Genomic DNA, 68,953 nt, shown 5'->3' with positions numbered 1-68,953 from the left:
CTAATGTCACAGTGACATGATAATGTCAGAAGTTAACAATAAGACATAGGCTGGGGCCTGTGGGAGCTCTTTATGCTATTTTTGCAGCTTTTCTTTCAAACTAAATTTATTTCACAATCCAAAGCTCACTTTTGAAGTACTGCAGAAAAAAAGGAAGTATCAATAAAAAGCACCTGCAAAATTCAACAATTACAAAAGCAAACAATACACTTTGAAAAGGGACAAGGGCTAGAGGCATGGCTCAAGTAGTTGAGTGCCTAGCATGCAGGAAATCCCCAAATCCAAACTTGGTATTCCAAGAAAATGGACAAAAGGTATTTCACCAAAGAGGGTATTTAGATGGCAAATGCATGTGTGGGAAGACACTGAAATTCATGAACTATTAGAGAAATAAACATCAGAACCACAATGCAGAAGCATTGCAAACGTTGGGGGATGGCTAAATGATAATCACGCCCGTGGCCAACGGTGGAGAAAGCACACCCTCCCTGCATCGAAAGCACACCCTCCCTGCATCGAAAGCACACCCTCCCTGCATCGAAAGCACACCCTCCCTGCATCGCTAGGGAGCTGAGAAAAGGAGCAGCCAGTCCCAAAGCAGCTTGCTCGGCAGTTTCTTATGAAAATGCACTTCTGGTCAAATGCACATGGCTCATGCCTATTATCCTAGCTACCTAGGAGACTGAAAATCTAAGGAACAGGGTTCAATGCCAGCCTTGACAGGAAAGACTGTGAGACTTATCTACAATTAACCACAAAAACCCCAGAAGTGGTAGAGTGCTAGCCTTGAGAAAAAAAAAACTAGGGCAGTGCTCAGGACCTGAGTTCAAGCCCTAGTATAGGCACAAACAAAATACACTTCTGCAGGCTGAGGGTCTAGCACACCCTCTTGAATAGTACAAGGAAAGCCCTGGGTTCCATCTCCAGAACTACACATAAACAGAAGAAAATGTTCACCTACATGAGTACCCACTGTTAGGGAAATGGAGGAGACTGGAAAAGGAATAGGCAGGACTTGATCTTCAACAGGCTAGGACTGTTTATGGAGGAGCAGGAGGGGCACAGACCTTCCCGCAGGTTTGGAGGTTGCGCAGAGGGTGAATTTGGGACCAGGCTTATATGGGGTCTGAGCAAGGAGGCAGAGGTTATTGAAAGCGCCACTAGGTCTAGGAAGTTGGTGGCTTTTCCTTGGGCCCACAAAGGATTGTTTACAGCTGGGCTTATGGTGAATTGCCCTGCCTGCACATCAAAGCAGGTTCAAATACCCGAGGTTTTGCCTGGTGTCTGTGTGAGCCTGGGACAATAGGATGGGAGGCCAATCCTTGCCTGTGAGTGCTGAACTGTGGACGTGTGATGTGCCACACAAAGTGAGGACCTACAGGATGTGACACCCAGTGGCTCTCAGGGAGTGGTTTTGGTATGAGGAGACTGAGGATGAAAGCTATGGCTTCCTGTATGCTGCGCATGTGCTGTAGTATGGAGCAACGGCTCCCAGACATTGTCAAAGGGTTCTGAGACCTCATGGCCATCGGGGAGAGGGTTCTGAGACCTCATGGCCATCGGGGAGAGGGTTCTGAGACCTCATGGCCATCGGGGAGAGGGTTCTGAGACCTCATGGCCATCGGGGAACGACCTGGTGGCCATTTCTCTAACAAACTGAAAAGCGCAAGTTTCAAAACTAGCTATATGAGGGGGAAGAAGGGTATAAATGAAAAATGTGAGCAGATTGTTGAGGATTGTTGACTTTAGCTGATTGATCCATGGACCCTTCATTAACTATTCTTTACTTTTGTTTATGTTTGACCTTTTCCGTGATAAACTGTTTTCTTAAGAGTCACTGCGAAACAAATGTCTGTTGAGTGGCTAAGTGAAGGATTAATGAATAACCCCAGTCCTTGCAGAGATAATGGTGGTGGGATCTGCGGGAGAGGCACAGCTCAAGGTCACACTGAACACTCAAGGCTCCTCTCAGGCAGCCTAGCACTTTGAAATTATATATTTTAAACTTTGCACACAGGGGAGGAGGGGCTTTTTTAACAAAAGAAAAATTGACCATTAACTGAGCGCCTGCAACCCAGGACAGGGCAGACGGAGGCCCAGGATGAAGGCTGCACCCTGCGGTGGGGACCAGCAGACCACCTGGGGCAAGTCAGAGGCGGTATTGAGAGATTTACTCCAGGATGAAATCACTCCAAGGCCTGGTGTGTTTGAACGTCTTAAAAGAACATTTACACACCCGGAGGAGAGTGTAGGGTTGAATTAGTGATAAGTGCGTGGGAAGCTAAGCAAACAGCAACCCAAAGGACAATTATTAACTCCTGGGAAAACAAAATGCAGCTCAGGGAAGAGAAGTCGCTGTGGTTTGCTTGGCTCACCTGTGAATGGCATTTAGGTAGCTGCATAATTTTCAAAGATGGGGGACAAGGAAGGGGGAGGAAAACAACCATTTTCTTGCAAAGGTGGCAGGGGGAGCTGCAAAGGGCAGCTAGCCTCCTGGGTGTGAGGAAAGAATTGAGCGGGGACCACAGGAGACCCCTGGCACATAGCAGGGAGTTGTCCCTCCCTCATGACCCACTACCACCCCGCTGCTCCCCCTCCCTGCTTCCTCCCGTCCTTCTGAAGCCAGTCCCGTGGAAAAGGCAGAAGCCGCAGCCCACTCAAGTTGAAAATGTGGCTCGCTTGCACCCACTCTGATATGGGGACTCTTCTCTGGCTTGTGTTAGAGAGTGAGTGGCTAAATGGCATAGAGAAAGAGGTACTTGGCTGCTTAGGCACAGATCTGGTGGCTTTGGTAGCTCAGCAACAGTAAGGAAGGCTCCTCACTCCAGGGTCAAAAACAGCAATCTGGGCAGGTGCTGATGGCTCACGCCTGTAATCCTAGCTACTCAGGAAGCTGAGAGCTGAGGATCACACTTCCAAGCCAGCCCATGTAGGAAAGTTCCTGAGACTTTTTATCTCCAATGAACCACCCAAAAACCCAGAAGTAGAGCTGTGGCTCATGTGGTAGTAGAGTTATAGGCTTGAGGGAAAAAAAAGAAAGCTCAGGCACCATGCCTAGGCCTTGAGTTCAAGCCCCAGAACCAGTACACACACACACACACACACACACACACACACACACACACACACACACACACACCAGCTATCCAGCTACAGGTGTGACTCAAGGGGTAGAGTACCAGACATGCCAACACAAGGCCCTGAGTTCTGGGATGTGGGGAGCAGCTATCCAGTACGATGTACAGCTATCCAGTACCTGTACGATGTTGTTTTCAGATGTGAGGCTCCCAGGAAAGTGGCAATGTGGCAGTGTGACACAGTGGGTTCACAGTGGCTCCCCAAAGATGTGTCCTAGAGTCTGCGAATGTGACCTTAGTAAGGAAAGGGGTCTTTACACACCGAATTAAACTAAGGACTCAAGAAGAGACCAGTGTCGATTTTTCAGGTGGATACTGAAGCCAATGATAGAAGTCCTTATGAAAGACAAAAAGAAGCAGACAAAACATGATATGGCCACAAGCCAAATGGCGCCTGGAGCCACCAGGAGCTAAGAGACGTGGGATGGTTCTCGCCCAGAGTCTATATCGTGATTTCATACTCTGGGCCCCAGGACTGGCAGTGGGCACATTTGCGCTTATCTGTGCCAGCAGCCCCAGAACACTCAGCCCATGGGGGAGGCAGAGGCAAAGAATGAGCACAGGACGCTAAGTGCCGTCGATGGTGGGGCCATCAGCCCACACCCACACCAAGCCGCCTTGCCCATTGGCCCTCATTCCACCAGAAGCAGCGGGGCCCAGGTGAAGCCGTGGAGAAGGGGGGCTGGAGACACAGTGGCACCTCTCCAGCCTCTACCCTTTCATTTACAGACCTCTTCTCCAAAGAGACATCTGGCAAGACCTGTGTAAGCCTCCTCCTCTGCCTCACCTGTGACCTGGGCCCTCCCCCATTCCCTGTGACCTTTGCCCAGTTCCTTCTCTACTGGGACCCTCCTCCAGGGCGAGGGCCCAGTACAGCTTAAGCTCCTTGATCTCTGGCTTTGACTAGGGGAGGGCTAGGAGAGAACTGGGACTCTGGCAGCCCTCCTGTCCTTGGAGGCGTCCTTGGAATGGAAAGAAAGAGCCAGCACTGTGAGCAACAGCACGAGACAGAGCCAAGAGGGGCCAGGTGTGCATTGTCCACAAGGACAGGTGGAGTCGGGGTTACAGGTTCCATGTGCCCCAGAAGGCACACTGGAGGATGCTTCTTCCCAGCTGCGTGGGCACTGCCACCCACAGGGTGGGACATTGGACAGTCAGGGACCTGGCACATCTACAGTGGCTCCAAGAGGCACAGAGGGTGTCTGGTACACTGGCATAATCTGTCTCCCAACAACCTGACCTTTATCCACATGGCTGGCTCCTCAGCTTGCATGAACGAACATGCTCAAGACTCTGGGCAAGGGCAGAGGGCAGCGCAGAAGGGCCATCAGGGCATAGCTGGCATGTAGCCGTCCTCTTTGAGGGCTAGCCTGAAGACAAGGGGCCTCCTGCTCCAAGTCACGTACCCTGAAGCCTCGGGTTCCCTGTCCAGGAGAAGTTAGAACCCGTCTCCCCACCTCATCCTGCCTCTGCACACATGCAAGTCTCTTCCTCACGGACTTCCCGGGCACTGCAGGACACAGACCCTGAGCTAGCTCCTTCTCTAGCAAGAGAAGTCACTGGGGAAAACTGAAGCTTTGCCTCGCCGAGCACTGTGAGGGGTGCGGAGGAAGAGGGGGAGCGCAGAGGCCATAGTCTGCTTTCTTCTCTAGCTGGTCCTTGAAGCTCCGCTGTCCTGTTGCTCCCCACATCCATTGTTTTCTGTTCAAGACAGAGCCAGGACATGCAGGGAGTGGAAGGCATGCTGGGGCCAGATATGGGAGCAAGATAGGCTGGGGCAAAGGAATGTAAGGAGCTGACCTATGTCTCAGCTTGCCAGAGTGGCCAGGTTGGCGGGCCCTGGGGACTGAAGCATTTCTCACCTGTGAGTGTTGAGCATAGACTACAAAGGTCCTGGTGTGCGAGACCAGGTCACCCGGGGCTTTGCATTCACCAGGTTCTGGCATTCCCCTCAGATAGTGAGGGTTCAGGGCCTCCAATTCCTAGCCCTGTCTTCCCAGCCCTGGATTCTGGGAACTGCCGGCCCCCACCCCCAGCTGTACCTTTCCTTCCCAGTTGACCTGGGTCCCCAGTCTTCTGGTGGCCTGAGTCCTTGCGGGGACAGCTTGGCTCATGGCAAGGAGCTCTAGCAAGCCTGTGCTCCCAGCAGGAAGGCTACCTGCCCCAGGCTTGCGGAAAGCTCAAGGTGTTTCTGCCTGTAGAGAGTGGGGACCTAGCGGGTAAAGTGCAAGCACAGTTTCCCAGCCCTTTCCCCAGACCAGAGTCACTGGTGGCCCTGAGCTGTGGGCTCCAGTGCCAGAGATGTCCCCCACCCCCCGTGTGGCATTGGTTGACTAGGCCCAGGCTTCATAAATGAAGTGTACTGCAGTGAATGGTGGCTCCCCAAAAGATAGGTGCACATCGTAACCTCAAGGGCCTGTGAAAGAGGCCTATGAGGAAAAAGAATCTTTGCGGATGCAGTTACATTAAGGACAAGGTAGATTATCCATGTGGCCTTAAGTGCAGTGACAGGTATGCTCCACAGAAGAGAGACGCTTGGTGCGTAAGGAAGAAGAGATTAGCAGAGTGTGCCCACAAGCCAGGGGATGCCTGGAGCCCCGAAACTGCTAGAAGAGACAGGCAGACCCTTCCCTAGCACCTCTAAAGCCACACCATGACTTCAGCCTCGGGCCTCCAGGATGGGGAGAGTCAATCCCGTTTGTGCTCACTTGCAGTCGTGCAGGTGACCAGGGCCAGGGTGAACATAGGCTCTCCACGGACAGGAGAGGAGGTGACGCAGGGTCTTCATCCCCATGTCATTGAGTAACTGGATGGGGGCCGGGGCTGCCTTGCCAACTGCTCTCTCCCTTTGGCCTTGGCAGTTCCCAGGGAGAATGGGCAGTAGTTTTCATGGAGGCATCCAGGACCCTGGGAGCACCTCCACATCCACTGCGACAGAATGGCCGTTCTGCTGACACAACTTCAGAGTTAGGGAGCCTGAACTTGGTCAATGTTTTCTTTGGAAAAATGGCAGACATGTGCCCATCAGCAGAGAAGTGGCACCCTTGGACACACCCGTTAGCACCAACAGTGACCTTGGCACTCTTCTGTACCAGGCAGAACCAGAGAGCGACTCACTCAGCAGGGATGCCCCAAGTATCCCAAATGAGGGCGTGGCTCTGCACCCCGGGATCAGATCAGAGGCAGTGTGGGCAGGAGGTATCATGAGGGCTGTGTATGAGCAGGGTCTTGGGGTGGGGGGGCAGGCTCAGACAGCCCCTGCTGCAGGCATTTGCCTGCACACTGGGGCGGCGGTGCAGAGTGGACAGGAAAGAAGGTCAGGTCAGAGTAAAAAGAGGTAGAATGTGTGGCAATAGTCTGAGGTCGGGTGACACCCCAACTGAAAGGCAAGAGGGGCTCCAGCCCACCTGGGCCTGCCTGCGTGCCTGCGATGAGAGAAGTAGCACACGTCCATCACGGAAGCACGCCCCAGCCTCGGAGCCGCTCCTCATAACCACTCCGGGCCCTTGCTAGCCCTAGTGTGGCCCCAAGTGGCCTCTCTCCTGTCTGTCAGCCGCTGCCAGGAACACACGTGCAGACTGCCCACCCTGCTTGCCACACAAGCCGTCTCCTCACCCCATACCCACACCCCCTCTGTGGACATACAGACATGCACACACATGTCCACACTCCCATATACACATAAACACATAGCACATGCATACACTGCATATATATGTGTTGCAAAGTACCATGAGTGCCTTGTCCTGCCATGGCCCATAGCAAAGCAATGATGGAGACTCGGACCATGGAACTAGTTTGGGGGTACCAGGATACCTGCAGCTGGTTCCACTCACACATCCAGAGGGTCCCGTGAACAGGGCTTTAATTCAACATCAACTAGGGGAACAGGTGCAGAAAACCGGGTAGCGGTCTCTTTGAAGTTGCCGACACCAGAATGGGGGGAAACAATCCTAGGATGGGTGACTTCTGGAAAGCAGGTGAAGGTGAGCAGCAAACAAACACAATTTGGTGAGCTCCAGTGAGGCTCCGAGGTGTGGGGAAGTTCCCAAGCTGAGGAGTTTACGCCTAGGGTGGCCTTCCTCATGCTAAGAGCGAGAGCTTTCTCAGGCAGCTGTCAGCCTTCTGAGGGTCAGAGAAGGGCATTCCAGCTCTCTTAGGCAGATTTCATGGCTCTGCACTGATATGTACGCACACTCACACAAACGTGTGAAATCCACACATCTCCAATACCCATTGTAAGGGCAGGTGGACCCTGCACTCGAACACTACTAGATCGTGGGAGAGGGCAACACTAAGGACGCTGTGAGACCATCTCCCTCCTGCTGTCCAGGAGCAAAGTCCTATTTCTGCAACCTGCACAGCCAACCACAGGCACTGGACCCGTGGGACTCTCTATCTTCTCCAGCGGGCCTTGCCCCCATCATCAACTTCATTCACTACACAGAGGGCACCAAGGGCCAGACAACAGTGGAAGAGGACCAGAGAGGGGGCCAGCTTGAGGCAGCTAGCTCAAAGGAGCCCAGGAGGGGGAGGGAGGCAAGGGAAAGGGATGCCACTGAGAACCATCACTTTTATTTTCCACTCAGCTGCGTCTAAAACTCTGTATTGACAGTGTGAGTGTGCATGTGTCCATGCGTGCGCATGCGTAGATGCGGGGGCTGCTATGAGCACACTCTTGGACCCACTTTGTGCCACTTTCCATGGCCCTACCCTAATCTGTGGGTCTTGTGAGCTAACTTCTTCTTGGGTCCTTAGCTGCTATTTCACAACATGTATCTATTTGATGCTACATCTTCTCTAAGTACCAGTTGATCTAGTTCATTCTTTCATTTCACAAACATATATTAGGTGCCTACTATATTATGCTTCCTCCCTAAGGAGAAGCTCTTGATCAACATAACTAATGATTGGCTATTACATTAGTGTGCATATTTAGAAAAATAGTAATTTGGGGCAACATTTAAAGAATTGCCATTAACTAAAAATAAAAACCTGTTTCAAAGTCTATTATGAACTGCTGGTATTTGTTCAATCTGTTCATCGTAGAGGTAGAATAAGCAATTCACTGAATAGCTCTTTGTGGTGTCAGTTCTTTTTTAAAGGTCTAATAGAATTCAACAGTGAATCCATTGGGTCCTAGACTTTTCTTTGTTGGGAGAATATTATTGCTTTAATCTTGTTGCTTCTTACAAATCTGTTTAACTGCTTTATTTCTTCTTGATTCAGTTTTGGAAGGCCAAATACATCTAGAAATTTATCTATTTTGTCAAGATTTTCCAGTTAATTTGAATATAGATTTTTCAAAGTATTCCCTCATGGTATTTGTTATGCTGTCCTTTTTTGTCTCCAATTTTATTAATTTGGGTGTTTTGTCTTCTCTTTTTGGTCAGATTGGCTAGGAGTGTATCCATCTTTTTTTATTTTTTAAAGAGCAAGCTTTGACTTTTATTGATTCTTTGTATCTTTTTTTAGTTTCTGTTTTGCTCATTTCTGCACTGATATTTATTATTACTTTGCACCTACTAATTTGGGGTTTGGCTTTGATCAGCTTTTTATGAAGTTACAAACTCTCAATCCTTCCTTTTCCAGAATCTCTCAGATTTATAGATAGATAGATAGATAGATAGATAGATAGATAGATAGATAGATAGAGATGATAGATAGAACGTTGGGCAGCAGTGGCTCACACCTATAACCCTAACTACTCAAGAGGCTGAGATTTGAGAGTTGCAGTTCAAAGCCAGCCCAGGCAGACAAATCTGAAAGACTCTTATGACCAATTAACCAGCAAAAAGCCAGAACTGGAGGTATGGCTCAATTGGTAAAGCACCAGCCTTGAGCAAAATACCTAAAGAAGATCTCCCTCCCCTGAGTACTCGCCTTAGTACTGGCACAATAAATAATTAATAGATGTAGATATGGATATGAAATAAATAGTGTTAGGAAAATGGAGGGGAATGGGAAAGGAACAGGCTAGACTTGATCATCAACAGGCAAGGACTGTTTATTGAGGAGCAGGGAGGGGAATCGGAGGTTGCGCAGAGGGTGAATTTGTGACCAGGCTTACAAGGGCCCTGAACAAGCAAGGAGACAGGTTATTGAAAGCGCCACTAGGGCTAGGAAGTTGGTGGCTTTTCCTTGGGCCCAGAAGGGTTGTTTACAGCTGGGCCTAGGTGAATTGCCCTGCCTGCACATCAAAGCAGGTTCGCACATAACTGAGGCTTTGCCTGGTGTCTGTGTGCATCTGGGAAAACTGGGGGGGGGGGGGAGTCAATCCTTCCTATTCCATCTTTGGATACATAGAAAGAAGGGGCCTAGAGGGGAGAGGCAAGTCCTTCCTATAGGATCTTTGGATACATAAAAGAATGTGCTGAGAGGAGAGCAACATGGAGTTAGGAGAACAAAACAGATTCCCATCATGTGAAACCCTGAAGGAGCACACAAAGTTGAGGGATGTCTGCCTTTTCTGGCTACTTTCTGCTGATATGGGGTGTCAAGGAGTCACTAGGGCTGGGGTCTTTAGGGTGCAGGTCTGTGCTGAGCATGGAAGGGGCCTATAAGTGAAGCTTTTCGTTGCTTGCCTGCAATGCCTTCATTTGCTCCCAAGTAGTGTCCTGAGTAAGGGCTGTTATCCTGTTAAAGAGGAACTTGGAAAAGGTGAGATCAGGCAAAAAAGCATAAGGTGGCAGGGCTAGTTTGTAAGAATAATATAGGAAAACACACCTCGGGCACATGCCAGAAAAGTTCCATTTGGAGCATAATCCCAGTTTGGCCTATTACAGGGAAGGCGTAATTTCCATATAACTGGAGTATAGATGTCTGGACTATACAGTATAGACAGGAAAGAGAAATATCATGTAACAAAGGCAAGGATGTACATTTTTGTCCAGTTAGCAGGTAGACAGGCATGGACATTAGATGGGCAAGCCTCTTAACTTATTTCCCTTGATCTCACGGCTCTGGGTCCATTTTGAAAGGACAAGCACAGAGTGGCTCCATTTAGGATGTGACACCAGGATGCAACTCTCTTCCTCCTCTCCATGGCTCCTGGTTATCTGGACTGGCCTCAAGGTCCAGGTGCTTGTTTCTGGGGTGGCTCAATCAGGGTTGAACTCAAGGCCTGGGCACTGTCCCTGAGCACTTCTATTCAAGGCTAGCACTCTACCACTTTAAGCCACAACGCCACTTCCGATACTTGGCTGGTTAATTCTCTTGAACCATGCTTCCAGCGTGGCTCTTTGCTGGTTACTTGGGAGATGGAGCTCTAGAGGGATTTTCCTGCCTGGGCTGACTTTGAACTGCAGTCTTTGCCACAAAAACTCTTTTTATTTCCAACAAAAGCAACAGGAGATCAAATAGAAATACAGTTATTCTTTTTTGTTTCTTGCTTTCTTTTTATTTTGCCAGTCCTGGGCCTTGAACTCAGGGTCTGAGCACTGTCCCTGGCTTCTTTTTGCTCAAGGAGTAGCACTCTGCCACTTGAGCCACAGTGCCACTTCTGGCCATTTTCTATATATGTGGTGCTAGGGAATTGAACCCAGGGCTTCCTGTATACGAGCAAACGCTCTACCAATAGACCATATTCCCAGCCCGCAATACAGTATTCTTAATTGCATCATACTTTAGGATACTAATTGAGGTTAAGACATTGTCACTAAGCCTTTGTGATTACAGCAAAGAATGCAGGAGCTCTGTATCCAAAGCAGCTTACATATTAAATAGGGAGAAAATGGCATTTAAGTTAAAAGGTGTTCATTTGAAGGACCTTGACATAAACAAACACTTTTATAGAGGGGGCATAAAGAAGGAACTCAAGCTCTTTCTCTTTTAACACATAGTCAGACCATCTACTACATACTCAAAACTTTCTGGGGTTTCTCTTAATTTCCATGGAATTTTTTTTAAGACAATTGTTACTTCCCAGATCCTTTTTTATCCAGAAGAAACGATTTCTTGTTTCCTCAATTTCCCTTTCCAAGGCTCTCTTTACCAAGTTTTCTTTTGACTTACATTTCTCCTTACTGGTTCTTTTCATCAGTGCTGTCTAGAAGAGGAGCCTGGCCTCGTCCCGCTGCGGGGCAGCGGCTGTGCGGGGCAGTGCGCTCGTGAGTCTGCAAGGTTGTTAAGGAGGGAAATGTAATCTTTCTCCTTTTGGTGTCCACCACAATGAACGATGGCTGCTTGCTTGGGGAGCAGTGCAGAATCCAGGGGTCCTGGATAAGGGTGGCATTAATAATACAGGATCCTTCTAGAGTTAAAAATCCTCTCTCCTGGGTTGGGAATATGGCCTAGTGGCAAGAGTGCTTGCCTAGCATGCATGAAGCCCTGGGTTCGATTCCCCAGCACCACATATATAGAAAATGGCCAGAAGTGGTGCTGTGGCTCAAGTGGCATAGTGCTAGCCTTGAGCAAAAAGAAGCCAGGGACAGTGCTCAGGCTCTGAGTTCAAGGCCCAGGACTGGCAAGAAAAAAAAATCCACTCTCCCTCCAAATTAGGACATTAGAGTGAATGATGCTATATGCATATTTTGAGTCGGTATAGATGTTGATGTTAACTTTCCAACCAGGGGGTTAAAGATTTCACTTCTATGTGTACAGGATGGCTGGGCTCCTCTGGGTTACCTTGAATAATGGCATATCCTGCTGTATGGGGAGAACCTAAGAGAGCTGCCATCAGCAAGCCAGTGAGGTGCCCCAGGGCTAGGCAGGTGTGAGATCTTGGAATGTATGAGAGGTTGTGGTTCTTGGGCTGAGGTGGGCAAGAGGGTAGCAGGGTTTAGAAGGGGGGGTTGTTTACAGAATAGGGGTAGGGCCAAGGAGAAAGGCATGAAGAGTCTGGATGTGGGAAGGAGGCACCCACGGAGAGAAAGGCTTTGTGGCTGAGGAAATCCTTAAGGGAGTGAGAGGGTCCAATGTGAAGTGGGCTGTGGGGCCGCTGGGTATGAGTGCCACAGCTGCTGGAACCTGGAGACAATGGCGCCACCCCTGTGTCACCATATCCAGTTGTTTGGATAGGTACCTTAGGGAGTGAAAGGTGTCTCCTCCCTTTTGACTGAGAATAGCTAATGCCTGTCCTTTGTGTGTAAGAAAAGGAAAAAGGGTTTGTTAATGTCAGGGAGGGAGAGGGTAGAGACCTTAGATAGAGAGAGCCTAAGTTTGGTAGCTAGGAGCTGAGAGAGATTGGGGGAACAGAAGGGGCCCATTGAAGGGCCCCTTACTGGCAGAGCTATAAGAGAAACGTTGGGGATCCAGATATGGAAGAAGTTAAAGAGGTCCAGGAGGGCCAAGAGGTCTCTCTTTGATTGGGGTGGGGCACAGTTGAGGAGTTCCTGAACCCTATGAGGAGGTATGGCTTGTCCCTCTTGGGAAATGGTTAGTCCCAAATATATAACTGATCTTTGGTATATCTGGGCTTTGTCTTTGGAGGCCCTATAACCCCAGGAAGCAAGGGAGTTAAGGGAGTAGAGTAATGTTTAGGTCTAATGAAGCACTGCAGAGAAGAAGGCCATTTACATATAGAAGGAGGAGGCTGAGGGAGAGATCTAATGAGGCTAAATCCTTTTGTAGGGCTTGACCAAATAATGGGGGTTGTCATGGAACCCTTGGGAAGCGCGATCCAGGTTAGCTGCTGGGCTTGAAGGGTGTCTGGGTCTTCCCAGGTAAAGGCAAAAAGGGGCATAGAGGTGGGGTGTATGGGGATATGGGAAAGTAGGGTGTAGGGACTGGACACAATACAGAACATTGGAACAATCGCCTGGTTAATTTTTTGGAGCACTTGAACCAAGCTAGGAGCCATTTGGCTTTTTGGACTCCCAGGGTTGGGGTGTTATGAGGAGAATGGATAGGAGTTAGGAGAGAGGCTGAGAGAAGGTGGAGAATAATAGGCTTTGGAGAATAATAGGCTTTAGCCCGGGGCAGGTAGTGGGAGAAAGTGGGTTACAAAGTGGTGGGGTCTTTAAGAGAGATAAGGACAGGTTGGTAGCAGGAGGCCACAGCAGGGTATGAAGTGTCCCAGATTAGGGGATTTACTGCAGGGAGGAGGGTAGGGAAGGCAGAGGATTGGGTTTGGGGAGGGAGCTCACCTGTTTCATCCAGAGGAAGAACTAGTGGTGGGTTTTATGAGAGGTATATATAAGGAAACTTTGTCTAGACAGCAAGTCCCGGGGCTGGGATGTAGCTCAGTGGCAAAACACTTGCTAGCAAGTGCAACGTCCTGGGTTCCATCCCCAGTACCAAAACAGAAAAGACCAAAAAAAAAAATACAGTTTAGAAAGCAAGTCCCTTCCTAATAAATGTAGCGGACATTGAAACATAATTAGAAATGAATAGCTGAGTGTTAAGTTTTCTGCAATTCCAGTGACAAAATGATCAATTTGCACAATATGATAGAACCACATGTTCAACTTTTAGATAAACAGGCAACACTAGACAAAATACAAGACAAAACTTAGGATTTAGCATACAACAAACAGAATTTAAGAGAATGTCCATGCTTAAACAAACATTGATAACAAAAACAGAAAACCTTTAAAACAACTTTGATGCTGAGGCACTTTAGTATATGAATTGGATATTTTAACACCTAGAACAGAGAAGAAGGTAGGCTTGGTGGAAGAGGGGAGGGGGGTTGCAGAACCCTCCATGTGTCCGTTGTGTCTTCCTGGGTGTCAGTCTCCAAGGCCTACAAAGAGAATTGGGGGAGGGGTGGCTGAACAGGTTTCTAAGGACAGGAGGCAGTTGAATAGAGCTATCAGATCGGGTAGAAGTGAGAGGAAGGGATTTTTATTCTGCAGCCTCCTAGAGGAGTTTGCGTTAAGGGAGAAATTAAGAATCGAGATTTTGAAGTGAGTAGGCTCAGGAAAGAGACAAGCAGTGGTTTGGTGTCTGAGTCCCAAAGACAAAAAGCATAGGTTTGTTTTGGGTATGCTATGGCATTTGGGGGTGGGGGGTGAAAGAAAAAGGAGAGAAGTAATAGAGGGCAAAGGTCAACAGAAGTTTGCTTGAAGCAGACCATTTTACTTAGCGAATCCAGAGCAGCTAAAGAGAAGAGGAATGTAGATTGAGGAGCCAGGAGGGAGAAAAGACTTGTGCTTATGGAATGCTGATCCAGGCTGGCTAGCCTTTCAGAGGGAACTCGAGGGGGTCCCAGGACCCTGCCTGTGTCTCACTCTCAAGGGCACAAGTTGAAAGGCTGGCTGTCTGTGGGAATGGAGGTGATGCGACAGTAAATGATCTCCAGTTTGGAGGTCCTCAGAGAGACAGACAGACAGACAGAAAGGAGGGAGGAGATGGAGGTTGCAACAAAGCAAGGAAAGGTCCCTTTCTAGAGGAGAGAGCTGGGAGACTTGGTAAGCAAGGCAGGAGAGCAGAGGGGATGGACTTCAGCGGAGGTCAGGGCAGGGTTTGGTGGGCAGAATAGGATGCATGGGGATCTCTGCAGTGGAGGCAGAGGAGGGCTTCGATGTAGGGGACTTTGGACCCTCTGGCCATTCCATTGGAGAAGTGTTTAAATCAGTAAGAGTAAAATTGAAGGTTGGGAATTCAGGCCACGGTTTACTGAGGCCAGATTGTGGTGGGCAAACAGGTCAGTTTTCTTTGACTGTAAATCAGTCAGCCGAGAGTCTTAAGGTCAGACCGCAGGCATGCCAATGGGGCGTCTCTGGGAGATAATCTGGGAAATTTGGTAGAACTATGGAGCCTGTCCCGGACCTTCAGGCCATCCCTGCGGCTTCGGGAAGGATCCCAATAATTAGGAGAGGGCGTCCCCAAAGGTCCTAATTAAAGGTTGTCAGAGGGTCAGGAACCGGTGAGGCTCCTGGAGTCTCTGGGGACCCTACAGACAGGAAGGCGGGAGACTCCTGGAGTCCCCAGGCCTGTGTCGGGCTTGTCCTGAAGGCTTTTGGGTGGTGGGTGGAGTCCATCAAATGGCAGAGAGAGCAGGGGAGATGAGGCCTTTTCTGGGTTCACATGGGGGGCCAATAATAATACCTCAATCAACGCGGGGTGCCCATCCACGAAGCATGCACTGCTTATGGAGGCAAAGGCCACGAGATCGGTTCAGGTGGCCGTTTAGCCCAAAGTAAGCTCGGCGGGCTCTGCGCTCCTGATGGAGAAAGGCCTTGGAAAGAAAAGGGAAAATGCTCCGTGAGAGGCGGCCAGGAGGTGGGTGGGGGGACCCAGTTCCTCCAGGTGCTGTTTCCTGCCCTGGATTTGGGCACCATATGTTAGGAAAATGGAGGCGAATGAGAAAGGAATAGGCCAGATGATCATCAACAGGCAAGGACTGTTTATTGAGGAGCAGGGAGGGGAATCGGAGGTTGCGCAGAGGGTGAATTTGGGACCAGGCTTATATGGGGTCTGAGCAAGGAGGCAGAGGTTATTGAAAGCGCCACTAGGTCTAGGAAGTTGGAGGCTTTTCCTTGGGCCCAGAAGGGTTGTTTACAGCTGGGCCTAGGTGAATTGCCCTGCCCGCACATCAAAGCAGGTTCGAATATTGAGGTTTTGCCTGGTGTCTGTATGGGCCTGACATAATAGGATGGGGGTCAATCCTTCAAATAGGAAAACCATTTTTCAGAGGCAGAACAGTGAATGGGGGAGAATTGGCAATTTTCCTGACTCAATCAGCCAATCTCTGTCAGACCTAAAACTGAAATACTATACACTGAAAGGGAAGATTAAAGCCTGAATGTATCATGAAGCTACAAGAGTTTAGACCTCCTTAAGTTTCAGTGGATCTAGAATTCAAATCCAAAGAACTGAGTTGAGCTCTGAGTGTACCCCCAGACTCACTGATTTACTTTAAACAAGTCATTCCAATGTTCTGAATCACAGTTTCTTTGTTTGTGAAATACTAAGATCATCTACTTCATATTGATGTTTTAGAATTAAATGATGTAATACTTAACAGAAAGTATTTAGGAAATACTAAAACTCTACACTAACAATAAAGAGTTGCAGTAGCAAAATATCACACACAAAGAGGCTTAAAACAACTGATAGGCCACGCACCGTAGCTCACATCTGTAATGCTAGCTACTCAGGAGACAGATCTGAGGAGCTCCATTCAAATTAACCACATGAAATCTGGACGTGGAGCTGTGGCTCAAAGTGGTAGAGTGCGAGCTTTGAGCACAGGAGCTCAGAGACAACACCCAGGCCCTGAGTTCAAGCCCTAGTCCTAGCACACACACTTCCATCTTCCTATGGCATTCTTCTTATGCATATCTGTGTCCAAATTCTGTCCTTTGTAATTTACAATGGATTAAGGCCCAACCTCACTCTAGTTATGACCTCACCCTGGCAAATACATCTGCAAAGAGCACATTTCCTAATAAAGTCATACTCATAAATACTAGAAGGTAGAACCACATAATATGATTTTGGTGGGGGACATGCAAGTCAACCCATAATAAGCTTTTTACTGCCCCAGGCTAGGCGCTACTCTGGAGGCTGAGATCTGAGAATCGTAGTTTGAAGCCAGCCTAGGCAAGAAAATCCATGAGACACTTGTCTCCAATTAAGCAGCAAAAAGCCAGAAGTAGAGCTGTGACTCTAGTAGAGGGCTGATCTTGACCAAGAAAGCTCAGGGACAGCACCCAGGCCCTGAGTTCAAGCCCTAATACTAGCGTGCGCGTGCACACACACACACACACAGCTTTTTAGTCATGTTATATTAAAGAATTTTAGTCTTTTTAATTATCATTTAAGTTGGGTACATGTCTATATACTATTTTTATTAGCTTACATTAGTTATACAGAGAGGGATTTCATTGTTTACAGTTCTACAAATGTTTACAGTATGTTCCAAGCAATCTCACTAGATGTGTGAGTGCACGTGTGTATGAGTGTGTGTGAATACTCTCCACCTCGGCAGCCTCTTTGCGGGTGTGCATTGGTGTGGGGGAGGCCACGAGGCCATGCTGGCCGCAGCCCTCTCCTCTCCTTGCCGGTGTACACAGCCAGCCAGGGGCCCTGAACAGGGCCAGTTTTGTCACCACACCCAGCTCCATTTTGCTAGGGCTCGTGTGGCTCTCAGCGCACACTCAAGGGTCTGTAGGAATGTAGTGGGGCTCCCCACAGTCCCCCAGGGGTCCCCTTCCTCACAGAAGCATGCTCTGCGTGTTTCCTTCTGCCTGACAACAGGTGCTCCCACGAGCGGTGGTTTCCTCAGTGACGGAGTCCTGCAGCTGAGTGCTCGGGCACCTTGTCCTCCTCCGGCCTCGCCCGCCTTTCCGCTGCAGCCACCCAAGAGGAGCGACAGGGAGCCAGTAGGCTCTAGAAAGCAGACGTGCACATAGGCAAGGGACAGGGAGCCCAAGGCACCAAAGCCTCCAGACGATGCTCGGCTTTTGGGGTGCAGCAGAGCACAGGAGAAAGGGATGTGGAGGCAGCTATGTGGATGCACCCAGGAACTTGAAGCCCCCACCCGGATGCAGATGAAGCCACCGCAATGAGACAGCACAATGGCTGCCAAGAGTGTGAGCAGAGCAGGGCAGCCCTGGGCAGGGAGGGAGGCTGCCACCGAAGCTGCCAGGTGACTGGAGAGCTGCCAGCCAAGCCTGCCATGGGACAGTGTACTCCAGGGGCCACCCAGGCCTTGCTGAACCCCACTAGCATAGCTCAGGGGTACCCATGGAGGGAGGTGCCACGAGGATCTTGTGGGGTTTGGTAGCAACCCCTATTCAACTTCATCAATTCAGGAGACATTTGTGGAGCATCCTCGGGGCTCGGGCTCCACATGTGACGCGCTGGGGCATCGAGCCATGCACCTGTCAGCTAGCTAAGTACAAGAGGAAGCAAGCGGGTTAGTAAGCTACAGTGGCACGGGAGGGATCGTGAGGCAGCTGTTGGCATCTAACCGGGAGGCCAGGGGAGGATTTAGGGATGCAGGACAGGACAGACACCCAAGACAGATGTGAATTTCGCAAGCAGGACGAGAACTGTATTAGGTTAAACAGCAATCTCTCAGAACGTGTGTCTACCTGCAGCTCAGCATGTAACCTTACTTAGAAGGCAAACAGACACTAGTCATTCTGGTCCAGTCTGGTGCCTACAAGTAAGAGCAGGGGCTGCAATGTGGGCTCGGGGAGGTGGGAGACGGTTGGTCAGGAGGTGCCCCGGAGCTGATTGCTCAAGGTCTATGAACTGGACTTTGTCTTCAAGGCCACCAGGGGCCATTAAGGGGCCCTCGGGGGAGGAATAGCTGAGGCATCTATTTCAAGATAATTGCACTGGCCTTGGAATGATGGGGTGGGGGGGAACGCTGGACCTGGGAAGCAGGACACATGGAGGAGGGGCAGGTACAAGAACAGAGGGGTGCGTTGGCAAGCTCTGTATTTGGTCAAAGCACCAGAAGCTGGTAATAAGAAGAGGGGATGGAGCAAGATGTCCAGGCGTCCTGTGAGCTTGAGTCTATGCCATGCGGCCAGAAGGACAATGGCTGCTGGAGTCCTATGATGGGGATGGAAACTGGCAGCTCTAGTGGATCCCCATCCCTCCCTGAGCCCCCAGCCCCTCCCCCTCAGAGCCATTGCCACCATGAGCATGGGCCCGGGCCAAAGTAAGCAGAGTAGATGGAGGCGCCGGGGGTACGTGGGAAGAGGAGCCCCCATTGCCTGCAGCGTAACCACAGGAGGGGAAGGGAGTCAACTGCTTTAGGCATCAAGGCTATGCCACCTAGCCTGGGCTCTGGGAGATAGACGTGGAGAAAGTACAGCACGCACAGGCCACACATCGGAAGCCAGCAAACTGAATGAAGTTCTACTTGGAAAGCATGACTGATTAAGAGGAAGGATCTTGAAAGGCTCAGGAGCCCTGTCAGAGACAAAGAGATCAGATGGACAGGACTCAGGTGAGATTAAGACTGGTGACCAGGGCCGGCAATGCAGACAAGACACAACGCAGGGATCTAGTTATGACTCATGGCTGAGAGGGAGAAGGCATTCTTCTTCTTCTTTTTTTTTTTTTTTTTTTTTTTAGGCCAGGGGCTTGGACTCAGGGCCTGGGCACTGTCCCTGGCTTCTTTTTGCTCAAGGCTAGCACTCTACCTCTTGAGCCACAGTACCACTTCCGGCTTTTTGTATATATGCAGTGCTGAGTAGTGGAACCCAGGCCTTCATGTACAGTAGGCGAGTACTTTACCATATTCCCAGCCCGAGAAGGCATTCTGAATACTACTTGTTGATAATTCTCTCCTCTGTAGGCTTTAGAGCCCGCTCACACAGAGTAAGTGAACAGACAGGGTTGTCAATGAGGGACAGAGCATGGGAGGTTTGCCTTTGACACATGGTGAGTTCAAGAAATCCTGGAACTCGTGTGAGGAAAGCCACCTGGGTGGCAACTGGATCCAGGAGCCTGGAAGTGGTGAAGTGGAGTTGCAGGTGAGTGTGTGGGGATTGGCCAATGCTGTGGGCAAAGACATGTCCTCAGGAGTGTGAGCAAGGGAAGAGGAACCCTGACCGCAATGAGCAAGAGTGATGTCAGCAAGAGTGATAGAATTGCAACCCTCATCCTCCCACCAAAAAAACAAGGAATAATCAACCTCACATCCACACTGAGCTTCTGTCCCTCCAGGCCACCGGAGATAGCAAGTAACCAGGACTGACTGAGCAACTCCGCAAGCCAGGCCCCCCTGTTGCCTCTACGGTAACTGAATAGTGCTGGACTCAGAGTGGATATGGACAGAAGGGAAGCAGCTGTGAACTCAGTTACCTTGTCATCTGCAGGACAGTAGGACCCCTAGGACAGGCTCAGCAATCCATCCCAGCCCCTCATTGGACAGGCCTGGCCCAGAGTGGCAAGTGTGGACTGCCTCCTTCCCACCCTCAGCAACCCTCGGACACAGGCTCGCCTACCCTTGCAGATCCCTAGGTTTTGTTGACTGCCCCTCAACGTTCTCCCTACCTACAGGCTGACCCTAGGGATGGACAGGTCACGTGCCACCTCATCTGTGTGTTCCTTGCAGGGTGCTCTCAGGATGCAAATCAGATGCAGATGTGGGAAGCAGGTACTGAGGGGTAATAGCTACTCTCTAAATTTAGATGGGAAAAATCCCCACAGAGTTGGCAGAAATATCCTAGGCGTTCCTGTGGCAAGTCTCTCAACAAGGAAATGGGGAGGGGCAGCGGGGTGCCGGAGGCCATGCTCTCTGCTGGGGAATACCTGTTCTAGGGGCTCATCTCTGTCCACTGTGCTCTCAGCCTGAAGCACCACCCTGGGGAAGCGGTGTGAGCCCTCTGCACTTTGATGCTTTTGTCCCCAGGGCTCTTCTGCAGCCAGGGTCACAGTGCTGTCTCCTTCTTAGTGGCTGGCTGGGTCAACTTGTCAAGAAACTGGGCCAGGGGCTCCCCTCCTGCCTGACCCCAAACATGTGTGTGCAGCATCCAGAGGACAAGGCGACTGCCCTCCATCCAGGCCAAGGCCTGGCAGTGGTGGTGCAGGGGCTGCTCTGGTAGTTATAGGAGTCTGGGTGCATCATCTCTCTTGGTGCCTCAGTTTCCTCATGCATTAGGATGCATTGGGAGCTGCCAGGAGGACACAACGGGAGCAACAGGCACCATGCACCACCATCTAGTGCTATGAATGAGGGGGTCCTGTCTGTCCTCCCAAGTTGGCATCGTCTTTCTGTAAGGGGCCTGTGACAGAGTCCTCCCTACATGCAAACAAGGCTCCTCTTTGAAATCTGGAAGCACATAGCAACAGCGATTCAAAGGGTCGTGAGGCTGGCAAAGGACCACTGCGTCGCAAGGGCTCAGCTGAGTCTCTCCTGGAGGCGACCTAGCTCGGCCAGCTTTGAGTCCTCGTGTGGAAGGTCATGCCTGCCACCCACAGCTCACTGAAGGGCTTGGGCAGCACAGGAGGTCCCTGACTGCAGAGCCAAGGGCTCATCCGGGATCTGGGGGCCCAGGCTCCGCCCTGCAGTGCTAGAAGGGCAGCTGGGGCAGGGAAGCAGCCAGATCAGCCCAAGGGAAGGGAAGTTGGGGTGCACAGTGAAAGAGGGGTATAGAGACACAAGACTCCCTGAGAACTGGGCTAAGGAAAACATACCTAGGAACCCCCCTCTCCCACTCCCCCACCCCACACTGCACCCCTACAGACATGGGAACCAGGAGAAGGGGTCACAGTGAGCCCCTGCTGGGTCTGCCCATAGCTTGCTTGCTTCCTGTGATCAAGTTTTCTGTGATGAACTGGCCTGACTGGCAAGGCATGTTCTTGGGGGGAGGAGGCTGGGGGTACAGAGATGTGGCCAGAAAAGCTGATAGGCCACTTACGGTGACTGAGTCCTGGTAGGCAGAGGAAGGGAGTGGGGGCCGAGGTGGGGGCAGGGCTGCCACACAAGAGCTCCACCCATCTTCCTGGCCCTGAACTTGCACACTTGATGGCTCCCCTCTTGCCTGGCCCTATTCATTGGCTTCTTTGTCCTCTCCTTTTGACGGTGTGCAAGCCGCAGGCGCCTGGGCTGCCCTCACCTCCCTTTGCCTGTCCAGCCAATGGGTGTGGGCGGCTGGCTCTCTCCTGGTAAAAGGATTATATCATCTGTAATGTATATCCAGACACAAACACTCTGAGGACAAGACAAGGAGAGGGAGCCTGCGCAGCTGGCCAGAGGGGGTTTATAACCAGGTTATTGAACCTGAACTTGAGCCTCCCAGAATGGGGGTGTTAATGGCTCTTGAGGTCCTAGCCCCCAGAAATCAATTACTGTGCAGGCTGGCTCTCTCTGCCCTGCCCTCCCCCACTTCCTCTCCTGCCTCCCTCCTGTCCTTGTTGATATTCTCAGGGAAGGGGCCGACTGCCTGCCTGCCTGGCCTGGCCTTCAACCTCACGCACTGGGGAGTTGCCACAGGGCCATTTGGTTTAAAATGTCTGGCTGTAGGCCTAGTGAGCACCTCAGAAGCACAGGATGCTTCTGAAAATGGGGGTGGGGTGTCCTACGATGTGTTCCTGTAGGTGTGGCAACTGGTAGCGCCATGCCTCTGGACGATGCTGGGTGAGGTGCTATGGTTTGGGAAGGGGCGCCAAGGGAGGGCTTGGGAGTCTGCACGCCGAGGAAAGCCTGTTCACCCAAGGGTGCAGGATAGTGGCCAGAGCCAGCTGTGACATTGGTACATGGTCCACAAAGAAGACCTCAGGTGTGCACAGCCACGTGCAGACCCACGGACGGAGCAGTTTCCACATGGGGGGCAGGCAAACCGGGCTCAGCACTCCATAGTACCATCAGGCCTTGAGGGAATCAGTAATGAGCCAGGAGGACATCAAGTCTGTCCATGAAGCAGTACGGGCAGATCTCAACTCCCCACCCCACCCTGCAGACAGAACTCTTCCTTCATGACCAGCTTAGGAACCCTCTGCTGGACCCCCAAAGTTTTGCCAGGTTCCACCTTTCCTGCGCCTCTTTCCCAAAGCCTCAGTTGCCTAGAGAGTGATCCAGATCAGAAGCTGATGGACACCCGCAGTCAACGCCACCAGAGAGTGTCGAAGCTGCTCTCGCACTGTGACCACTTCCCAAGGACTATCCCAAAAAGGGAAAGGAAAAGAAAAGGGAAGAGGAAGGAAACAAAAGGAAGGGAAAGGAAGGGAAGGAAAGGCAAGGGGAGGGAAGAGTGTTCTGCTGGGAAAAAATTGACGGGAATGAAGAAAGAGCCCCATGCCCAGAGGTGGAGCAGGCCTGTTCCTTTCTGTTTCTCAGGTATCTTGAGGCTGACCTAGCCCTTGGCTTTCTTCTCTTCTACAAAGAGTGACTCTCGTTGCCTGGAAAGCTCAGGCACTGTGAGGAGCCTGAGGAGGGAATTGAGCAGGATGGAGGAGGACACATAGCAAACCTATCTAGAAACTCTGAGTTGGTTCATTTAATCTTTGTCATGTCCCAACACCTATATATAACTGCCTTATGTCCTCTGCAAATAAAGTATGGAAAAGTATGGAAGGGGGAAGGGTGTCAAAGTTCGCCACCTTTTTTTTTTTTGCGCTACTCCTGGGGCTTGAACTTAGGGCTTGGGCACTGTCCCTGACCTTCTTTTGCTCAAGGCTAGTGGCCTACTACTTGAACCACAGCGCCACTTCCGGCTTCTTATGTATGTGGTACTGAGGACTCAAACCCAAGGCTTCATGCATGCTAGGCAAGCAGTGTACCACTAGGCCACATTCCCAGCCCTAGTCTCCTTTTTTTGTGTGTCTGTATCTTCATGTGTCCACAGACAAAAGAGAAGGACCCATTGTATGACACAGCTTCTTATGACGTCACTTACTAAGGAAACGTCCCATAACTCAGGATATCTGCAGTACAGACTGCCAAAGAAACACAGGTCTTGCTAGGTGCTAAGTCTCATACCTATAATCCTATCCACTCACAGGGCTGAGATCTGAAGATCAGAGTTGAAAGCCAGCCTGAGCAGGAAAGTCTGTGAAACTCTTATCTCTAGCCGACCACCAAAAAGCTCTTACTGGAGCTATGGCTCAAGTAGTAGACCATTAACCTTGAGCAAAACAACTAAGGGATAGATAAGTGGGGCACTACTGGCTCACGCCTGCCATCCTAGCTACTCAGGAGACTGACACGTACAAAGCATGGTTTGCAGGCAGTCCAGGAAGGAAGGTGTGTGAGACTTACACCTCCAAATTAACAACCACATAAACCGGAAGTGGTGCTATGGCACAAAGTGCTAGCCTTGAGCAAAAGAACTCAGGGACAGTGCTCATGCCCTGAGTTCAAGCCGTATGACCAAGAACAAAAAAGTTAGGGGACAGGACCCAGGCCCAGGCCCAGCAAAAGAGAAAGAAGGGAGGAAGAAAGGAGGGAAGGGAAGGGAAGGAAAGGGAGGGAGGGAGGGAGGGAGGGAGGGAGGGAGGGAGGGAGGGAGGGAGGAAAAAAAGACAAGGCAAGAAAGAGAAAAAGGGAAAAAAGAACTACAGGTGTGGCAGCAGGAAGCCCATATGAACAGCATGGTGTGCTGCCCACATTGTGTCATGTGGCGTATGAACTCAAGCCCTGAACATTTCAGCTGTGTGAGGCAGAAGGGAAGGCACCCAGTGGATTTTACCCATGTGATTGAAACGCTCAGCCTGTCAGTAGAGGCAGGGCTGTAAGATCATGGTCCTCCACTTAGGAGGAGTGAGCTTCTGAGGCTGAAAAGGTGAAGAGGGTAGTCAGGGCCCAAGGTAGGGTGTGTGTGCCAGGCTAGTACAGGGCAGCTTGTGTAGTGTAGCTAGCTAGCGCAGGGCAGCTAGACTCTGTGCTGACTTCCACATCATTTTCAGTACAGACCAGAGATGGGGCAGGGCCTTGGGTGCCAGAGACGAATCTGCACCTTCCTGTCTTTTCCAGGGGTAATGACTCAGGGGAATTGAGCAGGGCTGTGACGCTAGCCAGGCAGCCATGGTGCTGCTGGCATCCTTGCCCTGCCTGGCTGGATCTTGTCTTGCTCTTCCTGGGCACAGAAGCCAGTCGTCCATAGCCACCAGCACAGGCTGCTTCTCTGCGTCACCCCGGTGCAGGCTCCAGCCCCAACTCCTCTATGCCTGGTCTGCGAGTTTTGGAATGGCCAGCTCTGACTATGCCTTGGCATCCGGACCTGGGAGCCGTGGTTGTCCTGTCCCCATAGTCAACCATGACCTGAGCCAGAGCTCCGTGTGGCTCATTAGCACCCCAACGACCAGAACCTGTGCCTCAGTTTCCCCAGCTGTCATATGGGAACAGTCTTTTCTGGCTTCCAGAAGTGGTGGATGTACTAAACGAGGTCTTTGAGGGAATGCGTGTGACTTCTCGTGCATAGGAAAGGTAGTGGGGATCTGGTACGGTTACTCCCCGTTCCCCACCCTCCTCCGGGCCCGTCCCCCAACGTCCTGGCTGCACTCCTTCCAGGCAGTGAGGCTCACAAGTTGTTCCTATCAGACAAAATCTGCTACAAGAGAACGCGCGACGACCATTGAGGAGAAGTGGGGTGCGATGGGGCTCTTCAGCGCTGCCAGTCCCACCTTGTCCTCGCTCCCCTGTGGGAACGGGAGGTGACTGTGGAGGACATGCTGGGTCCCGTCTTCCCTGGGCCCCTTCACTCGGGAATGACAGTGTAGACTCTCAAGTGCACGCCCCCCCATTCCCAAGCCCCAAGCCAGGCCCAGCCCCACTGAAGTGCCCCAGCTCGAGCCCCCCTTGGCCCGGGGCTGCTGGGGCTGGGGGTGGCGAAGCGCGCGGCCGGGCTGGTGGGTGGGGGCGTGGCGCGGAGGGCGGGTGGCGCAGGCCTCGGCCCCTCCCCGCGGCCTCCGGTGCGCCGCGGGCGGCGCGGCCCCTCCTGGGCAGGGGGCGGGGAAGACGGGCGGCGGCGGCGGCGGCGGCGGCGGCGGAGGCGGGATTTGGAGTTTCCCTCCGCAGCGGCAGCGGCGGCGGCGGCGGCCCCGAAGCGCCGCTTGGGGCTGTGGCGGCGGTTGGCGGTGACAGTGGCTGTCCCCGCTGCTCAAGCGACGGAAACTTCCCGCTTGCCACGCACGGAGCTGGGGCCGGAGGCTGCGGCTCCCAGTGGAGGTGAGCAGAGCGGAGCACGCGGCTCCCCGGGGCTCCCGCCCCACCCCCACCCTGCCTGGCTGCCTCGCACCCGTGCGGCCCCCCAGCCTGCGCCCCCAAAGTCCTCCCCGCGCACGCAGCCCACCCCGGGCCCCGACGCGTCCACCCGTGCAGCACCCTTTGGGTCTCCCCGCACCTCCGCCCCTCCCTGCGCGCCGGCTCCAGCTGCTCAATTAGGCGCGCACGAAGCACGCAGCTTGGGCCTCGAGTCCTGCACACTACACACGCCCGCACCTCCACACCTAGAGCCCTCACCCCGATCCCAACTCACCCCAACTCCCATCCAGACCCTGCCACACCCCAGTGCACACGCATCCCTGTGATGCTATCAGCGCTCACATGCTCCCCCGCCAAATCCAACTTCCCATATGTCCATTCCACACACCCCACCCACGTTCGCAGCTCGAAGCCTCTGTCGTCCACCCACTAACCCCCCCCTCCCAAGCCAGCCGCCGACATTCCCCATCGTTTGGCAGACACCTCCACCATCCGCACCAACATGCACACACGAACACCTGCTTGATTGCCTGCTCTCCAGCATGCTGTCCCGCCCCCGTCGCAAATAGCCCCAAACACCCCCACACACACATCGCTGGGTCCCTCCCACAGCCCACCCCCCCACCTGGCACACACGCTGGAAAGGCTGCAGCATTTGGGTGGCATCCGTGCCAGGCAGCGGCTCGCCAGCCTGGGGCTCCCCAAGTGCCTCCCTACACAGACTTCTAGACTCCCTGGGGACTGACTTGACCTCTTCTAGCACATAAAGAAGGCACCTGGTGCCCAAGGTATGCTGCTGACATGTGGAGGTGAACGGGGTGCAGGTGGGGGCCGAGAATGGCACACAGCGAAATGAAAAAGGACTGAAGAAGTGGCAGCCCCTGACCCACACGCGCATACTGGGCGGTGGTAGGGGCTGGAGTGAGCGTGCACTGTGTGTGTCCTGTTTGCCTGTGCGGTGGGGAGAGCCTTGTGTGCACGTGTGCATGTGCGTGTCTGGGAGGAGTGTGTGATCGGCAGAAAGAAAACCCGAAGCAGCACCCTTGTGGACTCCCCCAGACAACAATTAGTTGCATTCATTCATGCCTTCTTTGTGGATGGGCATTTCTTGCATGAGCGCCGGGGCGCGTAGCAGGCCCTGCGCGGGGGGCGGAGGGGGGAGGTGGGCCCCGTACCCCTTCCTGCCTCGGCGGAACTCCCAGGCCCGCAAGCAGCCCGGCCAGGAAAAGCAGAAAGCCGTTCCCAGGCAAAGTGGATTGGATGGCGAGCCGCCGTATTTGGCAGGAGTTGAGCTCCTATCCGTGCAACCCGGGCTCCACAGCCCCAATCGCGTCCCTGGACCCGGCGGGCAGCGAGGATGGCGAGGGGGAAGGCGGGGCGCCGCTCCCCTGAGGCTCCCCAAAGCAAAGAGCGCTCGAGAAGCGCGCTGGCCCTGCAGGGGTTGGGGGGGGGGGTGATGGCAGGGACTCGAGGACGCCCGGGGCGCCTGGCGGGGGCGACAGTGGGCGCAGTACCCACCCTGCGGCGAGTCGGGAGCACGCCGCCATGGCTCCGCCCGCTGGGGGTGAGGGGCGGCTGGCGAGGTCCCCAGCGAGCGATGCCTCCCCCCCCCCACCGGGCTCCAGACCCGAACCGTCGCGAGGCGGGGCCAGCGCCCAGAGCGGGAGCTGCAGGGGGCCCCGGGGGCGGGGGCTTGGCTGCTCCCGAGCCCTGCACTGCGGAGGTGGCAACAGGTTCCCATTTGTCCTGTTGCTGGCGCTGCCGGCGCAGCGGGGACACAGCACTGGCTTTGGAGATTAAGCACCTCGCACTCCCTCACTGGCCCCCACACGTTCTTCTGGTGGGGGGCCAGGAGCTTGTCAGCTGGGGTGGAAAGCGAGGTATAGGGATACCTTTCCGGATGTCACCAGACTTGCATCGTAGGCTTTCCCTTCACCATTGCAGAAGTGGCCTGCCTGGCCATCTCCATCCACAGCCCAGCGCTCCGCTCCGGGGAGCACAACTGCACAGCCCAAGAGCCCAATGCCCTTCGGGTTAGTGATCCTCTTGTCAATCACACTAAGCATTTAGGCTCCACCACACGGTGGCTGGCATCAATGCCTCTCAGCTCCTTGCTGGCCCCAGCCCTGCACCCCCATCTCACACACACATACACAACACACACACACACACACACACTCACACACACACCGTAGCCAAGCCCCGCTCCGCAGGCTGGCACAGTGCAGAATGTGCCTTCTATTCCTGTCCACCCCAAGGTCCCACCCACAGATAGAGTGGAGTCTAGAGGCAGCTCCCAGGCTGGGTGCCCGTGGCCAGATGGCAGCTGGTGCCCGTGTCTAACACTGTGGAGAGGTTAGAAGAAGGCACACACTGAGGAAGAGAAGCAGGCCAAACAACCCAAATTCTCTTCGGGCCACTGCAGCAGACAGAAGGAAGACTATGCGCTTGGCCAGGACTCCAGAAATTGGAGCATGGAGAAAACTTAGGCAGGCAGCATAGCAAGAAAGCTTGTGCTGGAGCCGGTGCCCACCGAACAAGGGGAAAGACATGGTCCATTCACCCAGAGCTCCTGCTCATTGGCACTGAGACCTGTCCTAGAAGGAGGGATAAGGTGAGGTGTGGCCACAGATGGCTCTAGCCTAGAAATCTGGGACTAGTGACCCTGTGCAGGGAAGGACACAGCAAAGTGGAAGTCCTTTAGTGATGACCTAGCTTTCCATAGTCCAGTTCTTCCCATGGCCTCACTTCAATCTACCACCTTAACTCTTTGGTTTGTGGAGAAGGTGCCTTCTCCATACTGATGGCCTATAGTGATGCTAAAGCTGCAATTCTGGGTGGTTTTCCATTTTTCGCTCCTTTGAAAAAGGTTAAGGGTGGTGCCATCCCACGTGCCAGTCTTTTTTGTTTCTTTGCTTTAGCTACTTAGGATAGATTTCTAGAAGTAATCAAAGGTTTGGATTTTTTTCCTGTCTAGTGATTGATGCCCACTGCCAGCTTAATTTCTGAAAGGACCTTACCCATGGTGAATCTTCCAGCAGGAGGAACTTTGGGAATTCTCATTTTGAGAACATTTTGCTAAGGCAGTATGTAGGAAGTGCTACCTTGTAGCATTTCCTACTTGTTACTACCTCCTTCTTACTGTCACCTTCTTTTTCTGAATTGCCTTTCCTTCCATGCCTGGTAACTAACCTTCCCCCATAAAGGGTAACAACATTACATTCCTTCCTTCATGTACTATACAGTCTTTTGGAGTTCTTTGCCCATTTATTTTCTGGGGTCTTAACCTTTTGATTATTTTGTATGAGCTTTATCTTATCTGTTGTTTTCCTTCAACACTGTTATTTGCTTTTCTCGAGCTTAAAGCAGGAAAGAGACACATAGCCAGATCCCTGTGGGTTTTCTGTTTTGTTTTGTTTTTCCGATCCTCCTTCTACCTCTCTTTTCATTGTCTCAGCACTTCAGTGCCTTTGCCTACTCTTGGTGTGTTTTGGTGGAGTGGGAGCACCAGGCAAGTGGGAGCCCTGTTGGTGTCTGCTGTGCATCAGTGGTGCTGGTAGGAAGGATGGAGGCCACCTGTGTTTGTTGAATGAATGGTATGGTTTGTTCCCTGGCACAGAGTCGGGCAGGTATGGGGCAGATTGGTGCATGCAGGCCCAGAGACAGGGAGAGCACTTTGAAAACTGATGAATGTGAGCCTGTGGCCTGTACGGTAGGCAGAGGATTATTCAAGGATGGAGAGAAATTGGTGGAAACTGCGTTCCTCCAGATAGAACTATCTAGAGGGTCAAGGGAAGAGGGCAAGGGGCAGAGCCAGGGTAAGTCCTGTGATTCATAATGTGAGAAGATGGGGGACTCCAGTTCAGGGTGAGTGGATCTCCTGACGCAGGAAAAAAAGTCCTGTGCTGGCCTAGCCCCCCAGCCGGCCTTTGGCAGAGTTCTGGAGCAGGAGGGAGTAGAGGCTTCTACTTTTGTTTTCCACGTCTGAGATGTGTGTGATGTCAGTGGCAACTAGTGTGGGGGTCTCTGTTTGGCCCTTTCTACAGATGGGGCCACTGAGGTTCCGACTGGGGCTAGGCCAGGTTTACTGAGTTGTCCAGGCAGCTCCTGGGGCAGGGGCATTGGGCTTTTATCCTCGCCCCTCCCCCTGCCTTCAAGACCAGGCTGGCGCCGGCCAGGGGGAACAGCAACTGCTTCCCTGCTGGGCCCCCGGCCTGCCCTTGGCCTCTGCCCCGACCCCGTGCTGCCTGAGTGGAAACCCCAGATCAGCCTGCCACTTGCAGATTCCACTCCACTTCAATTGCTCGCACCCCGTTGGCTCGCCGGCCCCCCTGAGCCCGCCCCCCGCCCCGCCCCAGCCCGCCCCTTGGAGCTGCTACTCCACGTCCTAAGAGCGAGGCTTCCAAGGTGGAAGCTGGACCCGCTGCTGCGAGCAGCCGGCGCGCGGACCGCTGGGCTTCCACGTGCGAGCCTGCTCCGCCGCCCCGCCCTCTCCCCGGCGCCGGGGCTCGGGCACTCGCGGCCCCCAGACGGTGCTCCGCTCCCGGCCATGGCAGAAGCCGTAGCCAGGACGTCCACGCGCGATCCCCTGCCGGTGGATCGCGATCCAGGTCTCTCCTTTTGTTCTCTCCTGGGGCGCAGGGCGGAGGGGAGCGGGGAGCGGGTCTCATCCCCTCGGCCACCCTTTTATCCCCCCGGAGGTGGGGGAGATTTCGGCCTTGAAGCGCATTTCCTCGCAGTCATCCAGCCCAAAGTCAAACTTGGGGAGCGAATGTGGGCAGGCCGAGGGTGAGACGCGAAAAGGGGGGTGTGAAGTAAAGTGCTTCTGGCCTCGGAGCGTCCCCGAAGGCGCCTTGAAGGGGCCATTAGACACCCAGGTGTCTTGTGGGGGGCCCGGGCCCCTCACGCAGGGAGTAGAGGCTGGAGCCCAAGTGGCTGCGCATCGCGCGCGTTTTTCTCGGGGCGCCTCTGTTGCCCCTCGTGCCGCCGGGGCGCGGACGCGAGCGGACGGCGGAGTGTCCGGCCTTCGGGATAGGAGTCTGGGCTGCGACTCGCCGCCCTCCCGGTGGCCGGCCCCGGAGCCCCCAGCTCACGCCGCGCCTCCCGTCTCTCCGCAGCCCTCGCGGCCCGACGTGCCGAAAGCCGCGCGCCCATGGAGAGCCTGGGCCGCTCGTGCCTGTGGCTGCGCCAGGAGCTGTCGCCGCCGCGGCCCCGGCTGCTGCTGCTGGACTGCCGCAGCCGCGAGCTGTACGAGGCGGCGCGCATCGGCGGGGCGCTCAGCGTGGCCCTGCCCGCGCTGCTGCTGCGCCGCCTGCGCAAGGGAAGCCTGTCGGTGCGCGCGCTGCTGCCCGGGCCGCCGCTGCAGCCGCCCCCACCTGCCCCGGTGCTCCTGTACGACCAGGGCGGCGGCCGGCGCCGGCGCGGGGAGGCCGAAGACGACGCCGACGAGTGGGAGGCCGACTCGGTGCTGGGCATCCTGCTGCAGAAGCTGCGGGACGAAGGCTACCTGGCCTACTACCTACAGGGTAGGTGCAAGCAGGGGGGCAGGCGGCCCAGGCCTGGGGGGGGTCCCTCCTGGAGAAGGCCCTGACTTAGAGGTTGGAGGGGGGTCTCATAACTAATTTGACCTTGGGCAAGCTGCATTTTACTTTGTCCAGGAGCTGTCAGGTCAGTGGGCTGGGGGGCGCGGAGCGGGGGATTGGCCCGATCTGCCATAGTTGGCAGTAAGCTCAAGAACAAAGTAACAAGTGCCCCACCACAGTCTCCCCACTTGTTCCCTGCTCCACAGAGCAGACAACGGGAGGGGGAATCCCAGGTGCTCGGGGTGCGGGGACAGACAATCCTGGAGAAGCATAGCAGGCTAGAGATAGCAGACACCAACCTCCCCCTGAGGCAGACAGGGCCAGGAGGGGGAGTGAGGGGAGACAGGCTCAGCGGGGCCTTGGTGGCTTTATGCCCTTTCCAAAAGCCCAGCACTGCTGGACATTCCCTCTCCCCAACTTCTCATTTGTTCTTCAACAAGAAAGCTCATGGGGAAATATTGGGAATGGGTAAATATAAAAAGCATTAGGTCGGTTAGGAATATGCCCTCGTGGCAAGAGTGCTCGCCTAGTATACCTGAAGCCCTGGGTTCGATTCCTCAGCACCACACATATACAACACAGCCAGAAGTGGCGCTGTGACTCAAGTGGTAGAGTGCTAGCCTTGAGCAAAAAGAAGCCAGGGAAGTCAGTGCTCAAGCCCTGAGTCCAAGCCCCACGACTGGCAAAAGAAAAGAAAAAGCATAACGTTTCCAAAGGGGGGGAGGCAACCCCAGACAGGGTTAAAAATAGAATTTGGAACTAGTCGAATGGAACACTGTGGGCTACCTGCTTTTGGAACCCCAGCCCCTCTTCACCCATCAGACAGCTTCTAGCCGTAGCAGATCATACCTCAGACAGAGACCGGATCTGAGCCTTGCCTCCATTTGGCACTGGGGAACTAAAATCCTGCTGAGTGGCGCTGCCTGGGGCCAGCACCTGGGGTGGACATTTGCCCATTGGGAGGAAGAACCAATGGGGCTGGAGGGGGTGGCTGCATGTCCCCCGCGCAGCACACACTGATCCTCGGGGCAGACAAGGCTGTTGGCTTGGAGATGCCCTTTGGGAAGACATGCACTGCCCCTCACCCCAGGTTGTAGGGTCCCGTCCCTATTCCCAGCCAGGAGCTCCTGGCTGCCAGGAGTGTGGGTTAACAAGAACTCTCCTCACCCCCCCCCCCGTAGGTGGCTTCAGCAGATTTCAGGCCGAGTGCCCTCACCTGTGTGAGACCAGCTTCAATGGCTGTGCCGGCTCAAGCCTGGCCACAGTGCCTAGCCCAGTGCCTGTGATAGGCCTGGGTGGTCTGTGCTTGGTCTCCGACTGCTCTGACGCAGAATCTGAGGCTGACCGTGACTCCATGAGCTGTGGCCTGGATTCAGAAGGCACTACACCCCCTCCAACTGGGCTACTGCCATCCTTTCCGGTCCAGATCTTGCCCAACCTCTACCTGGGCAGTGCCCGGGATTCAGCCAACTTGGAGAGCCTTGCCAAGCTAGGCATCCGCTACATCCTCAATGTCACCCCCAACCTCCCTAACCTCTTTGAGAAGAATGGTGACTTTCACTACAAGCAGATCCCCATCTCTGACCACTGGAGCCAGAACCTGTCTCAGTTCTTTCCGGAGGCCATTGCATTCATCGGTAAGTGCCCTTCACCCCCTCCTTCCTCCCTCTGCCACGACCAAAGCCTCTGGCCAGGGGCCCCTGACTCACAGGGAAGGGGTATCTCGAGGGCTCCTCCCAACAGCCACCTGATCTCAGTCATGGTGTCCTGGGGGGTCTCCTCAACCCTGCCCTTCCCCACCTAGATGAGGCCTTGTCTCAGAACTGCGGGGTGCTCGTGCACTGCCTGGCAGGGGTCAGCCGCTCCGTCACTGTCACCGTGGCCTACCTCATGCAGAAGCTCCACCTGTCACTCAACGACGCCTACGACCTGGTCAAGAGGAAGAAGTCAAACATCTCCCCCAACTTCAACTTCATGGGGCAGCTGCTCGACTTCGAGCGTAGCCTGCAGCTGGAGGAGAGGCGCGCCCGGGGGCAAGGGAGTGGGGAACAGGAGTCCACTGCCTCAGACCCACCCTCCTTCTTCACCACCCCCACCAGCGATGGGGTCTTTGAGCTGGACCCTACATAACGTTCTGCGGGGCCAGCGGCTGGCCCTACCCCAGCCCCACAGCCAGTCGGTGCTCTGACCACCCATGTGGTTGGGGAGGGGAGGGAACTCAGCCATAAGCAGGGGGGGGGGGAGGGAAAGCTCAATACCTCACGGGGTGGGGGGAGGGGAAGCAAGGCAGGAACCGCAGCAGAGACCTGCCCTGCCCACTCGGGACAGCCGTGGGAATCCTATTAAATGTGCCTATGGGCCAGCCCGGGGTCGCCGGCCTGACCTGCACCGCTCTGGCGGGACCATGTTCCACAACTTGCCTCTTACGCGACTGTTACTTTACTCTTTGGGGGGTGGGGCGGGGGTGGGGGGCCCCTCCTTGAACAACCATTCTAGGTGGCTGCCGTGCGCTGAGCCCTGGGCCTCCCTGCTCTCCCCCCTCCACAGGGACCTGTTCTCAGTCCCTTCCCTGACCCCACATGGCCACTTCCACCAGCATAGCCACCGTTCTGCTTTTCCAACAAGGGCTTAGAGCTCTCCGAGTGGGGGCGTCCCCGGGGCGGTGGGCGCAGACCTGCAGTGGCTGTTGCGGCTCTCTGGGTGGCTGCCTGCTGGGCAGTGCCACAGGGGAAAGCCCGGGCCTGGGAGCCAATGGGCGGGTTCCTGGCTGCACATCTGGCGCCCTGACTGTTTCTTTCCTCCTCCCCCAGATGTCTTGACAGGATCACTGGGGCTCTTTGTGACTGAGGGTGGTCAGGCTGCCACCGGAGGAGATGGGGTCTTGGAGCGAGAGCTGGGGGAAGGGCAGGAATGATGAAGGCCTCAATTTTGCTGCTGCGGGTCTCATAGCCGCTGTTGGTTTGGGGGGCAGGGAAGGGACCAAGCTGCAGACACACACGGTCATTCATTCCAGTCCACACCCCTGTGGGCCGCATGCATGTGTGCGCGTGAACGTTCACACATGCACATTTGCCCACTTACACACCCGGCCTGGGGCAGGACCACACCACCCTTGAACCTGGAAGAGGGGGCTGTGCTTCTTTGTTTTGTAATCCACATCATGATTGCTTTCTTCAATTGTTCCTCCTGAATAAATAAATCATTTATTTAAGATACGGAACCGAGTAGTATGCTACTTCCGGAGCTCCTGGGTGGGGGGACCCTGTCTGCCTTCCGACGTGGATGGAAAGGAATGTTGCGGGATGGCCGGGGGCTCCATTCGTGCCCTCAGCCCTGCGAGTTCCGAGGCCACCTGTTCACTCCCCACCGCTCAAAGCCCTGCCGGCCACACCTACAGGGACCGGGACCCAGCAGTGAGGCCCACGGGGGAGGCGTTCTGGAGGGGGGCGGAAAGCCCAGGGAATTAGTAAGTGCCAGTGGAATGTGTCCAGTGCCGCACACAACAAAACCAGCCCTGAAGTTTCCTGAGGGCCCCTGAGGCAAGAAGCAAATCAGCCCCAAGCCTGCCAGGAAGCGCTCCTGCATTCTCCAGCATGCGTGCAGGGGACCTGAGCACGGAGCGAGCCACACCGGACACGTGGGCCTGACATTGTGGAGAATGGGCTGCCAAGGCCCAAAGAGGGAGGAGGGAGACCCTGGGAGGACAGTGGGTTCGTCTGAAGTGACAGGTGGGCATAGGAGGTGGAGAAGGGAAGCTGGAGGGGCGGAGTACCGCGGAGGAAGCAGCACACCATCATATTAGTCACCTTTCCATTGCTCCAACAATGCTTGAGAGAATCCGCTTCTAGGGAGACGGGCTTGATTTGGGCTCACAGTTTCCCAAGTTCCAGTGCACAGTACCTTAGCCACACTGCTGTAGCCTAGGGTGAGGCGGCCCTGTGGTGAGTCACAGTAAGCTGGCCATTTCATGACCCAAGAGGAAAAGGGAGGAAAGGAAGGGACTAGGGTCTCCCAACACCCCACTCAGGAGCAGGACCTAAATAAAAATCCCCCCACCTCCCCAAGTTTCAGCAGCCTCCGGATAGCCCCCCCCCCCCCGGGGACCCAGCCATCAAGCGTATGACATATAAGCAATATGAACCAATGTCCAAACAACCTTCTCCATTCAGAAACCATGAAAATTGGATGCACTCTAAAGCAGAGGGACAAATAGATAAGCTGGTAAATAAATAAGGGAGAGAAAGGCCCGGAGGGAGATGAGAACCTGTGCCAGCCCTTCATCCCAGAAGAGCACAGGCAGCCAGGAGGCTCCACCAGGAAGGTTGCCCCCCCATGCTTAGATTTTAGTCCAGTGAAATCTATTTTGGATTTCTGACCTCTAACACTCTTAAGAGAATGAAATTGTGCTGTTTTAAGCTATGGGGCGTGTGGTGATTTGTGACAATAGACACAGAAATCAAATAAAATAGGCGACCTTGAAAACATACCCCCCTTCTGAAGAAAGAGACAAGGATGTATGCTTATGTTGACCTTGGATTTAGGTGGAAGTGGAATGAAAGAAAAATGTCAACTCCGGAGAATGTATTGCTACATGCTGAATGTTAGCACGGTCTAGACATAGATTAGTGGATGTTCTAGAACGTACAAAGAAAGAATGCAGACAGTCAGTTAGTGGGAAGCTGAAGATTTGTCTTAAAGCTGTACTGGATTCTCCAACAGAGATTTTACTTTGACAGCCTACTATGAATAGAAAAGTTTAAAACATTTAATAAAATACATTGGTTTGATCCGGGTATGGTAGCGTATGTCTATCCTCCCAGCTATACAGGCCAGCCACAGCAGGAAAGGAAGAGCCTTCAAGGAGCCAGTGGCTCATGCCTATAACCCCAGCGACTCGGCCGGAATCTGAGGATCCCAGTTTGAAGCAAATCAGGACAGGAAAGTCTATGAGTCTATGAGATTCTTTTTTTTTTTAGCCAGTCCTGGGGCATAAGTCTATGAGATTCTTATCTCCTATTAATCACCAAAAAAAGCCAGAAGTTGACCTGTGCCTCAAGTGGTAGAGCACCAGCCTTAAGCAAAACAAAGTTAAGAGACAGAGCCCAGGCCCTGAGTTCAAGCCCCAGTGCTGGCACACATAAAAAAAAGTGAGACCTTATTTGAAAAAGAGCTAAACCAAAAAGGGCTGGCAGCATGGCTCAAGTGTAAAGCACCTACCTAACAAGTACAAGTCCCTGGGTTCGAACCCAGTATTATAATAAATTTTTTGAAGTTTTCAATGAAGAGCTAGAGCTGCATCTCTGTGGTACAGTGGTTGCCTAGCATATGCAAGACCATGAGTTCAACTCCCAGAACTGTAAATGTTCTCAATGAAATGGTCCAAAGGTGGTATGGTCCTAGAGTGCCTACAAGAAATAAGCCCACATCTGCTGTAAAGGGGTGTCATTTAAATCCAGGCCTGGGAGGAGGGGGGAGAGGGGAGGAGGGAGGAGGCAACAAACAGTACAAGAAATATATCCAATGCCTAACATATGAAATTGTAACCTCTCTGTACATCACTTTGACAATAAATAAGAAAAAAAAATCCAGGTCAGGGCCTGGGAATGTGGCTTAGTGGTAGAGTGCTTGCCTAGCATGCATGAAGCCCTGGGTTTGATTCCTCAGCACCACATGCACAGAAAAAGCCGGAAGTGGCGCTGTGGCTCAAGTGGTAGAGTGTTTAGCCTTAAGCAAAAGAAGTTCATGGGCAGTGCCCAGGCCCTGAGTTCAAACCCCAGGACTGGCAAAAAAAAAAAAAAAAGCAATTGGCTGGAAATTTTCCAAAACTGATGAAAGAAACTGTTGGAGAGATTTGAACTATGCTACAGCCCCTGTCCTTGAATTCTCCCTCCTAGAGATCAAATGGCAAAGGTCAAGAGGGCACATGGCTGTGCAAGTAAACCCTAACTACCCCATCTTCCCTTGTGAAGAACTTCCTGCCTGGCATCTGCTTTTTCTCCCCCATACCTCAGCATTTTAATCACAGTGATTTTCACTTCCCAGTATGAGAACGCCCACATTCCTGCAGTATCTGCCTCTGGTTCTGGTCCAGGGGTGCTTTCGGGCCTTAGTGGGCCTTAAATGTTGATTTGTTGCAACTCACCGTGCTGTGGGGGTTAAAGGAACAGCTGTCAATGGGCCTTCAGTGAAGTGGTGATGCGGGTGGAGACATGCTCTCAGGCTATTGGTGAGCTTGTGGCTGACCTGTGACCTTTCCTGGTGTTTCTCAGATTCTGCCATCCCCACCCTGTGAGACTGGAGGTCTGGAACAAGCTGGAGCTGGGGACTCCCCTCCCCCTAAGCCAGTCAGGCGCCAATCAAACCCCAGCAGGATAGGCTCTCTTGAGGACAGGACTTGTTAAGAACAGAAGCTCTGAACATATTTCAAATGACTACATTTTCCTCCTGCTGCCAGAAGTAGGAGATTTTCATGGAAGGTTGGGAGCCACTGAGGTTGAGCTTTCCCACTCGTGGGCTCTGAGCCAACAATCCCCATGCAGTAGCCCCCCTCCACACACACACACACACACACACACACACACACACACCACACCATGCTGCTTCCCACTCCTGCCTTTGGGCTCTGCTCACCTGAGATCTGTGTGCACCTGTGTTGCTCCAGTTGCCCTGTCACCTCAATTCCCTGATGGATCAAAGTGGGGTGCTTGTCAGTTGGTTCAGCTTTTAACTTGAGGATGGTGTGATAACTTCCCAGATCCTTCTACAAGGAACCAGAAACCCTAGACTGCCCTGGGCTAGTTTTTATGGGTCCCATGTGTTGTTTCTCCTACCTCTGTCAGAAGGCCTGGGTGGTAGGGCTCGCCTGCGTTGCTTCCTCGCTGTCAGAAGCCACAGCCCTTCCCACACTGCTATCCACCAGCTGAAAACTATTGATTCACATATTTTGCCAAGTTTTCTAGTCCTTTATGGTGTGGGACATAATCTCTCATGGCCATACTGGTATTAAGTAACTTTAAGCTTTGTTTAAGTTTGCACGGTAAATTTTCTAGCACAGCCACTAACAGTATAAACAGAGCACACTACTTCCAAAGTATAGTAGAGGAGACTACTGAGTAATGAAAGAACAATCTCTAGATCCAAAAGTAAAGTGAAACAAAGAAACAGAAATGTCAGAGTAAGTAAAGGAAAAAAGGCATAAGGTGTCAGAAATAGATCCAAATATTGCCATGCAAAATAAAACGATGAACTCTGCTGTTAAAGACAGGATTAAAAAATCCAGCTATAGCTAGGTGCTGGTAGCTCATGCCTATAATCTTAGCTACTCAGGAGGATGAGATCTGAGGATTGCTGTTCAAAGCCAGACTGGGTAGGAAAGTCCGTGAGACTCTAATCTCCAGTGAACCACCAGAAAACCAGAAGTGGAGTTGTGGCCCAAGTGGTAGAGCAGTAACCGTGAGCTGAAGATATCAGGGACAGCACCCAGGCCCAGAGTTCAAGCCCCATGACTCACAAAAAAGGGGGAGAAAGAGAGAGAGAGAGAGAGAGAGAGAGACAGAGACAGAGACAGAGACAGAGAGATCTAAAGATGGGACAAAACAAGGTTGAAAGGGGCAGACTTCCACTTGAGGCCAAATAAGAACCTCAGTGAATAATTCACACCCCCTCAAAAAGCAGCTGTAAAGGTAGTCACAATTGATTATGGCTTTTCATCTGGAACTCAATGGAAGCTATGTAATATGCTGAGGAGCTGATCTCTGAGTAAGAGCAGCAGGAATCTGTAACACTGGCTATGGCTGTTTCCTTGACAGTGACCCCCCCCCCCGCATGTTTGGCACAGAGGTCATGAAGGCCAATAGCTTCTCTGTCTAGGTTTCAAGCAGCTATTCACTCAATCTGGATGGTAGACAACAGCAGCAAGACAACAGTCAGCTGAACGGCACTGAGTTTATGAACATGATATGCAATAAGAGCCTCATGGACTTTTCAGCCTAAGCTGGCTTCAGACTGTGATCTTCACATCTCACCCTCCTGAGTAACTAGGATTAAAGGCATGAGGCACCATGCAGCTTCAGAATATACATTTTGAACTGGAAAAGAACCTTAGCCAGTGACTCACACCTTTAGTCCTAGCTATTCAACAGGCTGAGACCTGAGAATCACAGTTTAAAGCCAGCCCCGGCAGGAAAGACCATGTGACTCTTATCTCCAATGAACCACCAGAAAACTGGTAGTGGCACTGTGGCACAAGTGATAGGGCACTAGCCTTGAGCTGAAGAGCTCAGGGACAGCGCACAAGCCCCGAGTTCAAGCCCCATGACCGGAAAAGAAAAAATTTACAGAAAAGAAACTTAGTCAAGAAACTGGTAGCTGTACACTGAAAGGGAAGGGATTTCACAGATTTAGCCCAGAAAAGTTACACAAGTTTTTAAAAAACAAACTATAAAACATACACATAAAGCAACAAGAAATTGTAGCAGGGAAGAAAAATATCAGAACGTGGAATTGTTGGAAAATAATATCTAAAATGTCTAGTTTTCAGCAACAACAAAAATTCACGGTAGACAAGTAAATAGTATCCTATACAATGAAAAATAATCAATAGAAGCTGTTCTATCTGGGCTGGGAATATGGCCTAGTGGTAGAGTGCTTGCCTCATATGCACGAAGCCCTGGGTTCGATTCCTCAGCACCACATATATAGAAAAGGCCAGAAGTGGCACTGTGGCTCAAGTGGCAGAGTGCTAGCCTTGAGCAAAAAGAAGCCAGGGACAGTGCTCAGGTCCTGAGTTCAAGCCCCAGCACTGGCAAAAAAAAAATAGAAAAAGAAACTGCTCTGTCTTACAATTGGAAAATGAAGCTATCATAAATATGTTCAAAGTAGCAAAGAAATAATATTTAAAAGGTTGAAAGAATAACAATAATAAGTGACTAAGTACTCTCAGTAAGAATATAAAATTTAGGGGGAAAATTACCAAAATGGAAATCTTGGGGTTGAAGGGTATAATAATAGAAATGAAAATTTATCCTAGAGCAACTTCGAGATACAAGTACAAAGTTTTTGTACTTGAACTTGAAAACAGATCAATATAAAAGATCCAATATGAAGAAAAGAGAATAAAGTGAGGAAAATGGACAGAAGCTCAGAAGCCTAATGACAGTAGCATTAAACATACCCAAACCAGCGCCATGCACAGGTGGCTCACACCTGTCATCCTCGGTACTCAGGAGGGTAAGATCTGCGGATCAATGTTCAAAGCCAGCCTCGACAGGAATCTTCAATTAATGAGCAAAATTTGGAAGTAGTGCTGTGGCTCAAGTGGTAAAGCCCTATCCTTGAGAAAAAAAATGAGGGACTGGGCCGAGTTCCTAAATTCAAGTCCAAGTACCAGTAAAGAAGCAGCAACAACAAGAAAAAGATGTATACCAAAACCAGTGAAATGGAGGCTCTGAAGAAGAAGAAAGAGAAACACGCAGGTTAAATATTTGAAGAAGTAATGTCTAAGCACTTTCACAATTTACTGAAAAACTAATCAGATGCAAAAGTTTGGTAAACCCCAAATAAGAGCAATACCGTATCAACCAACTTTCGGTAACTATCATGACATGCCTCCCACAGGCTACTTATGAGATTAAGAGGTTAGTTTCACTTACATGCTGGGGCTGTAAAGCCCAAAGGGCTACTCTTTGGCAGCATCACATTGTGGTACGAATAGTGATCACAAGAATGCATCCAAGAGCAAATAAGTGATTACATTTCAAAGCAAGACAAGAGAAAAGTGCCAAGCTTCTTTCTTTTTTTCTTTTTGCCAGTCCTGGGTCTTGAACTCGGGGCCTGAACACTGTCCCTGGCTTCTTTGTGCTCCCTTGAGCCACAGCACCACTTCTGGCTTTTTCTATACATGAGGTGCTGAGGAACTGAACCCAGGGCTTCATGTATATGAGGCAAGCACTCTACCACTAGACCATATTCTCAGCCCACCCAAGCTTCTTTGTTTTGCAGCAATTCTTCCACACAACTCAAGGGCTTACATTAAAATCACTTCCAAGATCTCTCCCTCAATTATCTAAGAATTTCCCACAAGGCTTCAGTCTTTACAGGCTAGACTTCATTACCTCCCCAAACCACCATCCTGGAGATCAAACTTCTATGGGCCTCCATAGAAAAGGGCATAACCAAACTTTATCTCAAGCACAGCAAACACAAAGACAGACATAGCCAAGCTGTTTAGGTCCAAAGATAGACAATTTTGAAAGTAGCAAGAGAAAAATGACCCAAGTAGAAAAGAACCTCAATTAAATTCATATCTGACTTCTTAGCAAGGGTGGCAGTACACACATATAATCCCATCTACTCAGGCAGAGACAGAAGGACTATGAAATTGTGGCCAGTCTCTAGGGAGACTCTATCTCAAAGACACAATACAAACAAAAGGGACTGAGGGCATAGCTCAAGTGGTAGCGTGCTGATCTAGCAAGTACAAGGTCCTAGGTTTAATCCCTAGCCCACAAAACAAAGAAGTAGAGGCCAGAAGGCAATAGGATGATGTATTCAAAGTGTTGAAAGCAAAATACTATCAACCAAAAATTCTATATGCTAGCAAAGTTACTCTTCAACTACTGAAGGTTAGATGGATGTAGTGGGTCACGTCTACAATCCCAGCAACCAGGAGGTGGAGGTAAAAGGATCATACGGAAAGTTACTGAGACCTTTTCTCAAAAATAAATGAAATGAAAAATTGAAGATTAAAAATTTCAGTCCCAAGGGCTCGGAATATGGCCTAGTGGTAAAGTGCTCATCTTGTATACATGAAGCCCTGGGTTCGATTCCCCAGCACCACATACATAGAAAAGGCCAGAAGGGGCGCTGTGGCTCAAGTGGCAGAGTGCTAGCCTTGAGCAAAAAGAAGCCAGGGAAGGTGCTCAGGCCCTGAGTTCAAACCCCAGAAGTGGCACAAAAAAAAAAAAGAAAAAAATTCAGTCCCAGCTGGCAACTGGTGGCTCATGCCTGTAATCCTAATTATTCAGGAGGATGAGATCTGAGGACTGAGGTTCAAAGCTAGCACCTGAAAGAAAATCAGTGAGACTTTTAATTCTAGTAAACTACTCAGAAAAAGCTGGAAGCAGCGCTGTGGCTCAAGTGAACCATTCTCCACAAATGGTGTCCAGTCCACCCAGTACCAAATGGGCTCCTCAGCACCCAAATCCATCATCAAGGCCTATCTTCCCAACTCCTAAAGATGTCTTCAGATCTACCTGTTCCCAGTGTGACTCTAAAGGCTGTTTCCAGTTAAACTCTGAAAGCAACGTTTGCTCCAGGATGGAATAGAATCTACCCTGTTTGGCTGAGCCTCAACACCTTCCTAGAGCCCTACCCCCATTTCCACTCCATCTCCCCATGCCAACCCACTCTTTGCCTTTCAGAAAAGCAGCCCTTTCTCTTTCCAGGGAGACAGCACGTCCCTGTGCCTGGGTGACCTAAAGCTTTCCTCTCACAAACTGTCCTCCTTAGATGGGAAAGTCCAGGAGGAATGAAGAAGGGATGTTTGCCTCTGCCTGATTTGGGGGTGGTCCTCTCTCTCACCCCACACCCAGATGGTTAGGACCTCTCTTTGGAAGGCTGACTTCTCTAGGACAGGATTTGGCATGGTGTAGAGAGAAACAGTGGATTTGAGTGCCTGTCCCCAGATGCTGAACAAACTGGTGGGGAAACGATGGCCAATAATGTGACCATGGAGCCCCCTGCTGACGGGAGGTCAAATTGCACCCGTGTAATGACAGTGCTGGGAGCCAAATTAGCAGAAGCAATCTGGCCCCATTCCTGACTCGGAAGACCTGACAGTCTTTGACTGAATGCGTGCGTGTGTGTGTGTGTGTGTGTGTGTGTGTTGGAGTTTTAAGAACTTTCCTGCCTGGGCTGGCTTTGAACCATGATCTCAGATTCTTGAGTAGGTAGAATTACAGACATGAGCCACCAGCACTTAAAAAGTGCTATTTTCCTTTTCTGAAAGGCAGGTTGTGGTGTTCAGACTTAGGGTTACCATGATAGGGCCTTACCCTAGAGGGAACTACCTTGTCTGATGGGCCTAGCACATGCCAGTACCCAGCAGAGACCCAACTAATACTGTGCACACCCATAAACAAGTAGGTGTTCTGTATGGATTAGAGAAAAAATGAGAATCAGAGCCAGCCAAAGGATGCTGGGAAGGTCTCAAGTGAAAGCCGAGGAAAACATGGCAAGGCAAGTTTTTGGAGGTAAAGAAGCACAGCTGCTGAGAGCTGGTCATGGTACTGGTTGGCTGTGGTTCCCCCCTCTCGAGGCCTGGTGAGGGTGTGAGCAGGACTATGGGAAGAAACAGGAGGACTGGGCTATGTCTGAAACAAAGAATGTCATGGTGGTGGCCACGAGGACAGAGGAGAAAGCTGCCCATCCACCTCAGACCCTCTCCACAGCTGAGGAAGGGGGATAGTGGAAGGATATACAGGAAACTGGAAGGATGTACAGGATACTACAAGAGGAGCTGCCTGCCCCCACTTGGCAAACATCTGGAAGACAGGTGCTAGTGCTGCCTCTCCTTGGTGGAAGGCCAGACCTCTAGCTTCAGCCCTGAACCTGTCAGTACCTGCCTTCACAGGTCCGGGCCAGTGCTCCTTGGGCCTCTCACTGTTCCCCCTTTGGGTCTCAGATTTGAACTAGGAAAGAAATTCTCCCCCACATACATACCAACCATGTCGTGGGTCCTAGAGCTCTCACTCTGGGGACTGGGGAAGGTCACGGGTCTCAGCTCGCCTGGAAGTCTGGCTGGGACCAAGAAGTGGCTCCAGGAATCTTGATTGGCCCCTAAATCTTGGGTCCTTCATGGCAGGGTTCTAGAACACTGACCCAGTCAAAAGTGGGTAGGAAGTGCTGGGGTCACTGTAAACAGCAGAAGCCACCATCTACTGTCACTGCTCCGGGGTGGGGTGGGGGGCGAGTCTCAGCTGTCAGCCTGAGCCTGAAGCTCGTGTGAAGCTCGTGCGTGCACAGCTCCAGCACAGAACAAGAGTAGAGGCCACATGGCGCCCTCTCCTGGCCAAGGAGTTCACAGCCTCTAACTTCAGGGCACCCCAAGCTTTCATGTGGTGGGTATGCACTGGAAGAGGGAGAAGAAGAGGGCGGAAAACAGGGGTAGGAGACAGCAGCTGTTGTAGAGGAGACAGCCCTGGGCTTTGGTCACCCCACACACACCCTTGACCCCTTCCCAGCCCAGAATATCTGCCTAGGCAGCTGGAGGGGGGCAGGATGTGTATCCTTCCATCACTGGCAGCCCGCAAGCCTGGTGCCTCCATTTTCTATCAGATTCTGGGCTGCACACAGTCAGACCTTTGGGGTGACAGAGCCGATTATTGGGAGGCCTCTTGCAGCAATAATAGGCAGTTCCTGAATAATCAGGAGCATGTCTGCCATGGCCAAGGCAAGGGAGCAGGGCCCGGCTGTGGCTGGGCTCTAAGCAGTAGGCGCACCTCTATTTCCTTTGCATGTTACTCTGTCTGTCTTTATTCATTTGGGGAAAACTGGGGCGGGGGGGAGGTAGAGGGCCACAACACAAGCAGGACCACCCACATTCAGCAAAGCTCAGAACAGCCGTGCGGTGTGTGTGCATGTGCGTGCATTCATGCGTGCATTCGTGCGTGCTTGCGTGTGTGCTTGCAGGAAGGACAGCCCTGGGGCTCTCCTCAGCTTCAGGAGGGAGTGGCAGCCACGGGGGAGGGGAGCCCCATCCCTGGGTGAGGGCAGGGTCTCCCCTGGCTCAGCACCACGCCCACGCCCACCAGTCTCACTCGCCAGCAGAATTAGCCCAGGGTCTGAGGGATGGGGAAACAGGACTGAAAGGGCCCAAGGGAGGGAAATCCAGGGTCACTCCAATCAGCAGTGGCATCTGCCTGGGCAGAGAGAGGAGGCAAAAGAGGGAATGAGGCAGTCAGGGGCAGGCTGCCCGCCTTATGCCCCCCTCCCCAGCATGGTGAGGCCTAGATCTACCTGCCCTGGTAGCCCTGGCAGCTACCTTCTAACCTAGTGCTGCTCCTCAAAGCCTGGCTTCTCCACTTTCACTATCTGCCTTCAGCGCTCTGGTGCAGGGTGGGGGTGGGGGGTACCCGGGGGGGTACCCTGCTTAGCTCTTGACCACATGGCATGCTACCACCCTCCAAGTTTAGCAAGGAGCCAGGTCCCAGGGGGTGCACGGTGCCTGCACGCACCTAGCTTGTCCACAGGCCCGGGTGGCTGTGCCGAGTGAGAACCTGTCTGGAGGCCTCTTCCCCCTCTGGGCTCTGCCCCAGCTTCCGGATGTGGCGCAGGAATGAGGTGGCATTGAATGCTCGCTGTAGGAAGGGGGGAAATCAGGCCACAGTCAGGCCCCAGCCCCCACACTGAAGGCCCTTAGTGGCCCTGAAGCGCACAGAGGAGTGCGAGCCTTCCCCGGGCTCACCTTCCAGTGGGTCCGGGCAAAGTTCTTCTGAATCTGCTCACTGACTGAGCCCAGGATGTTCTTGTCCAAGGCTGCGTCCCCGGAGATCCTGGGAAAGGCTGGGGGTCAGGAGGGTCTCTGTGGCTGGGAGTAGCATGCCAGGGCTTGCACTCACCAGAGATGCTGTAAGGCCTGTTGGCAGGTGAACCTCTTCTGGGGGTCTCGTTCCAGAAGGTGCCGGATGAAGTCTTTGGCTGGAGCAGGAAACAGAGTCAGCCTTCTCCGTGCCCTAGCCCCCCTTGTCATTCGTGAGCACAGGGACAGTCTCACGCTCACCTGACTCTGAGATGTCATCCCAAAAGGGAGAGTCAAACTCATAGCTGGCCCTCAGGATCTGGCTGAAGAGTTCAGGGTCGCTCTCGTCGTAGAAGGGGGGGTACCCACACAGCCTGGCACCCACAGATGAATCACCCTGCTGTCCATCCCTCCCCAACCCAGCAGGGGCAGGCAGGCACGAGTGCAGTCTTCCCAGTAGTCACTCACAGGATGTAGGAGATGACTCCCAGGGCCCACACATCTACAGCCTTCCCATAGGGTTTCTGCTCCAGGAGCTCTGGGGCTGGGGAGCCAGAGACAGACAATGCCCGTGCACACGTGTGCATGGTGGACCATATTTAGCACCAAGAGTATAGTGCTGCACGCCACAGCCACCCAGCCTTTGGCTCTCCTAAGGGCCCCAGTCCCTCCTGCCCCTCAAGGAGCGTCACAGTGCCCTCCTGCTCTTACCCACGTAACCTGGAGTCCCACACGCAGTGCCTAGCATGTTCCCAGCCTGGATTTTGGAGAGGCCAAAATCAGACACCATGATTTTGGAGTCCTCGAAGGGCGTAGCGTACAGGAGGTTTTCAGGCTGTGACATGTGGGGCCAACAGAAAGGCCACGTCAGTAGTGGCATGGCCCAGGCAGTGGGTCAGGGTAAGCCTCAGCATCCCCAACTTTCCAGCTCCTCAGTAGAAAGGGAACGTCATGCTCCTGGGAAACCCACCCAGGGCCACATGGGTAGGTGGGAGGGAGGCGGAGGCCCCCCTGGCCAGTCACCTTGAGGTCCCGGTGCACAATGCCCAGGCTGTGCAGGTAGGAGACAGCGCCGAGGACCTGACCCACCAGGTGACTGGCATCTTTCTCAGTGTACGAGCCCCGCTCCATGATGCGGTCAAACAGCTCACCCCCCGTCACCCTGAGGGGGTCAGGAGCTTAGCTGACTCAGGCCCCTCGGCCCCCACTTCAGTCCCCACTCCAGCCCCCACTCCAGCCCTGCTCACAGCTCCATGGCCAGGTAGAGGTGGGAAGGGCTCTCATGGACATCCTCCAAAGCCACAATGTTGGGATGGCTGACCCTGCAATTGCAAGAGAAAGCCTTGTCACCAGGTGCCAGAGGCTCACACCTGTAATCCGAGCTACTGACAAGGGTGAGATTTGAGGAGCACAGTTCAAAGGCAGCTCAGGCAGGAGACTCTTAGCTCCAATTAATTAGCAAAACGTTGGAAGTGGAGCTGTGGTTCAAGTGGTAGAGCACTAACCTTGAGCAAAAAAAAAAGGCTCAGAGACAGCACCCAAGCCCTGAATTGAAGCTGTGGGACACATACACATACACACACACACACACACACACACACACACACACACACACATGAAATCCCCTGTGCTGGGGCTGGGAATATGTCCTAGTGGCAAGAGTGCTTGCCTCCTACACATGAAGCTCTTGGTTCGATTCCGCAGCACCACATATATGGAAAACAGCCAGAAGGGGCGCTGTGGCTCAGGTGGCAGAGTGCTAGCCTTGAGCGGGAAGAAGCCAGGGACAGTGCTCAGGCCCTGAGTCCAAGGCCCAGGAGTGGCCAAAAAAAAAAAAAAAAAAAAAAAAGAAATCCCCTGTGCAACCGTGGGCCTTGGTGCAGCCAAGGCCCCTCTGGGAACACAGAAGGATCTGGCAGGGGTCTGTTCTGAGTCCCTCCCTCTTGGCTTTCCCATAGCAGGGCTCACCATTGCCTAACATGGGCCCCTGTGGCCTGCCTGGAACTGTGAGACACAGGGTTCATACTGTGTCATTTGGCCTATGGAGATGTACCGGCAGCCTGCAGCTTGCTCTAAGCTGCCTCAGCCTCCCAGGTGCAGAGGCTTCAGCAGGACGAGAGTGAGGCCGGGACACACCTGCGGAGCACTGCAATCTCATTTTCCACCAGGGCCTCCTTTCCCCGCAGGGCCTTCTTGGGGATGCACTTGAGGGCCACAAGGTGTGCAGAGCCCCTCTGCTGGGCCAGCACCACCTCCGAGAAGGCACCCCTGCCACAGAGTCATATGGTGGGAGGCAGAAAGGGAAGGGGAAGGCGCGCATCAGAGGGGGAGGGAGCCAAGGAGGGGCAGGGCCCTCCATGCCCCCTTCACCTACCCGGCACACATGTACACGCGCGCCCACTCACCCTCCGTCCCACACTCACGCGAGCATGCACATCTGCACACTCCCAGCCCAGCCCAGGCGCACACTCACGAGCCGAGCTTCTCCCGGATCTCGTAGACACTGCTGATGTCCTCCGTCTGTTTCTTGAGCAGCAGCATGTCTGGAGGGGGTGGGGAGGTGGAGGGAGGCCCCTGGGAAGGGGAATGCTCCCCTTCCCGCAAGGCAGGCCGTGCCTCAGTGCCAGCCACCGTCCTGTCAACTGTACCCCCACTCAGCACCAAGCTCGTGCGTGGCATTCCCTCCCCAGCCCGGGTGTCCATGTCCGCTCCTCGGTGGCTAGTGCCGTAGTCCCGGGTGGACGCCTCTTCATGAAGCAGGCCACAGAATCCACTACCCACCCTCTGTCATCTGTGTCCCCCCTCCAGCACCCCAATGAGTGCCATGGGCTCTGGCCACGTCCCTCTGCGTCCCCTCGGCGCAGGCATCTCCACGCGCAGCTTGCCGGCCTTTCCCCACGGCGACGTGCACGCCCACCCGAGGCCCTGGCCCCCTCCCCCGCCAGACCTGCCAGCGTGGCCCAGCCAGGCCAGCCGCCCTCCGGAATGCACCTGCGGATGTGCCGGCAGCCACCTGTCACGAGCGCGGCCACCCACGCGGCCGCCCCGCCGCAGCCCGGCCGGCGCCTCCGGCTCAGGGGCCTCCGCAAGCCTGGGTCGCTCGAGCCTCGAGCTGCGTGGGAGCGGCGCGCGGGCGGCCAGGGGGCGCCGGGCGTCACAGGTGTGCGCGGCGGGGGGACGGGGTGCAGCGGAGGGGACCCGCTGGCCCGGACCCTAGGCACCCTTGCCCTCTGCCCCGCACCCCTCGCCCAGAGCGCCAGGTGCGGACCTGTGGCGGATGCTGCAGCGTCGGCGTCGCCTCGCGCACTGGCTGCGGTGCGGAGCCCCCCGCCCGCGCCCCGGCGGCCCCGCCCCCTCTGCGCGCGCCCCCGCGGCCCGCCCGCGCCCGGCACCGAGCACGCGGTAGCCTGGCAGGGCCGCGGCGCTGCAGGGCGCCTTGTAAGGCAATCCTCAAGCTGTAGACAACATTGCTTCTCCCCTCCTCCTCCTCCCCCCTCCCTCTGCCCCCTCTCCCCCGTCCCCCTTCCCCGCCCCTCCCCCCTTCCTCCTCCTCCTCCATGAAGCTTGCTCTTCCCCACAACTCCACTCACCTCATGGCCTGGTGTGCTCCCCAGGGCCTTTGCACCACCCGAGTCTTCGTCAGAAAGCACACCCACATGGCTTCTGGCAGGCCTTGCTGCCTTTTTCTCCTCTCTGCCAGCATACACAGCATTCTCTTACCTCACATCATGTCACTGCACAAGTCTTTCCCCATTGCAGAATTCTTCTGTTCTGTCTTTTCAGCCACACAGGCACCTGTCCCCTGCCCTTCTTCCCCCGCCGGCCCCCCAGATGTCAGTTTGGCTTGCCCTCACCCTATCTACCCACCTCACAGCTAGCTCCTTGCCTGCCCTACTCGTGCCCACTTGTGTCTTTGGAACACCTATCAGTGCAGCTTGCTCGCTCTGGTCTTCCTCACCAACTTCTTGGCTCCCACACTACGTGTCTCTGGTGACCCAACCCTGGCGAGGTGCTCAGAAAATAACTGCTGGCGGGGATGGGTGTCCTGGCTGTAACAGAAACACATGGAGGCAGGCCTCTGTCACCAAGGCTCTGCATGACCCAAGGCTCGCAGAAAGCAGGAAGATTTTCATGAATCTTCTTTCCAGGCACAAAATGAGCTATATGAAGAAGGCCCTGCCAGCTACTGTCCTTTCTGGCCCCCTCCTCAACACAGGCGCAATCCGTGCACATAGCATCCTGCACTTCCACGTTACGGGAAAGAATATGAACTAAAACCCCAAGGCCTGTTCACAGCGAACTTCTCCAGCAGAGACCTGCTCCTCCACACACCTCATAAGTTCAGGCACCTTTGCTAAAGCCAGGGCCAGAAAACACCTCCATTACACGTGACTAAATTTAACATCTGTATTAGAAACAACAGTAAGGAAATGAGCCAGGTGCGATGCTGTAGCCTGAAAGCCCAGTCCCAGGGAGGCTGATGTAGGATGAGGCGTGAGTTCCAAACTCTCCTACACTATACACACCAAGATTATGGTCACAGACAGCAAGGGGGACAGAGAAAGAAAGGCAGAAGAAGAAAAAGTGGAGAGGAGAGGAGGAAAGAAAAGACAAGGTAAAGAAGAGAGGAGAAGAAAAATGATGAACAAGAAGGTAAAACACAATCTGCAAGGAGATTTTTGCCAAACACCTATGTAGAACAGGACTAGTATCCAAAATACACAATTAACTTTTAAAAGTTACCAAGAGGAGGGGCTGGGGATATAGCCTAGTGGCAAGAGTGCCTGCCTCGGATACACGAGGCCCTAGGTTCGATTCCCCAGCACCACATATACAGAAAACGGCCAGAAGCGGCGCTGTGGCTCAAGTGGCAGAGTGCTAGCCTTGAGCGGGAAGAAGCCAGGGACAGTGCTCAGGCCCTGAGTCCAAGGCCCAGGACTGGCCAAAAAAAAAAAAAAAAAAAGTTACCAAGAGGAGTTGGAGACATCGCTGAGTTGGTAGAGCGCTACCCAATCAGCGAAGGTCTCAGACCTAAAAACAAAACAAAATAATACCTAACAATAAGAAAGGAAAACTGGGCACTGGTGGCTCACACCTATAATCTTGGCTACTCAGGAGGCTGAGATCTGATAAGTATGGTTTAATGCTAGCCCAGGCAGGAACTTCCATGAGAGTCTTATCTCAATTAACCAGCAAAAAGCCAGAAATGGAATGGCTCAAGTGGTAGAGCACCAGCCTTGAGCACAAAAAAGTGAGGGGCAGGGGCTGGGAATATGGCCTAGTGGCAAAGGGTGCCTACCTCGTATACATGAAGCCCTGGGTTCGATTCCTCAGCACCATATATATAGAAAAGGCCAGAAGGGGCGCTGTGGCTCAAGTGGCAGAGTGCTAGCCTTGAGCAAAAAGAAGCCAGGAACAGTGCTCAGGCTCTGAGTCCAAGGCCCAGGACTGGCAAAAAAAAAAAAAAAAAAAAAAAAAAAAAAAACTAGAACGACTGAAATCCACTGACTTGATGTGAAGCAACAGGAAGCCTCATTCATTGGTGGTGAGAATGCAAAATGGTACACACTGTGACAGAGAATCTGGAAGTTCCTTATGCAGCTAAATATACACCATAAAATCCAGCAATGCTACCGGATTTGGTTCTTGGCTAACAGTTTTGCAAACATGGCTACACAAAAAGCAGCAATATATATTCACAGCAGCTTTCCTCATGACTAACAAAAACTGGAAACCAGCAGAATGTCCTTCAGTAGGTAAGGGAATAAAGTGTGGTATATCTACACAATGGAATACTACTCAATAGTAAAGAGGAAAAAGCCATCAAGACAGGAATTGAAATGAATGAATCTTCAATACACATTCCTAAGTGCAATAACACACTCTGAAAATAGCTGCATGCTATATGGCTCCATTTACATGGAATTCCAGAAAAAGAAAAACTACAGAGACCGTGAGCAAATCAGTGAGTGTAAGGAGTTGGACTCAGGGAGAGGGCACGGGAGCCATTCTGTGTTACAGTGACACGGGGTGGGCACTGCCAGTGAGAGTGAAGGTGTGCAGATTTGAACAAGGAAATACACAGGCTACCAAAACCCCTGATATTTCACACCCTAGGCTACCAAAACCCCTGATATTTCACACCCTAGGCCAATGATTAAGAAAACGAACCTATATTCTCCTTCTGGAGCCTACACCCCATATCAAGGTCATACATATGGACTGCCACTGGGGGGCACTAAACCAGGAGGGGTACAAATGTACTGAACTCATCCTCCCTGCACAAGAGAGACTTTATTTTTTATGCCAGTCCTGGGCCTTGGACTCAGGGCCTGAGCACTGTCCTTGGCTTCCTTTTGCTCAAGGCTAGCACTCTACCACTTGAGCCACAGCGCCACTTCCGGCCTTTTTTTCTATATATGTGGTGCTGAGGAATTGAATCCAGGGCTTCATGTATAAGAGGCGAGCACTCTCACCACTAGGCCATATCCACAGCCTCCCTGCACAAGAATATGACCTTCCATACCCTGGCAGTCACCACATGATGGAGTAACCCCATACTATTAAGATAATAACTCCAAGCCTCAGTAACTTGGACTCAAACTATCTAGCTCATGTCTTTAGGTATGCACTTGCAAGTCATTCCTTGATAGCATCCTATTCTTAGTGGCTCTTTTGTTTGTTTTGTTTTGTTTTGCCAGTCCTCAGGGCCTGAGCACTGTCCCTGGCTTCTTTTTGCTCAAGGCTACCACTCTGCCACTTGAGCCACAGCACCACTTCTGGCCATTTTCTGTATATGTGGTACTGAGGAATTGAACCCAGGGCCTCATGTATACAAGGCAAGCACTCTACCACTAGGCCATATTCCCAGCCCATTAGTGCCTGTTTTGTTGTTGGTGGTTGTGAGATTTGAACCCCCAGGGCTTGGGCATTGTCCCTGAGCCTCTTTGTGCTCAAGGCTAGCACTCTACCTCTTCAATCACAGCACCATTTCCCTTTTTTGAATGCTTAATTGGAGATAAGGGTGTCATGGACTTTTCTGCTTGGGTGGCTTTCAACTATGCATGATCCTCAGATTTCTACTTCCTGATAGCTAGGTGTGAGTCACTGGGTGCTGGCTTAGTGGTTCTTTCGCTACACCTGGGGCAGTGTTGTAATTTTAGATTTAGTACCCAAAGAACACAGGAACATCAGGAGCTATCTCCCACCTGGCGGCTCACGCCTATAATCCTAGCTACTCAGGAGGCTGAGTTCTGAGGATTGTAGTCCAAAGCCAGCATAGGCAAGAAAGTCTGAGTCTCTTATGTCCAGTTAACCAGCACAAGAAGTCAGAAGGGTCCAGGAATGTGGCTTAGTGGTAGAGTGCTTACGTAGCATGCATGAAGCCCTGGGTTTAATTCCTCAGTACCATATACACAGAAAAAGCCAGAAATGGTGCTGTGGCTCAAGTGGTAGAATATCAACCTTGACCAAAGATGCTCAGGGACAGTGCCCAGGGCCTGAGTTCAAGCCCCAGGACTGGCAAAAAAAAAAAGTCAGAAGTAGAGAGTGGAGCTGTAGCTCAAGTAGTTGGGTACCAGCCTCTGGGGCAAAAAAAAAAAACCTCAGGGACAGTGCCCAAGTCCTGAGTTCAAGCTCCAGGACATGCACCAAATAAATAATAAAATATCTAGATAGGTATTACAAAGAAAGGAAGCAATTGGTTTAAATGGTAGTGTCAGCCAGGTGTGGGTGGATCGCTCCTGTAATCCTAGCTACTCAGAAAGCTGAGATCTGAGGATCACAGATCTAAGGCAGTCTGGGCAGGAAAGTTAGTGACACCCTCATCTCCAATTAACTTCCAGAAAACTGGAAGTGGAGCTGTGGCTCAAAGTGGTAGAGCACTAGTCTTGAGCAAAAGAGCTCAGGACAGCTCCCAGGCCCAGAGGAAGCCCTAAGGCACAGTGTAGTCACAGTCACGGGAAGAAGTGAGCTTAACCCATGTCTGCCCTCCAGGCTGTGTGCTGCCATCTTTGTTTCAGACGATGGCCTTGGATTAGAGAGAATTGAGTGGCTTTTCTACTGGGTGCGTCTCCTTTCTGTTTCCTGTCTGTACGGCCAAATCTTGTCCTTATTTTTTTCAGTATTCCTCCATTCCTTTTCAGCCTGTGGCTTCCATTTAGTAGTCACAAGGTTTATCCTGCCCTAGGCCATAAATTCTCTTAGTGGGAATTCTTATCACTTCTTTTATTTTAAGAGGTTGACAGTTCTTATCAGTTTTCCATTTTCAAAGGCATTGCACACATGACCTTGTCCCTTCTGTAGATTCCTGCCCCCATTTCACTGTCAAGCTGGTTTGAGTAAAGTTCACCTAGGAGGCTATGTGTGTAGGTGTATGTGCCAGTCCTGGGGTTTGAACTCAGGGTCTAGGCACTGTTCCTTAGCAGCTTTTTCACTCAACACTAGCATTCTACCTCTTGAGCTACAGCTCTACTTCTGGTTTTCTGGTGGTTCATGAGAGATCAGAGCCTCACAGACTGAGCTGGCTTTGAACATCAGTGTTCAGATCTCAGCCTCCTGACTAGCTACGATTACAGGTGTGAGCCACCACCAGTGCTGTGTATGAAATTTAAAAATACTGTTCTACTACCTGAAGAAAGAAAAAGGAGTTTATGTGCTGAAAATAAAGTACAGTTCAAATATTAAAAAAAATCATTACAGTAATTGGAGATTCAAAGAAGTAAACAAAACGAAGGGCAAGATATTAAGAAAAAAACATTTTGTAGTATGTTTTACATTCAATAATATGAAGATGTCTGATTAGACACTGATTATTTTAACAAGTATGTTCATGACTGTACCCATCTAAATAATAAAAATGTACCCATAATAATAATATAATATAATTATAATATAATATAATATAATATAAATAATAAATGTGCCCATTTAAATAATAAAAATTTCCATGTTGGAGCATTCTCTTACCTGCTTCAAAGGGAACCATTCAACATTCAAAATAAAAAACACTATTATTCTGATTTTTAAAGACCATAGATGAGTTTTACATGTTTTAAAATTTCAAGCAGTTTTATAATATATATATACTTTTGGACCTAGTCTCTTTCAGTAGGGATGGTAATTTTCAAATTCTCCTATATTTTGCGGACAAAAGTTGTTAGCTTTCTTTTTTTTATCTAATAGTATTTCACTGTACAAACATACTTTAGTATATTTATCATTTTGTCTATTAAAAAACAACTGTCTATTTTGAATACAGATGTTGTAAACATTCTTGTACACAGCTTTGTTGTCTTATATATGTTGTTCCCATGATTAAAATCCAGATTAGAATTGATAAATCTTGGAGAAAATATATTTTTAATTTAAATAAATTTTACCTAGCTACTCAGAAAAAAATACTGTTTTACAAGGTTGAGAGAATCCTAATATAGAATGCAGAGTACTGTCCAGGTGTGGTGGTTGATACCTATAATCCTGGTGACTCCGGAGGTGGGAGAGTAGGAGGATGGAAGTTTGAAGTCCACTTAGGCAAAAACAACCCATCTGGATCAAAAACAGAGTAGTGAGTGGTGCAAGTCTGTGATTCTGTTACATGAGCAAAAATGAGACCTACCTGAAAAGTAACTAAAAGGAAATTATTGCTTGAGTAGAAGAATATCTTCCTCGAAACAACAATAGGCAAACAACAAAAACACCGCAGGCTCTAACAAAAAGCTTAGCTATACCACTAATGACCTTGCCTAACATGACTGAGGCTCTGGGTTCCATCTGTAGCATCACAAGGCACTATCAAGAACAGTATAATCTAGTTGCTAAGAAGTTATTATCTGAAAGGTATAGGTTCACGATTGTGAAACCTGCTATACCAGCAAAAACTCATCAGTGACACTGTGGATGAAGTGGTAGAGTGCCAGCCTCAAGTAAAACAGCTCAGGGACATGGCTGAGGCCCTGAGTACAAAAGCAAGGACTGGTGCACCAAAAAAAGGGAATCTGGGAGTTAACCAAAAGAGCTCTTAGCTGGGTGGCTCACACCTGTAACCATAGCTCCTCGGGAGGCTGAGATCTGGGGATCTTGGTTCAAATCAGCCCAGGCAGGAAAGTCTGGGAGACTCTTCAAAAAGCCAAACCTGGAGCTGTGGTTCAAGTGGTAGAACAGTAACCTTGAACAAAAAAAGCTCAGGGGCAGTGCCCAGGCCCTGAGTTCAAGCCCCAGGACTGGCACACCCAAGAAAGTCCTCATGGCCCCAAATAAAAAATTAGAATAACAATATACAATCATATTAGGTAAATAAAAATATCAAATAAAGATCCACGAGCCCATGGTATCTTAAACCAATGACAAATAAATAAATGTACAATAAAACTTCTGGTCAGGAGAGTTCCACAACTTCTCTCCTATGGTTTGTATGTTAAATGTACCCAAAGACTCATATATTGAAGGCTTGGTCCCCAGCCTGTAGTGCAGCACAGGAAGTGGAGCCTTCTGGAAAGAAGTATGATTAATGGGGCATGCCCTGGACACTCCTGTCTTTCTGTTTCCTAACTCTCTGCCTTCCTAGAGGGGAGCAGCTTTACTCTTCCTCTTTTGGCCCCAAATAATGAGCCAAGTGAGCAGAACTTATGAGCCAAAATAAACCCTTCATCGTGTATGTGTGCGTGTGTGTGTGTGTGTGTGTGTGTCTGTGTGTGTGAAGGTTGAAGGTCCTAGGACTTGAACTCAGGGCCTGGGTGCTGTTCCTGAGCTTTTTTGGTGAAGGCTTCTTCTCTACCATTCAAGCCACTGCTCCATTGTTGGCTGTGTGTGAGTGTGTGTGTGTGTGTGTGTGTGTGTGTGTGTGTATAGCTGTAAGAGTAACCAAGAGGTGACTGCGTGGGTTGGCCTTGAACCGTAATCCTCAGATCTCAGCCTCCTGATTAGCTAGGGTTACAGGGCTGAGTCACCAGTGCCTAGCTGAACATTTGTGTATTAAAACAACAACAACTTTCCGAGGATGCGTGTGAGTGGGCCCAGCTGGGGAGGTGGTGGATGCTGTACCCCTTGCATAGGACCCTGGCCTCCATCTCCATGTGTCCCCCCTCCCTGCTGGGCTGCTGGAGCTGGAAGCACAAAGCCCTGCCAGGTGGATGGCAGCTTCCTCTTTGTTCCAGCTCATTGTAATTCCAAAGCTCATTGTGCTGTGTGCAGAAGAGAAGGCGCCCCAAGCTTGGCTCCAGCTGCCCCGCTTCTGGGGGGGGGGGGGGTGAGCAGTGACCCCAGGGCAGGGAAGTCTCCACCAGGCCTCCCCTGCCAAGGCCCAGCAGGGATCGTCCATCGTGCTCACCTCTCAGCACCTGCCAAGGACAGCTCCCACTCCTGCCTCCTCTAGCCCCAGCTGGGGTGTCAATAGGACTTGCTCCCCCAAACACAGTTCCTCCTCAGCGGCGTTGGTTTGGGGGAACACTTGGCTCTCAAAGCCTTCCTGAAAGTGCTCAGGATCCCTTTGGGGTGCGTAGCAGGGCTGAGTGAGGCTGGAACAGTCTGTGGGGAACGCATCCTGACCGTCCCCAGCCAGAGGCCACGCTGCGGACCTTGCCTCCCCCTCCTCCCCCCTCCCTGCTCCGGATCCTCCCCAGGCAGCAGGCCCAGCACTGGCAACAGCTCAAGTGAGAAGCGGTTGGTTCCCAGTGGCCTGAAGCTGAGATGGCTAGAGTCCAGGTCACACCTTGGAGAAGAATTTAATTTTATCTTTATGTTCCGAAAAACTCAGAAAAGCAGATGAGAGGAGTGAAGGGAGGGCGTGGCCAGGTTGTGCTCGCAGCCTGTCTTTCAGACTGCCAGGACACTTCAGTTTACAGCAAGTGTCCCAACCAGGTGAGGGTGTGGCCTCCTGGTGAAGTCACGGGACCTGCCCTCGGGAGCCGTCTCCCACCCTCTCCTGGACAAGCTCCTCCCTCCAGCCTGGGGTGTGGTTGCGGCCCCACCCTCCTGCTCCTGTCGGAGGCCTTGGCACGTGCTTGTCCCCACGGCTGGCCAGCGCAGGGCGGGGAGGCCGTCACCTTTGGCTCCTAGCCTCGCTGTCTTGCCCTTGGCCCTTCTGACAGCGGTGGCCATGTCCCCACAGTGTCCCTGGCTTGCTCATGTCTTTTTCAAGACGCGGTGTTTTCTCCCTGTCACTGGCCAAGCGAGATCTTCAATGGCCGAGGCTCGTCCGCACAGTTTTGTTCTCCCTTCCAGAGCCCCATTCTCCTGATAGTGGCCTTTGCCCACACTTCTTGTGTTGTGGCAACTTACTGCTGTTCCTTTGCAGGTCCTACAAGCCCACTGTGTCGCTCCACTGTGGAAGGGCTCTGTGCCTATTTCGTGTAATCCCTTTCTCTGTTGTGCAAAATGCTCTGTGCCCTGGCCTTCTTCCTCGGGTGGTGGCAGTTCTACAAGGCCATGGGAAGGGTCACTCCCTTAAGGCCTTCTTGTCGCCCGATTGGCTTCAGTCCAGGCTGGGGCCTTCAACTTAGAGTCCTGCACTGTGCCACCTCACGCCCTTGCCTGTCGTGTAAGTGCAAGTGAATGTGTGAGTTTCCCACACGGCACCCGGAAGCGCCTGGTGCTAGGTGGGGTAGAGTGTGCCCCTCCCTAAATGTAGCAGGCTCAATCTGGCTCTGGCTGGAACTGCTTTTCTTCCTAAAGCTGCTCTGATGGCTTCAGGCTTAGCGGCGCAGGGTGACCATCTGGGGACTGTCTGTGTGTGATGTGATCCCCGAGGCCTGACTTGCGCTGGGCATGTCTTGCCCTCCAGCCCGGACAGTGTCCCTCCCTTCCCCACGTCCCAAGTGCTCAGTGTCAGGTGTGGCTCTCCGCTGCCAGTGGGCACGCAGACGCAGCCCGGCGTCGTGGCTGTTGTTTTGATACGCGGTGGTCCTTGAGGAGGAGGGGGGGCGGGGGCGGTGCAGTGGTGGCTTTGGGGGAGGGTCTGTGCACCTGCTCGGCACCAGGGGGCAGCCTTCCCCTATTCTCCAAATCTGTGCAGGTCACATGCTGTGCCTACCCCCGGATCCACGACGGGTGGGGGTGCTCATCACGCACTTCTCTTCTGTATGTTGCTGACAAACTGTACCCCTTGCTCCCCAGTCAGGTAAGCTGCCCCTTTGCACCGTTGCAAGACCAGCGGAAACCGGTCACCCGTGGGGCTCCTGCTCTGACCTCCAGCCTGCAAGGTTGTCCGTTTGGGGAGCCCTGGGCCCTTGGGGGTGAAGTGTCGGGGCAGTCCGCGTGTCTGGGGAAGGGTAGAGAGCAGTGCGGGGTGAATGTGCCCCCTTCTTGGCGAGCGGAAGGCGCAGCCCTTCGGATGCCCAAATCCCCCCACCGTGTGCTGCTCCCGAGCTGGGTACTCAGCCCTTGCCTTGCCGCCGAGGAGGGGGGCTGGGGCAAAAGGCGGGCGTGGGGCCAGGAGGACTGGGGGTGCTGGGCGCGGCGAGGCGGGAGCGCGGGATGCTCGAGTCCCCGGGGAGGCGGTGCGGGCCGGCGCTGCAGGTAGCAGCCATCGCGCTCCTCTCCGGAGCCGCGTCTCCTCAGCCAGCAGGAGGAGGCCGGGAGGAGGTGGGTGGAGTGTCGGGGAGGGCGGGAGGGAGGGATGGGGGGGCGGGCGGGTCGTGGGGGTGGGGCGACAGTGACATCACCTCAGAGTCGGTTCTTAAGCAGCCGCCGGTCGCGCCGGAGTGGAGAGAGACCGTGAGTGCCGCGGCGCAGCGCACACCGCCGCGGCCGGGAGAGCGGCTGGAGCCGCCGCCGCCGCCGCCGCCAGGGAGGGGTAAGGCGCGTCCGGGCCGCTCGAGCCGCCGCCGCCGTGAGGAGCGCGAGCCGCAGGAGCCGCGGACGAGCGAGGCAGCCGCCGCGGGGGCCGCGCCGGGCCGGGCGGGGGGGAGGGGGCGCGGGCCTCAGGCCGCTGCTCGGGCCGCCGCTTGCAGCTTGATTTAGTGGGCGTCCGATGCCACCCGCGCCCCGCTAGGGTGAGCCTCGCTCCCGGAGAGCCGCCGTCGCCGTCGCCGCCGCTGCCGCAGCCGCCGCCGCCCGAGGCGCGGGCAGGAGACTCGGGAGCCGCCGCCGCCGCCCGGCCGGGCCCCGCCGCCGCCCGCGCGCCCCCGGGTCCCCGACACACATGAGATTCTTCAGGCTCACTTTCAAGTGCTTCGTGGACTGCTTCTGACTGCGCCTCTCCCGTCGTCCCGCACCCCGCCCGCCCGTCCGCCCGCCGCCCCGTCCCTCGGCCCGGCCGCCCTCGAGGCCCCCGGGCGGGCCCGCGCCTTCGGGGCCCACCCCTCCGGGTCTTGCCAGAGTCCCCTGCCCGCCTGCCCCCCTCAAGGCGCCGCGACCCCCCGGCCTGGCCGCGCCGCCCGCCGGGGCCATGGCGAAGAAGAGCGCCGAGAACGGCATCTACAGCGTGTCGGGCGATGAGAAGAAGGGTCCCCTCATCGCAGCCGGGCCCGATGGGGCCCCGGCCAAGGGCGATGGCCCGGCCGGCCCGGGGATGCCCGTCAGCCATATCGCCGTGCCCCCGCGCGAGACCTGGACCCGCCAGATGGACTTCATCATGTCTTGCGTGGGCTTCGCCGTGGGCCTGGGCAACGTGTGGCGCTTCCCCTACCTGTGCTACAAGAACGGCGGAGGTGAGTGAAGCCGGGCCCTCCCCCAGCCCGCCGCGGCCCCCCGCCATGGTGGGGCGAAGTCCAGGGGGTGGGGAGGCTCCCCGGGGGAGCCTGGGGGCCAGGGTGCCCTCTCGCTGTGGCCTGGCACGACGATCCAGCGCCGGCCTCCACCCCCCTCACCAGTCATGTGCCCGCCGGAGGGGGGGGCCCAGGGCCGGCCCGCTACACTCGGGATCCCAGGCAGGAGTGCTGGGCCACGGAGGTCCACACAAGGCCCGCCGGCCCCCCTGCCCTCGCCTCCGGACCCTGGGAGTCCAAGGGGGAGGCTCCAAGAGGTGAGGAGCCCTGGCTGCCCCCACGGGTCAGGCACACAAGTGACACATTGTGTGGGCCCCCCACGTGTGCACACAGGAACACACACACAATGGGCCACTCTGTCCCTCCCCCATGCCCTCCCTTCTCCTCCCTTCTCCCTCCTTGTCCCTTCTCTTCGCTTCCCTTCTTTCCTTTCCCTCCCCTCTGGCCCGAGCCTGGAACACTGGGTGCTGGAGCCAGGTTTGGGAAGTCTGCGGCCTGGCCTGCCTGGCGCCTCCACTGGACATGCTGCATGCACACCCCAAGCCCGCCTGCCCAGCTGCCGAAGCCCAGCTTAGCAACAGCGACGGGCACGAGTGTGTCCTGTGACTGCAAAGCAATACTGCTTGCTGAGAAGCTCAACCCGCTAGGCGATGGCTGGGAAACTGAGTCCCACACACTTGGCTTTTACCCAAGGTCACACAAAAAGGATACTGGGAACAAGAGCTTGGCAAGCTGCAGTCAATGTAGCTATTGAGTCGTGGACACAGCTGGGCCTGAAGTACAGGGGAGACAGCCTACAGCCCCGTGGGGGGTAGGGATGCACAAGTGCTCAGCTCCCTCCTCCCTGCCATCCCACCTGGCCTCTGCCTGCTTCCTTCAGGCCTTGGCATCAACGGGCTTTGCTGTCTCTGGCTTGGTCTCTTTCCCCACCTTTTGCCCTCTTTCTTTGCATACCAACACCCTCACCAACACAACTGCCACCCACACAAGTGCCACCATGCACCTTCTAACGGAAAGGCAGATAGTTCCCAACTATAGGGCAATCAGGAGCTCACTGATCGTGTGACAAGCCCCTAGACCTCTGCACCCAGCCTTGGCACCCCCCCCCCATGTCCCTCGCAATACTGTACGGGCTGGCAGACAACTGCAGCACACAGGATGTATGCATGAATCCATGTGTCCTCCATGACTAAGGGTCCATCCATAAGGACTGAACTTTGGAAGGACCCTTGGGACCAAGGGAACAGGACTGTAATGGCCAGGCATTGTTTAGCTGTCCTCACAACAGCTCGAGAACTGTCTCCCATGACATTTCACCTTGAGCCTCTGAGTCAGTGGCCACCACAACACTGATTCACCTAGTGGGAAATGAGCAGAGCCAGGCTGCAGGATAGAATTGGGGCTCTGCCTGATCCTCCTAGGCCTCCTGGAGTCTTTGCTGGCCAGCTTAGCTAAGGGGTTTGGGGCAATCGCCCTCATGGCACAGGGGAGCTGCCCTGTACAAGTAGATTAGGAACACTGGAGGCACGGCCCTGCTTCCCCTGAGCCTACTCTGCTTCTGGTTCCAGGTGTGTTCCTTATTCCCTATGTTCTGATCGCCCTGGTTGGAGGAATTCCCATTTTCTTCCTGGAAATCTCGCTGGGCCAGTTCATGAAGGCTGGCAGCATCAACGTCTGGAACATCTGTCCCCTATTCAAAGGTGAGTGGCCCTGAGCCAGTTCCCACCCTCACCCTCTTCCCTGTTTCCAATGCTGGATGAGTGCTAGGGAACAGCTCTCAATATTTTCCACTTGAGAAATCTGAATGCCAGGCCTGGGGCCAGGCAATTCCTCCCCCATCCTTTAGGGAAGAAAGCCTGAGGACATGTAGCTCACAGTGAACTTGGGGAAGTAGAGACTGGAGTAGGGGACTGGGCCTCCTCACAAGGGCAAGGATGGACCACGAACAGCCATGGTAGAGAGACACTTGGCTTGCTACAGTGCTCTCACCACAGTCCTTAAAGCTGGGCTCAAGGTGAAGTGACTTGCTGGGGTTACCCATTGAGGGATGTCCATCACTCACACCTCTAGATTACTAGAAAGCGTTCCCAGCTGCTGTGTACTAGAGGCCATTTAGAGTGGGGTAGGTGGAGGCTTGCTTTTTGTCTGGTACTTCTATGATGGCAGTGTCAACAGGACATTGTGACCAGATAACAGGACCAAAAGGGGAGGGCAGTGAGGTGGCCCACTGTTGGACACCTACCTAAGGGAACTGGAGATGCCTTGGCGAAGGCTTTGGTGGTAGAGGAGGGAGGGGAGGATCCCCGTGCAGGGAGCAAGCTATTAAGACCTCTGTTAGGGACCAGTGCCAGCCCTCAAAAGGGGAGATAATGGGGACGGTGGGGAGATGCCCAGACAAGAAGTCACACAGAAACTGTTGGCTTGTCCCCAGGCCTGGGCTATGCCTCCATGGTGATCGTCTTCTACTGCAACACCTACTACATCATGGTGCTGGCCTGGGGTTTCTATTACCTGGTAAAGTCCTTCACCACCACTTTACCCTGGGCCACGTGTGGCCATACCTGGAACACTCCTGACTGTGTGGAGATCTTTCGCCACGAAGACTGTGCCAATGCCACCCTGGCCAACCTCACATGTGACCAGCTTGCTGACCGCCAGTCTCCTGTCATTGAGTTCTGGGAGTGAGTCAGATGCCTCTGCGCCATGCCCAGCCCAGCCCAGCCCTCTAGTTCCTCATACGTGGTCCAGCTCTGGAAATACTCAGCCTGGGTTCCCATTGCTTTGGAAATTGCAGTGGTTCCGACTGCTTTGGAAATTCCCAGCCCAGTCCCAGAAGCTGAGTGGCCCTTGTGTCTTCAGCCATGTTCATTACTATCCTACTGTCATGGCCACCTTGACAGGGAGCCGGGGCTGCTGTGTGAACGTGATGGCCTTAGGGCCAGTGGACAGCCCCATTTCCAGTGGCAGGGGCTCCCAGGAATGGGGATGGTAGAGCCTGGGCCAAGGCTTCAGGGAAGGAGGAATCACCAACTGCTGGAGCACTTTCCAGCTGCTGGACCCTCTGCTGGCACAACCGTCAGGTGCCCTTTCTCTCCCCCTCTGCTAGGAACAAAGTCTTGCGGCTATCTTCAGGGCTGGAGGTGCCAGGGGCCTTCAACTGGGAAGTGACCCTGTGCCTGCTCGCCTGCTGGGTGCTGGTATACTTCTGTGTGTGGAAAGGGGTCAAGTCAACAGGAAAGGTAAAGTAGAAAGCAGTCAGGGTGACAGTGGCATTACTGGGAGGTATATGTCTTAGGGCAACAGGAGGTGAGTGGGCCTAGGCTGGAAAGTCCTCAAATTGTCCATTTCCCACCACTATATTATTAAGGGTTATTCCTTCCTACCAATCTGGGATCTGCAGCTTGTAGTCCTGAGGGGCAGAAGCCAAGGCAATAGCTGTCCCTTTCCTGTGCCCATCAGTCCCATCCTTGCCCACTCCTGTCTGATTCTTCTGTTCCTATCACTGCCTCGATCTCCTTGATGGTCTGGCTGGTCCTAGGCTGTGGAGAGAGATTTCCCCTGCTTGCTTCTCTGACCCTGAGGCCCCCTGAAGGCCCCTTGAGCTTGGGATGTTGGGCATCCCTACCCAACCTTGTCTTGCCTTTGTCTGGCCTAGTTCCAATCCCAACAGCTCTGTCACAAGGATACTCTGGAGTTTGGGGCCATAGGGCTCTAGACCACAGCGCTGCAGGCTGTCCTTGCCCTCCTCTCTCTTTCCTCCATCTTCACATGTGCACATCTTCCCTTCCCCACATAAAACACCTTAAAAGCCTCCCAAGTGCTGCCTCTCCCTACAAAAAAGGGCACATTATAACATACCTACCCAGGGACCCTTGCCCAGAGAGCCATGGCCCTGTCTCCTCCCTCCCCTGTGCTGTTGACAGGTGCCTGCTGTGGGACTGCATGGACCCCGGCCTCACCCTTAGCTTCCCTTGGGGGAAGAGCGCTGGCTCAGGAGAGGGAAGTACAAGGCCTGCTATGGGCGGCCCTCCCTGAGCTCTAAGCAACTAGTGTGGGAACACTAGGACTTGTGCCCTCAGTACTCGGCAGGGCTGGGAGTGGGCAGCCAGACTGAGGCTGGGGAATGCTGAGCGGGAGTGACCCCCAGACCCCGTCTGAGCAACTTCTCCCCCAGATCGTGTACTTCACTGCTACATTCCCCTACGTGGTCCTTGTTGTGCTGTTGGTTCGAGGAGTGCTGCTGCCTGGAGCCTTGGATGGCATCATCTACTATCTCAAGCCTGACTGGTCAAAGCTGGGGTCCCCTCAGGTGAGGGAGAAGAGGTTATGCAGCAGCATGGGGTGGGAGGTTTGGGCCTGTCACACTGGGTTCTTCATGCCCCGTCTCTCCTGGCCTCATTCCCCCAGGTATGGATAGATGCTGGGACCCAGATTTTCTTTTCTTACGCCATCGGCCTGGGGGCCCTCACAGCCCTGGGAAGCTACAACCGCTTCAACAATAACTGCTACAAGTAGGCATCAGCAACCTCTGCCCTGCCTGCCCTGCTCTGCCTCCTACCTGGGAGTAGTAGGCAGCCTAAACAGCCCCATCTGTCCCCTCTCTACTCCTAGGGACGCCATCATCTTGGCACTCATCAACAGTGGAACCAGCTTCTTCGCTGGCTTCGTGGTCTTTTCCATCCTGGGCTTTATGGCCACAGAGCAGGGCGTGCACATCTCCAAGGTGGCAGAATCAGGTAAGGCCATTCATCTTCAAGCCCACGACGTCCTGGTATAAGACACAGACACCCATGCAAACATTCTCAATTGTGATAGCTTTGTAAATTGTAAATGCTTTGACTGTTCCGGGCCACTGTGCAGCTTTCTCTTGAGCTCAGGGAGTCCCTTGCACCCATCTCCAAGGGTTGTAGGACAGTGTCCTTCCTTGCAGTTGTATTGAGTGTTGAGGTCAGAAAAGGGGGGTCTTCTCCAGCCTCTACTGTATCACCTCAGAAGTGGTGACGTGTAACCACAATAGCTGCTAGATAGAGCCCAGGAATGGAGAGCCAGTCACCCAGCTTGTATGGGGGTGGGCCTCTGCTGAGGATAAGCATATTGGAACTTTCCAGACCTATCATTTCAAATACTTATGGGCCCAGTCATGCCTAGACACAAATGGGCATGGTAGGGTGCTTTGATGCTCTGGGACCTGCAAGGGGAGGGGAGATAACCATCTGGGGCAGGCTCCAGGTATGCAGAGATTGTGGATCTCACCCTGCACCTTCACCCTCAGGGCCCGGCCTGGCCTTCATCGCCTACCCCAGAGCTGTCACACTGATGCCTGTGGCCCCACTCTGGGCTGCCCTGTTCTTCTTCATGCTGCTGCTACTTGGCCTGGATAGCCAGGTTTGCAAGGGGCTCCAGGGCATGGGTGGTGGTATCGGCAGGACCTGGCACACTGGGAAAGGTGTTGGGATGAGGTTGAGGCTAAGCCACAGCTACCCTGGCCACAGTTTGTAGGTGTGGAGGGTTTCATCACTGGGATTCTGGACCTCCTCCCGGCCTCCTACTACTTCCGTTTCCAAAGGGAGATCTCCGTGGCTCTCTGCTGTGTCCTCTGCTTTGTCATCGATCTCTCCATGGTGACAGATGTGAGTGGGAGCCAAGTGGGAGGGACTGCCAAGGGTCTCTGGCTACTGGTTGTCCTCTTCCTTGACCTGTTCCTTTCTCCCAGGGAGGGATGTATGTCTTCCAGCTGTTTGACTACTACTCAGCCAGCGGCACCACCCTGCTCTGGCAAGCCTTTTGGGAGTGTGTGGTAGTGGCCTGGGTTTATGGTAAGTCTGGACAGGAATGGGCTGGCAGGGAGATTATGGGGAATGATGAATGGGACAGGTAATCTCCAACTGTGGCCCTATCTCCTCAGGAGCTGACCGCTTCATGGATGACATTGCCTGTATGATTGGGTACCGACCTTGCCCCTGGATGAAATGGTGCTGGTCCTTCTTCACCCCGCTGGTTTGCATGGTAAGGGCTGGGGAAGGCTGGGGAAGGCTGGGTAGAGGAGAGGTGGTGTGGAGGCCCCGGTGACAGCAGAGGTTCGTAACCACAGGGGATCTTCATCTTCAACCTTGTGTACTACAAGCCACTGGTCTACAATAACACCTATGTATACCCGTGGTGGGGTGAGGCCATAGGCTGGGCCTTTGCACTCTCCTCGATGCTGTGTGTGCCCCTTCATCTACTGGGCTGCCTCCTGAGGGCCAAGGGAACCCTGGCAGAGGTAAGGCTCCCACCTTAGCCCTCCTTCCACAGGGAAAGTTGACAGGCCCAGCTGGGGACAGATGGAAGAAAGCTGCCCTCTATGTCCCTGGGTGGCAGCAGAAAGCAGGGCTCATCTCACTTCCCTCCATCCGTGCAGATAGGCAGTCAGTCAGCCCTGTTTTCTACGCAGGAAGCAAAGCGTGGGACACGGGGGTGGGTTGGGGGGGGATGGTGGCCCTGACTTCACAGCTAGTGGGACCTGGAAAGAGGCAGACAGAGGACGGTGACCCTTGGATGGGGGTTAAACTTGTCATCCTCTCCCACAGCGTTGGCAGCACCTGACCCAGCCTATCTGGGGCCTCCACCACTTGGAGTACAGAGCTCAGGATGCAGATGTCAGGGGCCTGACCACCCTGACCCCAGTGTCCGAGAGCAGCAAGGTCGTTGTGGTGGAGAGTGTCATGTGACATGCACCCCAGCTCATATCACCAGCTCATCCTCTGGTAGCCATAGCAGCCCCTGCTTTATTTAGCCCCTACCCCACCCTTCTAGGGGCTTGCCTTTCCTTGAGTTTTGGGGTCTGCCTGGGGGGAGGGGAGAAAAGCACCATGAGTGCTAAAATAAGTTTTTTTTTCCATTTTTAATAAAACGCCAAAAATATCACAACCCACCAAAAATAGATGCCTCTCCTCCCCTCCCCCCAGCCCCTAGCCAAGCTAGTCCACATAAGGCTCCCCGGCTCTGCTGCCCACCCCTTCCCCTACTGCCTAGGACCCACCTCCTTACCTAGCCCCGCCTGCCTACCTCCCAGGCTCTGCTCTGTAGTACACACTCACCCCAGAAGCAGCAGCAGCAGCTTGGGGAAGAGGGGGGGCGGGCGGTAAAGAGATGAGGCAGGATGAGGAGAGAAGCAAGGGAGAGGCAGCAGAACCAAGGCTTTCAAATGTTTCAGCTGGACTAGGCCTCCTCTCCCTTTCCCTGTTCTAGCTCAGAGAGCCAGCCAGCAGGGGTACCTTCTGGTCCCTGCGCCAACAGCCACCAATATCAATTGTGTGAGTGTGAATGTATATGCGTGCGTGACATAGATCTTTCTCTTAGCAAAGGTGAATACCAGATGTAAATGGTGCCTCTGGGCCAAGGAGGCTTGTATTTTGCACATTTTATAAAAACTTGAGGAGTGAGATTTCTGCTTGTATATTTCTAAACAGAAAAGAGCCCAATCCTTCACTACCCTTCTCCCTTGCAGCCCCTCCTTTCTTTGCCCCTAGCCAAGGAGTGTGAATTTATAGATCTAATTTTCATAGGCAAAACAAAAGCTTCAGGCTGTTGAGTGAGAGTATGTTGTATGGATGTGTGTGTGGATGCACTCTCCAGCCCCAGAATGGGGTGGAAAAGTGCACGGTGGGAGCCTTTGAGGGTGTCCTCGCATTGCCCCTTTGCACCCAAGTCTGCAGGGTGAGGATGTTGTCATTCAATTCCAGGAATCTGGGGCTGCTCACCTGGCATGTTCAAGCTAGCCCATACCCTGCTCCCTGGGCTGGGCTTGACTGCAGGGATCATCCATGGGCACAGCCCGGGGAAAGGATCCCAAGTTCCTGCCTCCAAGCTTAAAGGCTGCTGTACTTGCCCTATCTCCAGTCTTCCGTGTAGCAGCTTTACCCACATCTGTGTCCTATCAAGCCCGAACAGCTGAGCGGCCCCTAGAAAGGATTCCTCCATAAGGGGATAGATTTAGGCCTGATGGGTGGGGCTAGATGAGGGCATGGGCCTATGGAGGGCGTTCTTACTGTGCTAAAAAGCCACTGCAAACATAGCAATAAAAACACATCATTTTCCAAACCTGGCTTCGTCTCTGTCTATGCTTCTGTGGGGGGAGGGGGGAAGTATGCAAGAGGAATGAGACACGTAACCAGCTCCACCTTCTGCACACAAGGCCCCATTCTAGGCTGGGCACCAGTGGCTCACACCTGTAATCTTAGCTACTCAGGAGGCTGAGGTTTGAGCATCACAGTTAAAAGCCAGCCTGGGGCAGGGAAGTCCATGAGGTTCCTAGATTCATCCAGTTTACCAGCCAAAAGCCAGAGGTGGAGCCGGTGGTAGTGTCAGCCTTGAGCTCAAAGACAGCCCAGACCAAGTTTAATCCCCAACCAAGACTGGCCCCATTCTATGAGCAGAGACTAGAAGAGGTGGCGGTAAGCTTGAAGAGCAAGGGGGGT

General features: G+C 53.3%; 3 protein-coding genes across 4 annotated transcripts; 2 read left to right on the top strand and 1 right to left on the bottom strand.

The window, feature by feature from the left end:
• The first annotated feature begins 25,555 nt into the window (after positions 1-25,555).
• On the top strand, positions 25,556-33,500 carry Dusp9 (dual specificity phosphatase 9). 2 transcript variants are annotated; one of them, XM_048335911.1, is made up of 4 exons: positions 25,556-25,656; positions 30,810-31,217; positions 32,456-32,911; positions 33,079-33,500. In XM_048335911.1, the coding sequence occupies exons 2-4, from the start codon at positions 30,845-30,847 to the stop codon at positions 33,402-33,404; spliced, it is 1,155 nt and encodes a 384-aa protein (XP_048191868.1). In that variant the 5' UTR covers positions 25,556-25,656; positions 30,810-30,844; the 3' UTR covers positions 33,405-33,500. The 2 variants fall into 2 exon arrangements, with proteins under 2 accessions (XP_048191868.1, XP_048191867.1); XM_048335910.1 differs by lacking the exon at positions 25,556-25,656 and adding an exon at positions 29,793-30,302.
• An 11,606-nt stretch (positions 33,501-45,106) lies between these two features.
• On the bottom strand, positions 45,107-48,333 carry Pnck (pregnancy up-regulated nonubiquitous CaM kinase). The gene is made up of 11 exons (XM_048336262.1): positions 48,266-48,333; positions 47,929-48,060; positions 47,040-47,114; positions 46,816-46,954; positions 46,504-46,627; positions 46,261-46,336; positions 46,054-46,166; positions 45,893-45,971; positions 45,739-45,826; positions 45,509-45,631; positions 45,107-45,189 (listed from the first exon to the last, which is right to left on the bottom strand). Exons 1-10 carry the CDS (start codon positions 48,331-48,333, stop codon positions 45,509-45,511), a joined length of 1,017 nt encoding a protein of 338 aa, XP_048192219.1. The 3' UTR covers positions 45,107-45,189.
• An 11,186-nt stretch (positions 48,334-59,519) lies between these two features.
• Slc6a8 (solute carrier family 6 member 8) lies at positions 59,520-68,576 on the top strand. Its single transcript, XM_048336073.1, has 13 exons — positions 59,520-60,437; positions 62,063-62,194; positions 62,926-63,175; positions 63,601-63,733; positions 64,669-64,803; positions 64,902-65,005; positions 65,106-65,230; positions 65,767-65,879; positions 65,987-66,124; positions 66,208-66,310; positions 66,400-66,500; positions 66,586-66,756; positions 67,064-68,576. Exons 1-13 carry the CDS (start codon positions 60,176-60,178, stop codon positions 67,202-67,204), a joined length of 1,908 nt encoding a protein of 635 aa, XP_048192030.1. The 5' UTR covers positions 59,520-60,175; the 3' UTR covers positions 67,205-68,576.
• Positions 68,577-68,953: the final 377 nt, after the last annotated feature.

Source organism: Perognathus longimembris, chromosome 28 (assembly GCF_023159225.1).
Source record: "Perognathus longimembris pacificus isolate PPM17 chromosome 28, ASM2315922v1, whole genome shotgun sequence".
Taxonomy (NCBI): domain Eukaryota; kingdom Metazoa; phylum Chordata; class Mammalia; order Rodentia; family Heteromyidae; genus Perognathus; species Perognathus longimembris.
This window is presented reverse-complemented; position numbering and strand designations above follow the sequence as displayed.

Bases quoted from the DNA above. Each gene is read 5' to 3' on its own strand.
- Pnck (XM_048336262.1), bottom strand. From the start codon at position 48,333: ATGCTGCTGCTCAAGAAACAGACGGAGGACATCAGCAGTGTCTACGAG. The intron at 48,061-48,265 runs GTGAGTGTGCGC...ACTCTGTGGCAG, and splicing joins ATCCGGGAGAAGCTCGGCTC to GGGTGCCTTCTCGGAGGTGG. The intron at 45,827-45,892 runs GTGAGTGCAAGC...AGCCTTTCCCAG, and splicing joins CAGGCCTTACAGCATCTCTG to GATCTCCGGGGACGCAGCCT.
- Dusp9 (XM_048335910.1), top strand. From the start codon at position 30,242: ATGGCAGAAGCCGTAGCCAGGACGTCCACGCGCGATCCCCTGCCGGTG. The intron at 30,303-30,809 runs GTCTCTCCTTTT...GTCTCTCCGCAG, and splicing joins GCCGGTGGATCGCGATCCAG to CCCTCGCGGCCCGACGTGCC. The intron at 32,912-33,078 runs GTAAGTGCCCTT...TTCCCCACCTAG, and splicing joins GGAGGCCATTGCATTCATCG to ATGAGGCCTTGTCTCAGAAC.
- Slc6a8 (XM_048336073.1), top strand. From the start codon at position 60,176: ATGGCGAAGAAGAGCGCCGAGAACGGCATCTACAGCGTGTCGGGCGAT. The intron at 60,438-62,062 runs GTGAGTGAAGCC...TTCTGGTTCCAG, and splicing joins GTGCTACAAGAACGGCGGAG to GTGTGTTCCTTATTCCCTAT. The intron at 62,195-62,925 runs GTGAGTGGCCCT...GCTTGTCCCCAG, and splicing joins CATCTGTCCCCTATTCAAAG to GCCTGGGCTATGCCTCCATG.